The 72,089-nt window shown below is 32.1% G+C and overlaps 1 protein-coding gene and 1 pseudogene across 4 annotated transcripts; one reads left to right on the top strand and one right to left on the bottom strand.

The window, feature by feature from the left end:
* Positions 1-26,424: 26,424 nt before the first annotated feature.
* On the top strand, positions 26,425-26,542 carry LOC113868258 (annotated as a pseudogene).
* A 13,012-nt stretch (positions 26,543-39,554) lies between these two features.
* LOC113867259 (aspartokinase 2, chloroplastic-like) lies at positions 39,555-52,391 on the bottom strand. 4 transcript variants are annotated; one of them, XM_027502449.1, is made up of 14 exons: positions 52,270-52,391; positions 51,606-52,089; positions 51,420-51,502; positions 51,270-51,310; positions 50,694-50,848; positions 50,388-50,537; positions 50,176-50,271; positions 49,983-50,099; positions 42,243-42,362; positions 42,059-42,151; positions 41,865-41,981; positions 41,522-41,638; positions 40,772-40,834; positions 39,555-40,050 (listed from the first exon to the last, which is right to left on the bottom strand). In XM_027502449.1, the coding sequence occupies exons 2-14, from the start codon at positions 51,987-51,989 to the stop codon at positions 39,910-39,912; spliced, it is 1,677 nt and encodes a 558-aa protein (XP_027358250.1). In that variant the 5' UTR covers positions 51,990-52,089; positions 52,270-52,391; the 3' UTR covers positions 39,555-39,909. The 4 variants fall into 4 exon arrangements, 3 of the variants coding, with proteins under 3 accessions (XP_027358250.1, XP_027358248.1, XP_027358251.1); XM_027502447.1 differs by having other exon boundaries at positions 39,583-40,050; positions 41,859-41,981; positions 52,270-52,389; XM_027502450.1 differs by having other exon boundaries at positions 39,644-40,021; positions 41,859-41,981; positions 52,270-52,389.
* Positions 52,392-72,089: the final 19,698 nt, after the last annotated feature.

The following is a 72,089-nucleotide window of genomic DNA, read 5'->3' as shown; positions in this document are numbered from 1 at the left end:
ACAGTGCTATAAAAAAAATTGCAATACATTCTCATCTTTAGTATCAAAAAACCTACAAGCTTATGAAGAAATCGTCATTTCACCATTTGGTTAAATTTTTTCACACTAGAATTGCATTAAGCAATAGACGTCACATAAATACCACTACTTTTTTCGGTGCAGTAATCTTTCAAAATTTGCATAATACTTGCACTAGACATTGCTCTAAACCGCTACTTGCAATGAAGTAATTATTTTAATTTGTCATGTCTCATTTTACTCTATTATTGATTTAATAATTTCTTTATTAAATATTAGTAATATAATTGATGATAAAAATTTAATAAAAAATTAAAATATACTCTTTTTGTTTCACATAATTTAAGAAAACTAATTAATATTATAGTTTATATAAATTTTATTGCTTAATTTTCAAAATTTTTTTAGTTAATTAATTTTTCTCTTTAATAAATTGTAAATGTTACGGATATAATAAGAAAAACAAGTAATAAATAATTTTTTGAACTTCTAACAACTTTTTTTTTTAAATGATGACATAAAAAGATAAGGAAATAGGAGATTACCATTACCCAATCACGAAATCATTAGAGCTTTGAAAAGTTTATTGAACATTAACTTGGACACTAAATATACTGAAAAAATATAAAAATATTATAATTTAAAATTAAATTTTTAAAATTTTAATGTAATTATTGAATGCAATAAATAATTTTATAATATTATCGCACAAGTACAGTTACTAAAAATTTATATCAAGATAAAATTTATAAAACACAGAAATCACACTGCAATATGAAAAAGATGACTTAATGATGTTGAATAATTTTAAATGAAGCATTCAATTTAGGTTGTCAAAAGTTTATAAAGTAAATGATCATATCATTTTGATTAAACAAATGTCAAACAAAAGATCAAATAAGAAAATGTTATCATGTGTTCTTCACCAAATAGACTTCATAAAACTTATTATACACCTTTTGTTAATATGATTACCATAAATAAATTTACATGTATTATTCATGAAAGATACAAAAGCTAAATTAAATTAAAATAAATTACATATATTTATTTAACTTTCCGAGAATTTTCTTTTATTAATATTATTCATATCAATAAAATTTAAATATTTTTAATGAATATAAAAAATTAAATTAAATTATTTTTATTAAAATATTATTTTATCAAATTTGTAAAGATAAATTTATATTTAAAAAATAATAAATGGATTAATTTTTATTTTTTCTCAATTATATATATACATATTTATGTTAAATAAAATAAGTATGTTTTTTTTTTAAAATCATGTTTCTTTTTGCATTTTTTGAAAAAAATTTAAAAAATGACATGTAAATAAAATAAATCATGAAAAGCTAACGGAAATAATACAATTTTGCATTAGGTTGTATACATTGAATTTTGTATATATGTTCATACGTTTGATGACTTAATCTTTATTGTTTTTAATATTTTTCTGGACTTCAGTGTGACTATCTGTCATTTTAATTTCTCAAGACATTATTTAGATAGATATTTAAAATATATTATAAAGGAACAGATTTAATATATACACTCTAATTTTTTACCAGTTAATATATATATATATATATATATATATATATATATATATATATATATATATACTCATTACATAATTTTTAATTCTATGGTTTCTACTCCAGTCTATTTTTATTTATTTCAACCTTTTCTTTCTTAGTTTATATATGTATATTTTTTTTTTATCTTTAAACAGCCTATTTTTTATGTTCCAAAAATTTATTATTTAATTAAAAAATATCATAATATGTTTATTAAATTGTTATCAATAAATAATATAAATATTATTGTGCATTGAACGAGTACGTATTTAAGATGTATAAAAGTAAGTATTATAAATTTATCCCTTTAATAAATTTATTTGATTTGATTTATAATTTAGGGTTCGTTTATAAAATTTTGTTAATAATTTATAAAAATAAACTTATCATTTATATATCTATATATAATTTATTTAAATAATTTTTAAAATATTTTATTAAAATAAACTATTTTAAACTTATTATAAATATATTTTATACCTAAATTTATGTATAGGAGATAATTTTGAAAAATTATTAAATAACTACTTCATTAAATTGTATATAATATATACCTTTAATCGGAATTGCATGTGACTTTAAATTCTGAAGGTCTCAAATATTATGTTAGTCAACAATCCATATTATGATTCGAGGGATAAAGTGCGGCAAAAGTCAAACAAGTGGATTTTTTTGTCTTACCAGTGGATTAAAAAGTTTGACCAACTTAGATATTTTCTGTATCAACTTTTGTTTAATAGTTGTTGTAAGGATATATAAATGATCTATCGATAAGTAACGCGTACAAGTATTTTAAGCTCTAAATATCGTTTCTTAATTGGTCATATTTCTTATTTATAAATTTTAATGTTCTCAAATTTCTTTAAAATTCATGTTTCTTTTTACTTGTTAATTATCTATCCCAGACCTTTTAAGATCCAATAATAATATAATAATATATTTATTTATTTATTATCTTCAATAATCATATAACTAATAGTAAGAAAGTATTTAAATTTTAATAAATTTGTTAATCTAATAATTGATTGTTGAAATAATTTATTTTATACTTTCATTAAATTATTTTTAATCGGTCAATTAATTAAAATTACGTATATTGAGATTGCTAATTTCTAATATATCATATAAAACATACTTTTTTTAATAAAAAGTATAAATTATATTTAATTGATAAAATAAATAGTTCACAATATATGAAGATTTAATGATTTTAAATTACTTATGTGATGTATATGTTACAAAGCATAAAATGAATACATAAAATATGAATAAAAATATCTATTATACGGGCACAAATGTAACAATTGCAATTTTCTCTATGAAAATCTGTAAAAACACTTTCACTAGAATCCCTTTTTTTTTTTTGTTTACTATGCTAGTAGTTTGCGGGAGAAATAGAGATAGAGATAAGGAGTGACGATTAGGGTTTCTTTGAAAGGTGTCTTGAATTTAAGTATCTTATGCTTTATTTATAAGTGTGAGATTGTTAATGTTAGAATTTTTTTTAATCTATTATATAATTTCCATTTACGCAATAACCATTATGAAATTACCCTTTTCCTTTATAATCTTGAATTACGTTGCTCTCACAACACAATATATGGTTCTCATATAATTAAGGGTTTAGAGAGCACTAACCTGAATCTATTGTTCTTTGATGTTGCCTCTCTCTTTGATATCGTTGATCCCTTGGTATTTTTTCCAACTCTTCCTTCCTCTTTCAGTTTCTCTCGGATGGTTGAGAGAAATTTCCTTTCTTGTATTTACCGTGAGCTCACTCAGAGACCGTGAGAGTGAAAAATAGATAATGCCGTAACCCCATTTGGTAATCGCTCTTTAATTTATATGAAGGGAGAGGGAAGGGTTTCCTTATAATTGTATTTACAATTATACCCTTAATGATTCTATATTTTATATTTAACCACCATCACATTAAATCATTAATTAGAGTCATGTTATAAGTTACATAGGCCATTATAATAAGATTATTAAAATAATCTAACAATCTCTCACTTGGCCTATGTGACGACTTAAAGATTCAATGAACTGTAAGTGTGCATATCATTGATAATATCAAGTCATTATCTTTTAATGATTTAAGTTGATCGGATCATGGCAGTTACAAGTCATTTGACGACATGATTCCTTCCAAGTATCATAGAACCAACCCAAATCAAAATAGCTTTAATCAGTCATACTACAGACTGTAACTCTGATGTATTTTAACACTCAACCTGTTATCAAACTCAAACCATACATGTACATTAACACAATTCAGATAACAAGTAAACAAGCAGAAACAATACTTTTATTATATTTTCAAAATATCTACAATAATATGAGCAAAACAATCTATATACATATATGTGAATCACACAATCATGCTAACAAGGACTTGTCTATAATGCCTATTCTACCAACATGGCCAGAAAATGTTTTAGGGGGCAATCCCTTAGTTAGCAAATCCGCTATCATTAAATCGGTACCAATATGCTCAATAGACACTTTCTGTTTCTGCACTTCTTCTTTCACTGATTAGTATTTTAAGTCCATATGCTTTGCTCCCTTTGAATACTTATCATTCTTAGAGAAGAAGATAGCTGCGAAATTATCACAGTACATTCTTTGCAGCCTTTTAGTAGTCCATTCTGGGATTACTTTGATATTGGCCTAACATTCCAATAGCAAAACTGATATCAGGTCGAGTGTATGTCTGAGCATATATTAAACTCCCGACCACTGATGCATAGGGAATAGATTCCATTGCTTTCCGCTCCAACTCATTCTTGGGATATTGCATTTCACTAAACTTTTCTCCCTTTTGAATTGGAACTACCGCTGATGAACACTTTTCCATTTTGAATATCTCTAATACTTTGTTCATGTAGCCTTTCTGAGACAATCCCAATAATCCTTGTGATCTATTATGGAATATTTCTCTTCCAATCACATAGGAAGCCTCATCCATATTTTTCATCTCAAAGTTCTTAGAGAGAAACTCCTTCACATCATGCAACAACCCAACATCATTAGTAGCAAGAAGAATGTCATCAACATATAGGACTAAGATAATGAACTTGCTTCCACTGACCTTCATCTAGATACACCAGTCAATAGTGTTCTCTACAAAACCATATGACGTGATGGTATCATTGAACTTAAGATACATTGTCTGGAAGCCTGTTTTAACCCATATATTGATTTCTTTAACTTACACACCATACTTTCTTTACCTGCGGTCAAGAAGCCATCTGGCTGATCCATATAAACTTCCTCTTCCAAGTCACCATTCAGAAAGGTGGTCTTTACATCCATTTGGTGAAGCTCTAAGTCATAATGAGCCACCAAAGCCATAACAATTCTTAAAGAGTCTTTCTTTGAAACTTGAGAAAAGGTCTCTTTATAGTCTATGCTATCCTTTTGAGTATATCCTTTAGCAACAAGTCTAGCCTTGTATCTTTCAACGTTGCCTTTTAAGTCACGTTTGGTCTTAAAGACCCACTTGCAACTGACTTGTTTTGAACCTTCAGGTAACTCGACTAGATCCCATACCTTATTGTCACTCATTGATTTTAACTCTTCTTTCATGGCATTCAACCACTTTTTAGAATTGTAACATTCCATGGCTTGCTTAAATGAGACTGGATCCTCATCAATACTCAAGTCACATTCATGCTCAAGTGAGTAAACTACATAGTCATTCGAAATAACAGGTCTTTTCTGCCTTACAGATCTCATTAATGCTATCTCTTATGGTTCACCTTCCTCTTGCTCACTTGTGACTTGCGCATTTTCAGCTAGTTCATCCTCTATATGTTATTCTTGTGGGTTTGGAACATTAACTTGTTGTCTCCTTATGTTGTGTGACCGTGATACAACAAGAGAAACAACAACTGGAGAAGAGACACCAACTACAGGAGTTTCCGCACGTGTCTCTTTAATTTCCACCTTTTGTGTTTCACCACTCCCACTAAATTGACCATTTTCAATGAACCTTGCATTTCCAGACTCAACTATTCTCATACTATGGTTAGGACAGTAGAATATGTACCCCTTTGATTTTTCAGGATAGCCGATGAAATAACCACTTATAGTTTTAGCATCAAGCTTCTTTTCATGTAGATTATATACTCTTACTTCTGTTGGACAACCCCAGACATGAAGATGTCTTAAATCGGGTTTCTTTCCTATCCACAGTTCATAAGGAGTCTTTGGAACTGCCTTACTAGGAACTCTATTAAGCAGATATGCAGCGGTCTTTAATGCGTACATCCACAAAGACATAGGTACAGAATTGTAACTCAACATACTCCTAACCATTTCCATAATAGTACCATTTCGCCTTTCAGCCACACCATTTTGTTGTGGTGCACCAGGCATAGTATACTGTGCATATATGCCTCGACTTTCTAGAAGTTTCGCAAATGGACCTAGACATTGTCCACTTTCATCAGATTTTTCATAATATTCACCACCTCTATCTAATCTCACAACCTTTTCTTTTCTATCTAGTTGTCTTTCCACCTCATCAAAGAACACCTGTAAGACATCCATTGATTGAGATTTTTCATGCAACACAAACAAATAACAATAACGTGAGTAGTCATCAATAAAGGTAATAAAATATCTTTCACCACCCCAAGATGGGATGTCAAACGGACCACAAATATCAGTGTGTATAAACTCTAAGAGTTGATTGCTTCTTGTGGCTTGATTCTTTGATGTATGTTTGGTTTGTTTTCCTTTGATACAATCTACACATACATCCTAGTCAACAAAATCCGACTGAGGTAAAATTTCACTTTTCATTAACCTCATCAGCCTTTCTTCGGATATGTAACCTAACCTTTGATGCCATAAGAAAGCAGAGCATTCATTTCGTACATTCAAATTACTACTAACAACATTCTCAACATGAAACAAAGATTCAACAAATTTAATATTAAGATTGAAACGATATAAACCATCAATTAATGTACCAGATCCAAAATAGTACGAGTGTTTATACAAAGAAAAAGTACCATTTCTAATCTTAAAATTAAAACCAAATTCGTCCAACTTTGCAACAGAAACCAAATTTGTAGCACAGTCAGGAACGTAAAGACACTTTTCTAGATCTATGCAACAACCAATATGCAAGATCAATTTGGAAGTCCCTATTCCTTCTATTCGTGCCTTCATTCTGTTTCCCATGTACAAGAACTTTTCAGTTTCGCTTATGGACTGGATCAAAAGAAATCCCTGCATTACATGTGACACATGAGTAGTTGCACCAGAATCTAACCACCAAGTGTTTTTAGGTACCTCAATAGGATTTGATTCAAAGCATACTGAAATATAATATATACCTTTCCTTTCGAACCAAATCTTTCTCTTTGGACAATCTTTTTTTTTTTTTTTGAAGTAACTAGTCTTCTTACAGAAGAAACACCTCTGACCCTTCTTGATTCGACCTTTATGAACCTTTAATAAAGCCTTATCTTTCTTGTCATTGTTGTCCTTCTTACTTGGCTTAGCCTTGCTACTACTAGCCCCTTTATGAAATATGAGATGGACGGAGTGTTCTTTCACCTTCTTCAGCCTCACTTCCTCCTGAACTAGCATGGCCTTAATTTTCTGTATGTTCCATTTATCTTTAATGGTGTTGTAATTCACCTAGAACTGACCAAACTCAAGAGGGAGTGAGTTTAAAATGAACTGTACTAGAAAGAATTCCTTTACCTCCATGCCCATTGATTTCAACTTTGCCGCTTGATTGATCATGTCAGTCACATGGTCATGAATGAGCCGTGACCAATCAAACTTCTTAGTAGTTAGCTCAGTTAACAGGGTGCCTGTAATGGACTTGTTAGTAATGTCTGATCGTGCATATTCTTTTACCTTTGCCATAAATTCCCTAGCATTTTCAGTCTTTGGCATTGATGGCTTCACATTTTCAGCCATAGTAATCTTCAGCAAGCTCAAGCTCAACTTATTCGACCTTTCCCAAGCCTCACGAAGAGTCCTTTCCTCTTCAGTACTGGTCTCTGTGATGGCTGCAGGTTCTTGTTCCATAATGATTGCTAGGTCTAAGTCCATAACACCTAGCTGGAATCTAACTTGTTTAGTCTAATCATCATAATTGAGCCCATTGAACTTGACTACGCCATTGCTCATGTCATTCGTATTCATAGGGACTGAATCCATTTAACACATGCTTAAACATTTATGCTTTGAATAAACTTAATGGATTCAGACAGTCAATTGTCATCAATTATGCATCTAAGTTTACCTTTGGGTAACGCCTAAATACACAATTTATCTATAATGATGCTAATAAACAACTTTAATTGACAACCAGTCACTCAAACCAATATGCAAGTCATCTTTGGATATACAAACATATTATGAAGTGCTTACATGTCTCCTTAATGTCATTAATCATATGCAATGATCCACCTTTGGGCGATCTCCTAGCGTTATAATTAATGAGCTAAATTGGTCACTCTTTATATTTCCATATAGCATCAAACAATTTTGAACAATTTACAACACACAATTAAATGCTTAAAGAACTTTTAAAGCCAAGCCACTTTGGTGACTAACAAGCTACCCTTAAAATTAAGCACTAAATTGAAAAGTTCTCATTATGATAACGTAATTTAGAATTAATTAACTTGATAATTTAATCACTTTGGTGAGTAAAATTCACTTGTTGTAATTCTAAAAATATCTATAAATTTTATGAATTATATTCCTTATTTTGCCATAAAATTAATATGCACGGTTGTGCTTATAATTGATGCATGGCCATGCTTACAATATGGAAAGCTGTGCTTGTTCTTGATGCGTGGCCCTGCTCCCTGATGCATGGCCCTGCTCACTGATACATGGCCTTGCTCATATTACAGATTCAAAATCCAATGTTTCTAGCTTCCAAAACCTTAGGGTTTTCAATTATTGAATTCAAAACAATTATTCAACATCAAAATTATGTCAATCCATCATATAAAATACCTAGGGTTCAGGTAACTTGGGGAAAACTTTAATGGAGAACCAATCTCTTATGGAGAATCAACGAAATTCACAACCTTGATCTGATACCAACTGTTAGAATTTTCTTGAATCTATTATGTAATTTCCATTTACGCAATGACCATTATGAAATTACCTTTTCCCTTTATGATCTTGAATTACGTTACTCTCACAACATAATATATGGTTCTCATACAATTAAGGGTTTAGAAAGCACTAACCTGAATCTATTGTTCCTTGATGTTGCTTCTCTCTTTGATGTCGTTGATCCCTTGGTATTTTTCCCAACTCTTCCTTTCTCTTTCAGTTCCTCTCGGATGGTTGAGAGAAAGTTCCTTTCTTGCGTTTACTGTGAGCTCACTCAGAGACTGTGAAAGTGAAAAATAGAGAATGTTGTAACCCCCATTTGATAACTGCTCTTTAATTTATATGAAGGGAGAAGGGAGGGTTTCCTTATAATTGTATTTACAATTATACCCTCAATGACTCTATATTTTATATTTAACCACCATCACATTAAATCATTAATTAGAGTCATGCTATAAGTTACATAGGCCATTATAATAAGATTATTAAAATAATCTAACAATTAACCCTAATTATCTCTTACATATTGTGACTTGGTTTGTTTTTAATGTGTTTGATCCAATAAAGTACTCCCTCCGATCCTTTTTATAAGAAACAAAAGACTAAATCACTAGGATCAAGAAAAGCAATTAAGTATGTTATGTTTTTCATAAATATAAATTTTATTCCAAAAATACCCATAATATTAAATGATGTAGTTAGTAATTTGTATATTCAATGATACTAATAAAAGAAGGATTAAAAGAAATTTAGCAAGTTTCTTATAATAAGGACCAAAAAAATGTTCCATTTTGTTTCTTATAAAATGGTCCAGAGAAAATATTATTTTAGTCTAACAAAAATATTATTTTTTTCAATGGGTTTGTTGTGTGTGCTTGACCTATAGGTATTTCTTATATTTAATTATAATATTAAATATCACGTATTATATTTAATAAACTAAATATTGAGTGTTATCTAGCAATACATCCATATAACCCAAATACTAAGAATGCCCTTAAATTGACATAACCTATTATGTAATAATTATTTATATGATTAGTCCATTTGCCCATATCTAAATTGAACACAAAGCATGAACATGTCATCCTTGAATAATTTAATTTATGTTCCTTGATACTAGAGCAAACTTTTTAAAAATAAATATCTCATATGTAAACTTTTTGAGCATGACCATACATTCTAAAGTATTACTATATCAAGTAGTAGCAAACATTACTTTTGTTATATAGGAGGGACAAATCCACTCTACATCACTCATATCCTTCTACATGATTTCTACTACACCTAATTATTACCTTTAAGATCACCTTGTTACAAGTAATTTTTGATGACATTAAAATGTCACATCCCTCGTATAAAAATTGTAGTAACTTTAGGTCAAAGGACTACATACATCATTATCACATTAAGAATCGTTTATTACACTCATATAATGACCTATACAACGTTCTCATGGTGGGTTAGTCCAGTGCTTCATTACCTTTATTATGCATATATGAAGACTTGATATTTAATATACATTATCCATAAGATTTGATCATTAGTCACTCACGTACTAGCCTTAACAAATTATATTGTCCTAATATTAACACTCGACTAAAGATGTATTTAAAAATAGTATTGTGTAGAATCTCATGATCAAGTTGTAATACCTTAAATTTATTTTTTTAAATAAATAAATTTCATAAAAATAGAAATAATAAAAAATTTCATTCAAGATGGTTTTTCCCATACATAGTTCGTTAAAATACTTCAAAATAATGATGGGTTACAACTTGTATCAAATCATTGCTACAGGATTAATTCAATTACATAAGAGTTCAAATAAATTTCTAATCCTATAGCAGTTTCATCAATCCCTTCACCGAGGCCGGTGCTGATCATCTTAGTCACCTGAAAAATAAATGTTAGGGTGAGTACTCTACACTATCCAACACACACAAGCAAGCATAGAGTCTCACCTTGCACACTTGACACGTTTTCTGACACAATTTAAATCAAGCATTCATAACCACAATTAACATTTCATTTCTATTTACATACCGGTACACTCGCTACACCTTCACACAACTAATAAACAACAACCACTTGCCCTTACTACACCTAGCCACGCTCACTGTGGCACTGTGATCACAATTTCACACTATGGATGGTCACCGGTTACCCCCGCATCACAGATACCACATGCACGGTCACGGGTCGCTCAACAAAGGTGTTGGTTAGAGGTCTAGCCAGGAAGAGAGTGTGTGGCCTATGGTGCACTCACGCTCACTGTTGGTGTCACCATCACTCTCTCTTCCCCAAGGTATTTCTACTGTCCCCATCTTCCACATCTCAGTGTATCGCTGAACCATTCATAGCATATTCACAACCGCATTTAACATGGCTCATTCACACACATTTCAATTGCATACGATATTCATTCTCGCATACGGCACATAGGCCTACATTCATTCACATTATACGACATATACGCCTATGTTCACCCACATCAGACTTAAACATTAAATCCTCATTAGGCTTCACCACAATCAATTCACATTATTAAATCATTCATCAATGGCATGTCACAATACACAATCACCCACAATGGCTTCAACCATCTCATCACACATGACATTGCATTATTTAACAGAATAAATGGTAATCCAAACACAATGAGATAGGTTAGAGTCCCCCTTACCTTGGATTGAAGACTCATACACGAAATCAACAATGAGAAGGCTCTCCACACGAACTTAGTCCTACAAAAACAAGCATAAATTTCATTATTCTTATGTTTTGAAGTCCAAAACTGCTATTCTTCCTCTTCCTTTCTATTGATAATCCATCTCCATAAACCTTGCTCAGATTATTCCTACAAAAACAAGCATAAATTTCACAAATGTTAAGCTAACTACATAATAAAAGAAAACCTTCAATCATTTTATTTTTCTAGTTTTTCTGCTGTTTCTTACATATTTTCCTTATCAAATGGGTTAGAATTACACTAAAATATGAGTCAAAATATAGATTCGTCAAACATCCTTAATTTCTTATTCCATATAGATAATAATTTATAATGAAGAAGAGAAATAAAGTGAATTTTTTTTATATTTATAGCTTAAAGAATTGAAGAAAAAGTAGAACTTACATTTCTTTTATTTAGTTTATGAAAACTCGAAGGTATTCAAACTATTACAAGAAATAGTTTTCAAAATTTTAAATTTATAAATAGAGTAAAAACTAAAATTTATAGCCCCACATTTTAGTTAATTCGTATTATATGCATATAAGTTAAAAAAAATGAACAACACGATCTTTCAGCAGATTAAATTTCTATCTAAAATTGAATGAAAACTACAAATTAAAAATAGCTAACTATCAAAATTACAATTACACTTCAGATTATCATTTACAACAAAACTTATCAAAATATTATAAATTTAGAATAAATAATATGAAAATGGTTACATATCTTTGTCAACTTTAAATGAAAATTAAATTAGAATTGTTACAATTTTCAAAATTAATCTAAGTCCTAACAAAGTAGTCTTCCCTATAACTCCACCAAGGATATGATCTTAGAATGGATCAACCTTCATTTATTCTTCAATTTCATTTCCTGAAAATAATTTATAAGGGTGAGTATCCTTCGCCTACTAAATCCTTTATCTTATAAATGAGTCAAGTAATACATAGAACATTATTTAATACCTATTACTGAAGTTAGGAGTTTCTTAGGACTTGCTGGCTATTATCGACGTTTCATTGAAGGTTTCTCAAAGATAGCCACGCCTTTGACCCGTTTGACTCGTAAGGATCAACCTTTTGAGTGGAGCCAGAAGTGTGAAGATGCTTTTCAGAATCTGAAGACGCGATTGACCTCTGCGCCAATCCTGATTCTTCCTGACCCTCATGAGAAGTTTGAGGTATATTGTGACGCTTCACACAATGGACTTGGATGTGTACTGATGCAAAATAGAAAAGTGGTGGCTTATGCATCTCGTCAGTTGCGTCAACATGAAAGGAACTACCCAACTCATGATCTTGAACTTGCAGCTGTGGTCTTTGCACTCAAGATATGGCGACATCATCTCTATGGAGCAAGATTCGAGGTATTCAGTGACCATAAAAGTTTGAAATATCTCTTTGACCAAAAGGAGTTGAATATGCGTCAACGACGATGGATGGAATTTCTTAAAGACTACGATTTTGAGCTACACTATCACCCTGGCAAGGTGAATGTCGTAGCGAATGTGCTAAGTCGTAAGTCACTTCATGTGTCGATGTTGATGATCAAGGAGTTAGAGATGATAGAATCGTTCAGGGATCTCAACTTAGCAACTCGCTTTACGCCTATAAGTGTGGTGTTGGGAAACCTCAGGATCACTAATGAGTTCTTGGAGCAAGTGAAACTGGCTCAAAAGGATGATGAATACCTGTTAGGAAGGCTCGAAGCAAAGGCGAAAGGAAAAGAACCTTACATCTATCAAGATGAAGCTGGAATCATTAAGTACAAGGAGCGGATCTGTGTTCCTGAAAAGGACGATTTGAGGAAAGTAATCCTAGAAGAGGCGCATAAAAGTGCCCTTAGTATCCATCCTGGATCTACCAAGATGTACCAAGATCTGAAAAAGAGCTTTTGGTGGCCTGGAATGAAGAAGGCTGTAGCAGAGTTTGTGGCTGCATGCCTGACGTGTCAGAAAGTGAAGATAGAACATCAACGACCAGCTGGACAATTGCAACCATTGAACATTCCCAAGTGGAAGTGGAGCGACATTGCGATGGATTTTGTCTCTGGATTTCCAAAGACTAAGGCTGGATGCGACGCTGTGTGGGTAATAGTGGACCGACTCACCAAGTCAACTCATTTTCTTCCGGTGAATTTGAAGTACTCTCTTGAACGATTGACTCAAATCTACATCAAAGAGGTGGTGAGACTCCATGGTGTGCCAAAAAGTATCGTATCGGATAGGGATCCTCGTTTTACTTCAAGGTTCTGGCAGAGTCTTCATCAAGCATTAGGAACGAAATTGAAGCTTAGTTCGGCTTATCACCTGCAGACCGACGGACAATCGGAGAGAACCATCCAGACTTTGGAAGACCTTTTGCGTGCTTGTATGCTTGAACAAGGCGGACAGTGGGATCAACACCTCCCGTTGATCGAGTTCACATACAATAATAGTTATCACTCGAGCATCGGCATGGCACCATATGAAGCACTGTATGGACGACGATGTAGAACGCCCTTGTGCTGGTATGAAACTGGTGATAACTTGCTCATTAGACCCGATATGATTCAAGAAACCTCCAAGAAAATCAAGGAAATTCAAGAAAGGATGAAGATGGCTCAAGATCGGCAAAAGAGCTACCATGATAAAAGGAGGAAACCTCTGGTATTTGAAGAAGGAGACCATGTATTTTTGAAAGTGAGTTCGACTACTGGCATTGGAAGAGCTCTAAAGTCTCGTAAACTTCATCCAAAATTCATTGGTCCCTATCAAATCTTGAAGAAGATTGGGAATTCAGCTTATCAAGTCGCGCTGCCTTTAGAGCTATCCAACCTTCATGATGTGTTTCACGTATCACAACTACGCAAGTACATTCCGGGTGCCTAACCAAATTCCTTTGAAAGAGAACCTGACTTTCGAGGTAGCACCGTACCAAATTAGTGAGCGGAAAATCAAGAAGCTTAGGAATAAAGAGATTCCATTGGTGAAAGTACACTGGAATGCTGCTGACGAAGGAGATGCTACGTGGGAAAGAGAAACAGACATGAGAGAAGCTTATCCGCATTTGTTCGAACCAGGTTAGAAATTTCGAGGACAAAATTTTTCTAAGTAGGGGAGTATTGTAACGCCCCGATTTTCGTAGCCTAATTGTTATCTGATAGAGTCATGAATTTCTCGCAGTTCCGACCTGCCACTGTCGGAATAAATAGTTAGATATTAGACTCGAATCGATCGTCTCAATTCGTAGAGAGCCCTGCATTTTAGAATGACTGCATGCATGATACTCGGTCCCGACATCGTCCAATAATCCCTAATCTTGTTCCGTTGTGAATTTCGAGAAAACGCTTTGAAAATTATGCCAAAAAGTGTTTTTACCTTTACTTTTCAAAAAAGTTACTTTTGCCTCAAAAGACGTGCAAAGTTAGTAATGATTACTTAGATTTTGCCATAATTACTTGGATCCTGTAATGATTGAACTTTTCGCCGTAATCATTACTTAGCCGTCGCAATGATTGCACTTTTTCATCGTAGTCAGTGCCGAGCCGCTGCAATCATTGCGCCGAATCTTCCAAAATCTATTTCTGGCCAATAGAATTTCATGCAAGTGTCTCGTTTTCCGATTCGAGGACGCCTTGAAATTTGAAACTTCCTTTGGTGTTTTTCAAGGAGCTGCCATTATAAATTTTACCTTTTTCGGAATTTGTACCAAGTCTCGTCGCATTTATGGCGACCAATCACATTGCATGCAATCTTAGTTTTAGAAAATCCATGCAACCTAAAAGTTTGAACCCTTGAACCACGTGCGTGATCTTGTACTAACCTAGGCCAATTTCCATTTTTGGTAACCGAAAATTCCACACTTGTTTCTTGCCGAATTTGTTCATTCAACCTTATTTTGTTAAAATCGTGTGCATAACTTCATGAAATCCTATCCCTAGTTTTCATTGGCTGACCGAAAATTCCATGCTTGATTCTTGTCACTTTGCACACAAAATTAACACATTTCTCCTTGCTTTTGGGAGCTAGAATCCGTGAGGATGGTTTCAAATATTCACAAGTCCCTAAATTACTATTCTCCTTGAAAGTTTGCACCCAATATTTCCTTGGACCCCTCACCCTTCACGTCCACTTTTGCACCATGGGAAACATGCAAATTTAGAAGCACACTAAACCAATTTCAGCAAGCAAAGATACCCCAATTGGCCACCCAAAACCGTGAGCACTTCTTCCTCACTTTGTATCCATCACACCACCAAACACATGCAACTTTCTCTCAATCTCACCCATTCTCTCAAAGACTAAGCCGAGAGCCACCATCCTCTCAAGCACTCTTTTCCCTTCCTTTTCTCAAGGCAAAAATCGAGAGGACCAACCCTTCCAAGTTTCTCCATTTTCGTGCAAATCTCTCAAGGTAAGCCGAGATTCCTTTCCCTTTCTTTTTCGTTCAAGCCTTGGGAGTTTTGTCCAAGAGTTCATCTTTTCATTCCCTTGAGTTTGGTGGTTTCAAAGGACATTTTTGGTGGAGAATTTTGGAGTCTTTGGTGCAACCTTTTCTTGGATTCAGCTTTGCACTTGAAGATCTTGGAGTTCAAGCCTTTTTTTCATCCATTTTTCATGTCCAAAACCAGGCAAGGGGGAGTCCTCACCTTGCTTTAATTTATTTGCCATTTTCTTTGTGTTTTTCGTGATTGTACCATGAAAGCTCTATACTTTGCCTCTTGGAAATCTTTGGTGATGTGAATGAATCCTTGCATGATGGTTTTGGAATTTTCTTGCCTCAAAGTCCTAGTCTTTACCCTTGCATGTAAATTTACCCTTAAAAGTTACGATTTTTATGATTGCATGCCCATTTCTCTTTGAACCTTGTCTCGGTTTTTGACTTGTACCTTGCTGAAATTTTATTTAGAATGCTTCCAATACTCGAAATGGTGATTCGAAAGTGTGTGCGTCCATGGCAACCCTTGCATGTTGTTTTCCATTTGGAAAGTCTTGATTTTTCCTCTTGCATGTCTTAGATCTTCAAAAAGTTTCCATTTGTTGGCCTTGCACGTTGATTTCATATAGTGGATGCCTCGGTTTTGATCTCTTTGTGCTTGCATTCTTGTTTAAAATGTACCCTTTCTTTGGAATAGTAAAGTCGTGACCTTGCATGGCTATTTGAACCTTGTTCCTTGTGTTTTTCTCCTTGAATTCCATATCTAATGAAATTGGTACTTGGATGATGTTAGGAAGTGAATGCATGTTCATTCTAAAGTGTGTAAGTGTAGAAATTTAGAGGAATTTAATGGTATTTAGGGGCTGGACAGAACGCTATTTTTTAAGTAAAAGGTGGATTATCTCTTGTAATTTGGTGTGATTACCTTTGGAAATGATGTGTGAACATAAGGCAAGTGTCTTACGAAAATGTGTTACCAAAATTTGGCCTTGCTTGCCTCGGTTTTTATCCTTGGAATGGCTAGATTATTCCAAAACTTTTTATAAAAAATTTCCTTATATGCCTTAGTTAAAATAAGGTTTTGATCAAAGGAGAAAGAGACTTTTACTTGGCTGAAATTTAGGAAAGTTTACTTGATATGTGTAAAGAGACGTTTGGAAAAATCATGGTAAGAAATTGTGTTTTGTTGGCGTGCATTTTGCTGTATGATGTGAAGTGTTATCATGGCAAGGATATGTGAAAACTTTGATTTCTACCTATGTGTGAGGTGCTGGAGAAAGTGTGCATGATATGAAAATATTACTAGCTATGCTTGGTATTTCTTACGTGAAAAATAGTGACATGTGTGCTGAAATGTGTTAGTGAAATAGTGGTTGTATGGTTTAATACATGGCTGAAAATTATATGAATTGCGTGCTAAGAGTCATGAATGTGCCATGAACTCACCTAATAGTTCAATCATGCATCATTGCATCTCAATGGAATGAAATCTTGATAAATTTGATGAATGTGGAAAAAGTGCAGCCTTGACATTAAAAGTGCTATGATGATAATGAACTTGTGCCCTTGGGGCTTGGAAATGGGATTGAATTGTGGCTTGATGAATGTATGAGGTGAATTATGTAATGAAACCGAGAATGTGGAATGGTTGGTGGAGTGTATGAATTGTGAGGAAAGAAAGAAGAACCAAGAGAGATGATTAAGAGTGTTGTGAGTTTGCTTGAATTGTTTAAAGGATTAGAAGGAGCTAAGATTGACCAATTCTCCTTGATTGAGTGTGAAAAACCGAGAGGTAAAATACTTAGAATTTATGTGGATTAGTCTAATTAATTAAAGGATTAGAGGGAGCTTAAGTTTGGTTGGAATTTCTTAATTGGAGAATGAACAACCGAGAGAAGAAACCAAGTGAGTGTGGAACTTAGTGAAAATTATTGGAAACTTAGATGGAGCTAGAGGTTAATTCAATTGGGGAATCATTTAGGGTGAACCTTGAATAGCAAGAATGTCAAAGTAAAAAGTGAGACTCGATTCGAATAATAAGTAATGAATCGAATGGATTGTCACATTGGAATGTATTTTGCTGCACTTGAATGACTGTGATTGTGGAATCTATCCACGAGAATGTTTGAAATACCATGGAATCTATCCATATGATTAATGAGGTTCATGGAACCTATCCATGTTTGCTAAGCCATTGGCTTGTGTTGTGCATCGTTCTATTTTATTCGATGTTATGCTGCTGTGCAAATTTTGATAAAATGAGAAAACTATTGAATAAGACTAAAGATGCCACCTCATGCATCATTTCATTGCTCGAAACTTGAAGGCACTTACAACTGCACAGCTTGAAGGTGTCGTTGGTTCGGTCCCGAGATTGACCTACAGGGGGTGGTGAAAGGGGATCTGGAGACTCAAGTGGTAACAGGTAAGAGGCGTGCCTGCAGCCGAGTCATGATCCACCTACAGACCTTAGCCAAACCTGACAAGGACCGCGCATTCTATGGTCATCGAGGTCCATTCCCGAAGAGACCCACTGAGGGGCCAAACACCATTGGTGTTCTTTGATGCTGACCGCATCCGATATATGTATAAATTTTATACTGTTGTGCAGAACGATGCAGGGAATGGAGTCCTCCGATCGCCTTTCCGACTCAATTGTTGAACTCTATGGTACCAACTGGGAGAGTCGCCAATCATAGAGGATGGGATCCCCATGCATTCATATGCATATTATTGAAACATGAGAGAATATCTCTGTGAGGCTGAAACTTGCATCCATGCATCATATGCATTACTGTTAGGTAGTGAATTGGTTGTGATTATGGAATTGCTTGTGAGTGCTAGTATTGAGTATTCGTTTGATTTCTTCCATATATATCTATATGTCCTATGATGATGGAATGCCCTGATTATTCTGAGACTGCTATGAATTGTGGTGATTGATCTGCCTGCGCTTGAAATGCCGCCTTCCTTGGGGTATGGTAATTATATGATGTTTGTGTTTGGAGAACTCACCCCTTGGATTTGTGTTGTTTGTATCCCTTTTCTATATGTTATAGATGGCCAGGCACAGCATGAGGGTGATGGCCCTTCTGTCTGAAGAAGACATGTGGGAGTTCGACGCCGCGACCCATCAGAGTATCTTCTGTGGCTTCACATTCGTCGTTAATGGGAAGTATAGTGAAGGCTCATGGATCACTGAGTATGTAGCTGATACCCTTGTTGAGATCATCTTTTCTGCACCCCCTGGAGACCCGCAGTTACCTTACCCTGCTCCAGCCATTTCTCTATCACCCACCTTTGTTGATCCCCATACACCTACCCCTGTGACTGCACCTGCACCTGTTGAGAAGGATGTCCATGTGGTGGAATCCTCAGTTAGGTGTGAGGCTAGACCTTCCTCTCCACCTTCTACCTATCCACCTCCTCATTCACCTCTTGCCACCTCCCGTTCACCTCCTCGCGCTGCTGGATGGATTGATGATAGTGATGGAGAGCCTTCTATTGCTGCCACATCTTCTTCCCCTACCTCTTCCGAGGAATCTGACTCGATAGGAGATTATGCTCCATATTTTGTGAGATTGGGTGATGAGATGATTTTGTATTAGGGGAACTGCTCTTAGGGAGTCAGATTACTTTATTTTATATGCTTCCAACTATGTGGTTTTATTTGAGTACTTTGGATTATGTTGCTAACTATTTCACTACTTTATCGTATGGAATTATTCAGTGATGTCGAGATGTTGATGTTATATTATTATGTTATAATTGTTATGATTTGAGGTAATGAACCTCCATGTGAAAAAGGGAATGTCGAATGCAATAATTTGTGCACGTTAACTCTCTTTACAAAAAAAAAAAAAAAAAGTCTCAGATTTTGGTGTTTTCTGAAAATAAAGTATCAGAGACATATTTGACTATGTTAGTATTTTGGGTCGTTACAAATACAACGTATACAATAGAGGGCCCTTTAGCAAAAGTATAGTCAGGAGTCTAGTCAAAAAATAAGTGTGAGGTCATGCGATGCTTTCGTAATCAATAGATTGTGTATATACAAGCGAATGTCATTCACCCCCTATGTTTCCCCAAATTTCCTAAATCGTCTCTATATTCTATACTTTCAATGTATATTTGTAACTATTTATACACATTTTAGTTAGTTTTGCATGACACATATTTCCTCGGCACTTCTCAATTATTCATACCTATTTCTTTTCATCATTTTTCTCATGATAGCACAATTTCCACTCTTTTTCTTTCTCTTCACAATAAAAATTTACCATACTATGTTATTCATGTACAGTTAAATCATCAATCAATCATTTATATCAAATCTCTTTCATAATTTCCTTTAACATGCAATCAAATTCACACTAATTCTTTTCATTACTTTTTATTGATAATAGATTTTATCAATCAAAAATAGTCAAACACTCTTCATCAATCAATTTCACATCATACAAATGAATACAATGTGCCAAAGGTTGAACACCTTTGAACTTAACACAATCGTACAACTTAGAAATACATTGTCGGATATCACACTCTCTCGGTCTTTATACAAATCATCTATCTTAAGGTTTATCCCTTTTTTCCAACACATATACATAATATATATATATATATATATATATATATATATTAAATAACACCTTTATGAAAATCTTCTTAAAAACTCATTCTTAAAACATATCATAGGTTTTCCATACTCAAAAATTCATTTATACACTGCAATTGTTAAGAAAACATTAGGAATATGTCATTCTAAGTAAGAGAATTTGAATTTTAATTCAAAAATGTATAAATAGGAGTTAGGGTTTGGGATCAACTCTCCTTACCTAGATATGGGTCTCTCAAGCCGAGTTTTTCCTAAAGATCTGAAGGAGAAGTACAACATTTTTTATGGAGGATATTACCTTAAGGGTTAAGGTTTTCTTGAGTATCACAAAGTACAAAATTTTAGATCAGAGAAGACTAAGAAACAGGAATGAAGTTGGAGAACCAAGTTCCAAGAAACTTACTTAGATCTGATTGGAATAGGGTTAGAGCTTGGATTAGGAAGAGATTTGGGGTTTGGAAGAGTTTTCTTTGAGAAGAGTGTTACCTTCGCAGTGTGTGCACTAAAGTAATCTCACTAGCAAGTGTTAAAATGTTTAGAATCAAAGTTGAGTCCCAATTATCATCCTCAAGGATTGTAGTTATCAATTGTCACTTCACAAATAAACACTTGGTTAAGCCATACAATTAATTGAAGAGTTTGTATTATGTAACAATAAGAAATAACAAGTATAGAAAGCTATAAATTTGCTATCAAAATAGAACTACAGAAATTATATTGGAATGATATATGGAATGGAGTTAGGAATTACTTCACTAGACTTTCAATTGCAACTTAATCATGTTCTGGACTCTTAAGTATTTCAATTGATTGATAATCAATTTCACTTATTTAATCAAAGGATAATTCCTTGACTCAATGATCCTAATGTTCAACTTAACTACCCTAATCCCTTAGGTGTGATTCAATTAAACATTGCATTAAGCATTTGAAATTATAGGATTACAAGGTTATGAATGCTTATCCCTAAGATATCATTAACCTTGGCAATTGATTCAAATATGAAAAACTAACTAAATTTCTATTAATGAAAATTCCTCTAAGTTCAATTCAATTGAATGATCAATCTAATAATTGCATTAGGAACAAAATCTAATGCTCAATTCAATCAAAATCTCAAGGTCCATATCCAAAATTAATTCACAATCTCAAATCTGGATCCATAAATTCCTAACGAAAGAAGTTTAGAACAACATTACAAATGGAGAAAAGAAAGAAAAAGATGAAGAAGAAGAGGAGCAGAAGAATATCTTCACATCTAATCTCTAATCTGATTTCTCAAGATTTGAAGTCTGAAAGTCACCCCAATCTCTCTCTAACTTTCCTAAGAAGTAAAAATGAATGAAAATAAAAAAATGGCAAAAAGATCCCAAATTATGGACTACACATGTACTTATATTTTTTCCTACCCTTTCTAATGTTAACACTTTAAATGGTTAAAGTGTACACGTAAAAGGTCTTTTGGAATCTTCCTGAGTTAAGGTGAGCAACTTAAACGCTTAAGGTGAACACTTGAAATGGTTCTGTAAAATTTGGTTATGCGTGTTAACACTTTGAGCATTTAAAGTGTTAATGCGCAATCTTCTCTCAGCCAGAACTCTTTAAAGTGAACACTTTGAATGCTAAAAATGGTAATGCCTAGCTGTTCATAATGCACGTTTCAACTTTGAGCGTTTGAAGTGTAAAGGTGTCACAAAGCTGAGAGAACACTAACTAGCAAGTGTACTAGGTAGTTGTAGCAAGTAATAAAATTTAGAATTCATTTGAGTCACAAGTATCGTCTTCAGGGATTAGTTTTATCAATTACCACATCACAAATCAATAACTAGTTGAGCCAAACGAATATTGGAGATGTTTTGAGCATTTACAAACAAAAGCAATAAAGTGTAGAAATAAGAAAATAACAGCAAAATAGAGTGACGAATTTAGAAATGAAATGATGTGTGAATGAAGTTAGGACTGATTCCACCTCTTTATCAATTGCAAAACAAAAGTAGATTTGAACTCTAAGTTCCTTAATTGATTGATGATCAATTTCACTAGATTAATCAAAGGACAATCCCTTGCCTCAATGAACCTAATATTCAATTAACTATCCTAATTCCTTAGGTGTAAATCAATCAAACATTGCATTAAGTATGAGAAATTAAGAGAGATCACAAGATCACGAATTCTTATACCTAACATATCCATAACCCTGACATTCAATTTAGATATGAGAAATTAACTCAACTTCCATTGATGAAAATCCTTTAGGTTCAATTCAATTGAATAGCTAATTCAAGAATTGCATTAAGAAAAGAATTAAACATTCAATAAAATCAATTTACAACCACTTTATCATATCAATTTACAATATCAAAATCAGATCCATCAATCCATAACAAAAAGAAATCAGAACATGTTCTCCTATAAGAAAAAGAGAGAGAAAAAGTAGAAGAGGACCTGCAGAATTTCTTCATAAATCCAATCCCTAGTCTGATTCCTCAAGGTCCAAAGCTTGGAAGTCGGCCCCAATCTCCCTCTCTAACTTTTCTAAGGTGTGGAAATGAAAAAATGAGAAAAGATCCCAAGTTTCTGAGCTAATCTCATATTTATCTGGCAGAAACCTTTCTGGTAACCTTCATGACTGGAACAATCAATTTTGTTTATAATAGTAGCAACGCAGAGATGGATTGCCTCAAATATCATGTGCATGATCACTTTTATTCACAATAGGAGTCACGCGCAACTTGTTTTGCTGAGATGCTCTTTAGAACGATCACTTTTATTGACAAAAGTAGCAACGCTCAGCTTGTTTTGCCCTTTGGTCATGCGCGTGATCACGCACAGCTTATTCCTCTTTTCAGACTTGCGCGTGTTCACTTTACTGAAAAATAGTGATCACGTGCAAGTTGTTCCTCTTACCCCAATTCTGGAACAGTCACTATTATTTGAAATAGTGATAACACAGAGCCTTTTCTTCATGGATGTGGTTACTATTGTTGGAAAAAGTGTTAACGCACAGGTTAACTTCTGAACTTAAGCTCTGGAATGATCAATTTCCTCAAAAATAGTGATAACGCATAGGTTAGCTTCTGAACTTAAGCTCCGGAATGATCACTTTTCTAAGAAATAATGATAACGCCCAACATTTAACTTCATTATTCTTTGCTCTTTGTCTCCAAATTTGCTACTTTCTTCTACTTTTTCTTCTTCAATCCTTATCCTCAAGGCTATTAGCTTAGAATCTCCTATAAAACTAACAAAATTACATCAGAATTTTATCAAATTCACATAATTTGAATTACTAAAGATAACAATTTACTTTATTAAACAATTATATATTTTTGTGCAGTTTTCACTTTCCAAATTACATTTCCTATCAAAAACAACCTAGAAAACTACATAAAAACCTAGTAAAATCTGCATTCATCACCACCCTAAACTTGGATTTTTTCTTGTTCTCAAGCAAACCAAAACACACCAAGGAGGATTCAATGCATCATTAAAACAACAATGAAAATCTTTTTACATAGACTTTATTTTCAATTTGTTCAAAGTTCTTCATTCCACATTATTCCTTCCAATTATCCTTTCAACAAATCTTTCATGCATTCAATCACAATGAAAGTCACACTCAAACAAATCTTTTTATACAAAATCTTACAAATCTGAACTAATGAACAATAAAGGTACATGTGAAACATCAATGAAAGATATCATTACTGTAACACATTAATTTAATTTCAAAATAATAAATTTCGCAAAATGGGAATAATTAAAATTTCATTTAAATATAATTTCCCAATATAGAGTTTTATCAAGGTTTTTCAAAACAATAAGGGATTACAAGTTTATATCGTTAACTACTATAGGACTAATCCAATTATATTGTAATTCCAAAATAAAATCTAAGCCCTATAGCAGTTTCATCCACCCCTTCACTGAGTCTGGTGCTAATTATCTTGGTCACCTAAAAAATAAATGTAAGGGTGAGTACTCTACACTATCTGACACACAATCAAATATAAAGTCTCACCTTGCACATGTGTCACATCATTTCGAATACAATTTACACAGGTATAATCACAAGCAACAATGTCAAGTAATTTATTTCACTTCACAACCGGTGCGCTCACTGCACCAACAACAATATTTCATGCACAAGTGCACTCACTGCACTTAGTCACGCTCACTGTGGCAGTATGATCACAGATTCACACCATGGATGGTCGCTGATTACTCCCACATCACGGATATCACGCTCGGTAAAAGTAGTGGTCAGAGGTCTAGTTAGGAGAAGAGTGTGTGGCCTGTGGTACACCCACGCTCACTGTTGGTATCACCACCACTCTTTTTTTCCCAAGGTATTTATATTGTCCCCATCTTCCACACGTATAGTGTATCGCTGAACCATTCATAGCATCATTACAACGGCATTCAACATGCCCATTTACACACATTTCTATTGCATTAAGCATTCATTCACAGCACACGGCACAATGCCACACAAGAACCCATATTCCATCACACAATATTTTCGAATAACACACATTCATCAATTTATCTCATTATACACCCTATGTCCCACACAATCTTTTCAACTATTCACATTATTCAATATCATCAAAATCACGCCCACACATTATTTATTCAAACACACAAGTTCACACATCCTTTCTCAATCACATTACCAAAACATAGCAAGTAAATGGATTTCCAACAAATTGAGATAAGGTAGAGTCCCCCTTTACCTTGAATTGAAGACCCACACATGAAATCAACAATGAAAAGGACTTCCCACACAAATTTCGTCCCTAAAACACATGGAAAACTCCATAAGAACTCAAAGAGAACCCAAAAAATTGAGAAGAGGAACGAAAACCGAAACCCTAACCATTAAAACTCACCTCTAAGCATTCCCAACACAAATCCAACCTTCAGTCTAACTCACAAACGACTTTGGAGGCAATTTAATCGGTGAAATAGGGTTTTGGGTCGAAAGAATCGAAGAGATTTTGAAGAGAGGAATGAGAAATGAATTTTCCAAACCCTAACCCCTTCAAATACCCCTCAGGTCGCGACACTCTTGCTACAGCGAGACACTCTCACTACATTATTCTTTGCTCAACACTTAGCTTCATTATTCTTTGCTCTTTGTCTCCAAAATTGCTTCTTTCTTCTACTTTCTCTTCTTCAATCCTTATCCTCAAGACTCTTAGCTTAGAATCTCCTGCAAAACTAACAAAATTACATCAGAATTCTACCAAATTAACATAATTTGAATTACTAAAGATAACAATTTACTTTATTAAATATTTATATATTTTTGTGCAGTTTTCACTTTTCAAATTACATTTTCTATTAAAAACAACCTAGAAAACTACATAAAAACCTAGTAAAATCTGCATTCATCAAAATGCACATGCCTTTCTAAGGAATTAAGCCTGCACGTGTTAACTTTGAGCACTTGAAGTGTTCACGCACAACCTTCTCTAGGAAATTAGGCCTACGTATGTTAACTCTAAACACTTGAGGTGTTCACGTGCAACCTTCCTTGTATTTTTGCTGCTAGAGTGTTCACTTTGAGCACTCAAAGTGTTAACGTGCAAGGTCTTCTTGAATTTTCACTTCTGAAGTGTTCACTTTGAACACTTAAAGTGTATACTTGCACTCCACTCTTGTTGAAAACCCTCTAGCGTTGTCACTTTATACGCCCCGAGTGATAACTTTCAGAAAAATCAATTGATTCTTCACTCTTTAAGTCAAATTCTTTCACTTTCTTCATTTAATTCTTAACCTCATAACCTCTAATTCAGATTTTCTGCATAATTTCAATCTTTTTAGCAGACTTATATCAAAATTGAGATTAAATCTAAAATACTAAACTATTTAAACAACTTTGAACATAATTACAATTTTTATGAGAGCTTCAGCCTTAACAATCATATCAGAGTTGATCGCACTTAACATGGCAAGTGTGATCATAGCATGACTAATGTACCAAATCCCATTAGAACTTTGTAGTTAAGCGTACTTTGGCGAGGCAATACTAGAATGGGTGACCGCCTAGAAGGTCCTCGTATTACACCTCTCAACATTCACATAAGAGTTTATCGCGCTTAACATGGTATGTGCAATAAGTGCAATCATACCAGCACTAATGCACCGAATCCCATTAGAATTCTGTAGTCCTAGAAGTCCTTGTGTTGCACCTTTTTTTTTTTTTCCATATTCTTTTTCTGTAATTTTTTTGCCATTTCCTTTTGTTTTGGGTTAACGATTTTGTCCCATAATTATGTGGTATTGGTAAGTGGATTTTTGTATGTCACTACTAAAAAGTCTGTTTATACAGACAGAATTTTAGAGCATTACAGACGGAGTAATATCCTCTTTAGTAAAGAATTACAGACGAAAAAATTCTGTCTATAACTTACAGACGGTAAAATTCGTTTGTAATTCATCGGTGATATATTTTACTATTATTGGTATTTTTTGTTTATATAGATAGTTATTTCCTGTTGTTCTTGATTATCACAATTTATAAATAAAATAAAAACTATAGATTCGGCATCTAAACATTCTAAAATAATTTATAAAATATAAAGTTTAAATGTTATTACAAAGGAAGACAAAAAATCATCTAAATAAATACATTTAAAAATAAAATATAAGTCTTCATCAGGAATAATCTGTATGGTCATCATCCGAAGGAGCATCATCATCAATAGACGAGGAGTCAGTAGAGGAATGATGCATGGAGGTGAAAACCGGTGGTGCTGGAGCTGGTGGAGGAGGAGGAAGAGGTGTGGAGCTGCTTGCTCTCATGAGCTCAAAATAAGCATGCATCTGCTGCATCTGCATATGTTATTGCTTCATCTACTGCTGGACCTCCCTTTGCATTCTCGATGCCACCTTCTTCTCTATCTTCTTCACCATTTTCTTTGCCCACTTCTTCTTCCATGCACTTTCTTTGCTCTTCCACATCTCCTCATTCTGCTTCTGGAGTTCTTCATTGAGGGCATAGACCTGAGTGCAGACCAATATCCAAAAACTTTCTACACTTGCACTTAGAACATGGACACCTAACGACCTGATTGGTGATGAATTGCTGAGAATTACAACAGACGCGTATAAATTCCTCTACACCCTCAAAGAATTTAGGTTTTATTCCTCCCCCAACTTGGGTGCAACCTATTATACATCCACTGACGATTTCTAAGAAACATCTTCCTCAAGAACTATATAAACCTAATACAAATATACAATGTGGTATCAACCTTCTAGAATACATTACAGAAATTTTTAATATAAATTTTGGCAGAATCTCCCCTAATACATGTCAATTTCCTTACATTTGTTTACCACTTTTTTACAAAAATCAAAATTTCACCTAAAATCAACTTATAAATTATATAACAATATATTAATCAATACATCAAACATAAACACATCACAATCCTAAACCGTTCTAGAGCACATCCTCTTGTAACTCCACAACATGCATATTCAACTAACTTCACAAACACAAACAATCCCACAACACACAATAATCAGGTTCGGAGAAGGACCTCTACGCCCTTCCCCCCAGTCATACAATATTCAATCCTACAACTCTATCTTAGAAATTTTAAGTCTCTAAAAAATAAAAAAAATTAAAAAACTAAACTGATTTAAAGTTAGAGTATCGTACCAGGAATAGAATGATGCAAAAAAAACTTTCAAATGGTTGCTCCAATCACTCACAAAGGCCGAAACACTAAGCTCCTAAAGAGAGAGAGGGGGGGAGCGAGAAGAGAGAGAATTCTGAGAAATGAGGAAGGGGAAGGGGAGATGCGGTTTTATGGGTTTCAGTCATTACAGACGGAAAAATTCATCTGTAATGAGTTTAATGAAACGGTGCGTTTCAGGTGGCACCTTACAGACGAATTTTTCCGTCTATCAATTCGTCAGTTCCATTTACCGACAGAAAAATTTGTCTGTAATTTGCCACCTGAAAGGTCAGTTAAAAGGCCATATTTACAGACAAAAAAATCGGTCTGTAATTTTTTGCTATAACATTCCCTCCTATTTTCAAATTACAAACCAAAAAAATCCGTCTGTAATTCCTGTCTATAATGTTTCGCGCCAAAAGGCGGGCAAATTACAGACGGATTAAAATCCATCTGTAATACAGACGGATTTACAGACGGATTTTTTAGAAAATAAAAAAAAATTAATCCACAAATTCGTCTGTATTACAGACGGATTTCAATCCGTCTGTAAAATTCATCTGTATTAAGCAATTTTCTAGTAGTGTGTGTTTTACGATGATTGATGTCACATATTTTATGTTTACATTTATAGTTTTATTTTGATTTATTAGCACTTTTCATATGCTTTATATCTAGAGTTTTTACCATTTTTAAGTTGTTTGAATAAATTGAGCTTGTTACAAATAAATGCTTTAATTTTTTAATTTTAGTTATTCTGACCTCCGACTACTATTTTGGCCATAACATTTTCTACAGATATCATTTTTGGGTTATTATAGTTGCATTGGATTCTACACATCTAGGGCTTCAAAATGCATATATAGATCGCTGTATTTGGAGTTATTTTCTATTTTTTATGATTTTTTTTTTGAGACAAATTTGGTGAATCTTGTTGCAAGATTGCATTTGAACTCTTGTTATTAAATAATTGTATTTGTGCTTATAGTTATAATTGAGGACCAGATTTTGGCCATTTAGTTTACCCTAATTAGAGCCTATAGATAGACTAATAAGGCATTGAATTAAGTGTGAAATTTGATATTTTAAGTTTTTGAGATTTGGCTCTTAATAAGAATTCTTGTTTTTACCTTCTCTCGAATTCACTCTTCTTTCTCTCATTCTCGCGTAGGTTAAGTGTTTTGATGGAAGGTTAAACCTCTCATTCAATTCGTGAAATCTAGATGATGTAAATCTAATTTGAGTTTTGAGCCAATTGCTCCAAGTTTGTTCTCTTTTTCTCTAATCTCTTATTTGTGAATTGTGATTATAATTAACTTTTTAGTGGTTAGAATTTAAATTAGGATTCAATTGATATTCTGATTTGATAATTAATTTAGATTAGGTTAAATGAAAATTCGATTTAATTCATGATCTAGTTCAAGTTATTAGATTGAATTAATAATTGGACTAGGTAATCGTTCAAATTCAGATTGAAATATTTAGATACTATGATAATCAGAACCGCATGCATTTGAGATTCTGTGGATTGAAAATTGGAACTACATGAAATCTTAGTTGTTTCAGTAGAGACTCGGCATCATCTATCAAATTAGCGATGTTGCTGAGGACACATTGTTCGTTTTGATTCATTTTAGGTTGTTAATTGGGTTTTAACTACTTTGTTAATTTAGCATAAATTATTCCTGTTAATTGTTCTATGTTTTGCACAATTGTTTCCGTCATTCATTTAGTGTTTGACTTTGCATTTTCTACTATTTAATGATTTTGCAAGTACCTGTGTATGGTCTTACTCAAAATCCAAAATTTCATCATTTAGACGTCTTTTCTAATTTTTTTCAATTTTAATATTTTTAAAAATCATCAAAAAATTCTCAAAAATAGGAAATAATCATATTAGATGAAACATGGTGGTCTAGATTTTTTTGAAAATTCATTTTATGTGTTTTTGCAACTCTTGTCATATATAGTATTTGGATTGACTTTGACTTTGACTTTGGCTTTGACTGATTCAGTTAACTTTGACCGTTTTGTCCTTTAGTGCATGACTAGAACTAATCTTGAGTAATTGCTTGCATATGATCCTGAAATTGAACGTACCTGCAACAAGTTGAATAGACTTCATAGATTGGATGGTAGTGTGCATAGTCATAGTAGTGATAGTGTTGATAATGTTGTTGTGAATTCCGATTGTAGTAATTCTAATAGTATAACTGTGCATTCTAGTATCATGGCTAATATCCTGACATAGATGTTCTCTTTGAGTTAAAATCTGGTCTAATTCATTTGTTGTCTAAGTTTAATGGTAGTGCAGGTGAGGATTCTCATAAGCATCTGAAGGAGTTCCATATAGTCTGTTCAACTAGATCAGTGACCAGTTGCTCATCTAGTATTTCTATTATTAAAGTCCTTTTCCTTATATTTTGAGACCTCATATAGAGGAAATTATGTAGTATAACTTTTGTGTATTTTGAGTATTATGAACTAAATGTAATATTATGTTATTCTGTTGGATATTATTGTAAGGAACTTTGTTTATTTTGAATGAAAAGGGAATTTTATACTTATATTCTCCATTATCTATCTATCTTAAATAAGTAAGTGGTGTAGAAATAATGTTCTCGGTTCCTTATAAAAAGGGGTCATGATAGCTCTAAGAATTTGTGAAACTCTTCATCGTAGGAAGGGTGACCTTGCAACCGCTGTGGAAAAGGTATCTTGGGCTTATAGGGTCTTGGCTGCACAAGAGGTTCTTCCTTTTTTTTTTTTTCCTTTTTCAGGCTCTGCGCTTAAAGCATGGCCTTGCTTATAGGGATGCACAGCCATGCTTGTTACTGCATGGGTGTGCTCATTGAATACAGTCGTGCTTCTCCAGGAATAGGGGCATATTGAGCAGACAAGGGCATGCCTAAAAGGTGAGAATGGGTGTGTTTCTTAATAAGCATTGGCATGCATGCGCTTCTGTTATGTGACTTTTGCACCTTCTTCCCACTTTTAGAGTAATGGCACTGCACTGCTCCCTTGAATTAAGTTTGGGCTGGGATGGTAATGTTCCCATCACTCTTTGACTCAAAAGGTTTGTGATTTGTTCCAAGTGAGATTTAACCCTTAAAGAGTTTGATTTCATGTCTAATTTGATCTCTCTGAACCCCTTATCAGTTCTTTCAATATATTGGTCCAACTTAGATTCAAGCTTTGTAATTCTCTTATCAAAATAATGGACGTGTTGCATCATTATCTCTTGAAATTTAGATTGAAATCTAGGAGTCTCCTTCCCCTCTGGTCTTGCTCCTTGATTTTGTATATGGGGAAGGCGGTATGCATTTGTATTTTAGCTCCCTTGGTGGCTTCCCTAAGGGGTTGTGTTGTTGTTGCGCCACCCCAAGATATAGTTATTATCCAAAAATTTTACTTTCTCTTACCTGAGGTCCCTTTTTAATAGGGTTTGAAAACCCTTAAAGCTTTTCATAATTGGGCTTGCTGCAATGAACATATTCGTGCAAAGCCATAAGCACATCTGTGCATATAGTCAAAGAACTCTTGTGCTTACTTCTAAGATTTGGGCGTGCTGACTGTTGTGAAGCTCTATTTTGCAACTAATTTGGGCCCAAAATGCACCTTAAACCTATTTATCGCCTTCTTGTACTAAATTGCAAAATTAATATATAAATCAATGCAAAATCCAAGTAAAATAAAGGTCAAACATAAATATATGGGTTATAAAAGCAAGCCAAAATACAGACTTATTAGAGAGGAACCTAGGGCATATGGGTTTGCTCATTCAATCCTTTATGTTATTGTTCTATTTAACTTTAAATCCAATTTTCTTGTGATTACTAATCATTAATAGAAATACTATCAATACCTAATGGTCATGTAATATTAATATTATTTTCTCTAAATTAATATCCACAATGGTCATGCAAGATATCAGTTAAAGAAAGCATAAATCATCTATGAACTTGTTAATTTAATAATGATAGGAAGAGAAATATTGGTTTGGTTCACCTAATCCTTTGTCTCTTTTTATCCTAGAGATCCATTAACTAATCGTGGTACAGTCACCTATGATGTAATTAATTAGGATAATGTTACAAATGGAAAATTCACAATATAAAATTATACGCAATAAGACAAACACTAATCACAGACAAGAATCATACTTAGATTTAAACATCAAAATCACATAAATTCATAAACAAGAGTTCTCATAATTCTTACTATAGACTTAGTTACTCATGCTAAAGAAAAGAACTAGAACAATCATAAACAAACCTTAGTCAAAAGGAAATAACAAACTAGATTATTCCTAAAAATTGAGGATAAAAAGAGTTCCTGGTCTTTAAGTATGATTGCTCAAAGCTCCAAGTTCTACTAAGAATGTGCCAATGATCACGACCAAGGTTCAGATAAAAAACAAGATGTGTACAGTGTAAACAGACTCCTTAATCGCTGCCCCCCCCCCCAAGGTCTCTTTTAGTAGGGTTTGAAAACCTAAAACTTGTTAAGAGTTAGGCTTCCTGTAGGTTAGCACTATCGTGCAGGGCTTCTTTTCTACCACAAAACTAGAGATACATTTCTAGTTTTGTTAATGTGGCAGAAAAGAAGTCTTCAGACCTTAATTTTTTCAAACAATACAATTAAAGGAAAAATATCTCCACTGATATGCAACTTGAAATATCTAGTGCATCTTAATTTATCCCTCAATAACTTCAGTGGAATGATCCCTCCATGTATTGCAAGTTCCAATCTTTACAAGTTTTGAGGCTACACATGAACAATTTGTCTGGCCCCATTCCTCATACATATATGATACATATATGATAACAAGTGGGTTGAGAATGATTGATTTAAGCCATAACAATTTGCAGGGTCAGCTGCCAAGAGTATTGATGAAGTGTACAATGCTAGAGTATCTTATTTTGAGTAGAAACTACATAAATAATTCATTTCTCTTTTGGTTGAGAGCTCTTCATGAGTTGAAAGTTGTTGATTTACATCATAATCTTTTGCATGGATATATATGGTGCCTTACTATATGCCCATTTCCTAAATTTCACATCATCAATCTTTCACACAATATGTTCTCTAGAAGTTTGCCATCAGAATTGATCTAGCATTTGAACTACATGAAAGCGTCCAACATGTTTCAATTACAGTATGAAGAATCAACATATGAGAGGCTAGGAAAATAGCCTTGGTGCCTTGAGTGTGTTGGTTAGGCATTCTTGATGTTTAACAAAGGCAAGGTCAGGGTTTATAACAGGCTCCAACAATTTTATTATTTGATAGTCATTCATATTTCATTTAACAGAATCTCTGGAGAGATTCCAAAGGCCATAGGAGATAACAGGCCTTGTTATGCTCGATGTTTATGGACAAGTGTACTCGTCGAAAAGTAATATAGGGTTTTAAAATGAGTTCCTAAAATTATCGTCACACAAAGATTATTCTCAATTACTAGGAATTACTTTATTTAATTGTTTAAACTTAGGGAATGCGAAATTAATTAACAGAATTAAAAGTTAAAATAATTATCAGCAAATCTTAAGACAAAAACAAACATAACAAACATCTTAGTTGAACTTATAGGAGAACAATATAGGGCATATAGGTTTATTCATTCAATCATTTATATTTTTTTTCTAATTATTTCTAAATCAATTTCCTTGTGATTACCAATCATTCATACAATTACTATCAATATCCAATGGTCATGGAATATTAATATTCTTTTCTCTAAACTAACATCCACAATGGTCGTGCAAGATATTAATTTAGGAAAGCAATAAGCACCTATGAACTTGTTAATTTAATAACGATTGAAAAAGAAGATTTGGTTTAGTCCACCTAATCTTTTATCTCGTTTTATCCTATAGATCCATTAACTAATCAAGGTATGGTCGCTTATGATATAATTAACTAGGGTTATGTTACGAGTGACCAATTTACAACATACAATCACGCTTAATAGAATAAACACTAATCACAAACAAAAACTAAACTTAGATTTAATCATGAAAATTCCATAAATTCATGAACAAAAATTCTCATAGCACTAGCTATGAATTTAGTTACTCATGCTAAAAGAAAGACTTAAAACAATCGTAAATAAAATCATAATCACAAGGTAAAAAGCAAACTAGAAAAGAGTTCCCCATCTTTAAGTCCGATTACTTGAAGCTTCAAGTCCTTCTAAGAATGTGCTGACGATCACGTGGATGAAACGAGATAGCCGGTATAAAGATTAGAAGAAAAGTGTAAAAATTGGATGTCTCAAACGCTACCCTCACACCTCTTTTAATAGGGTTTGAAACCTTAAAATCTGGTTGGAATTTGGAGTCACGCAGTTAAGCATGGCCATGCTATCAATATGCACAACCGTGCTTGAACTAGGAACATGTGTGTGCTTCTTTATATGCACAGTCGTGCATCATATCAAAGCATAGGCATGTTGACTGCTTGTTAGTTGGGCGTGCTTTGACCAATATTGGCATAATTCTCTTTACTCCCAAAATCTCTATAAATCCCATGTAGCCTTAAACACGTTCATCTGCAAAAAATAATAAGGTCATTAATGTAGAAATCTATTCAAATCAAGAATAAGTATGTATGAACATGCTAAAAAAGTGTGTCAAAATACAGACTTATCACTCAATCTATCCAACAACACGCTTACTAGCAGCATTTCCTCTTCATTAGGAAAGCTTTCAAACCTTGAATCATTGGACATTTCTTTCAACAATTTATCAGCGATGATTCCCCAACAATTAACTCATGTCACCTTTCTATCATTCTTTAATGTGTCCTTTAACTATAAGAATGCATCACAATTATGTTGAAATTTCTCATCTATATTATTGACTTCAATTTTAGGTTCTTTAATAATGTAAGTAACAATTTGGGAGTTATGAATTTCAAATTAATTAAATTAAATTATGAACACAATTAACTTGAAGAAAAATAAATTAAGAATTATCAATTCACAGAATCTCAAATACATATAATTTCAATCAGATAACCTAATTGAATCATATTAAGTAATAAATCAAATTATCATTTAATCTAACCCAAATTTAATTATCAAATCAGAATATCAATTGAATCTTAATTTGAATTCTAACCCACAAAAAAGTTAATCGTAATCATGAATTATAAATCAAATATTAGAGAAAAGGAGAAAAAACTTGGAGCAATTAGTTCAAAACCCAAACCGAAGTTACATTATCTGGATTCTATGATTGAATGAGAGGTTTAGCCTTCCATTGAAAAACTAATCCAAGCGTGAATGAGAAGAAGAAGAAGAAAAATCATGAAGAGGAGAAATAAGGATTCTAAAAGAAGGTTGAAAGCCAAATCTGAAATTCAAATTATAAAATTGTCCAAGAAAAAATAACACACTAATTCAGAGCTTCATTAGCCAATTTATAGGTTCCGATTAAAGAAAATCAAATGGCTAAAATTTGGGTCTCAATTGTATCTAAAAGCTCAAATACAAATATTCAAAAATAAGGGTCCAAATGTAATCTCGTATACAAGATTCAGCATATCTGCGTCAACTTCAAAAAATTACAGAAAATCGAAAACAACTCAAAATCCAGCAATCTACACACACACACACACACACACATTTTGAAGCTCAAGATGTGTAAAATCTAATGCAACTTAAATCAGTCAAAAATAATATCTATAGAGAAAGTTATGGCCCAAAGAGTAGTCAAAGGTTAGAATAACAACAAATACGAAATTAAAGCATTTATGTTTTATTTCAATTACTAGAAAATAGTAAAAACTCTGGAAATAAATTATATGAAATGTTTTTAGGAATCAAAATAAAACTATAAATATGAATATAAATTATGTGACATAAGGTGTTGTGAAAAAATTAAAGAAAAACAAAAATCTCTTTTTTAAAAGTGACAATACATTAATGCTAAAAAAAATTATATTCAAAATTTAACTAAAGGATGAAATCTAGTAATGATACAAATGTGCATTAAAATCACATATTCACAAATTATCTGAGCAAGAGAGATTCACAAACAAAACACGAAAATTTATTCAATTTGTAATAAAAATCACAATTCTGTAGTGTATGATTTAGGGCTAATCATTTCAGGAAATGCAAGAAGCTTGAAAATGAACAATGATTCAAAAATGCAAGTGAAGGTAATTTAGAATCTTAAATTAATTTTATGAGAAGTTGGTGAATGATATAGTGTTTTTAGTGTATGTGGGATGAAAAGAATTATAAGAAATGGGCTAGCTAGAAACTTCTTCATCAATCTTTAAATCAATTTCATGAGAAGTTAGTGAATGATATTGTGTCTTAGGTGTATATGGGATGAAATGAATCATAAAAAATGGACTAACTCAAATTTTTTACGCAAAACTTTAAACTAAAAACTAAAGAATTATTTAATAATAATAATTAAAAAAACTTTAAAGATTAATTAATAAATATATTTTTTAAATCTTTTAAATATAAAATTAAATTTAATAAATTTAGAGAGGATATTGTATCCTTTTAATAAGAAAAGGGTACAATTCCTTTAATATTAGTTTAGAAAATACTTTTTATTATTTTACAAACATTAGACATCATTTATATTTGGTACATGGTGCGGATGGCACAAACTAAGAAGGTTTTGGATTTATTGAAAATTAATATTCTCTAAGTACTTTAATACTTATATTTATGTAATTTTATTTAATATTTTTTTATTTCTTATCATATCAGCATCTCCTTTGTTTATATATTTCCTTTTTTACTATTTTTATATAAAAAATTAAAATACTAAAATATAGAATTTTGTAAATATATATATATATATATATATATATATATGATAGTCTAAAATTTTAGTAATTTGTTGAAAAATCTATTTTTGGTATTTTAAATTTTTATAATTTTTAATTGCTAAATTTTTAAATCTTTGCACCTGCATTTAGACATATTTTCGTAATTTTGTTTTTAAAATTTCATAATTGTGTATATATTTTCTTGAAATACTATATAAAAATATTAAAAAAAACAAAAAAACTCATTTCACACCTATTTTAAAGGTGTCAACACATCATTTTATATATTACTTGGCTAGTGGCCCAAAAAAAGGTGGATGAGATGAATAGTAAATTTTTATATCTGTAGTTGAAATAATAATATAAACAAGGTATTTATTAAAATTTAAAAATTCATTATCATTTTTAAAATATATAAAATGTTTTTTATTTTAGTTTTTATGTAAAATGATAATAAAAAATAAGATATTTAAGATAGATATTATTTTTGAAAAGTTAAAACTAATAAAAAAAATTAAAATTTCTTATGAATATAGTTTTGAAGATTGATTAAAGAGTTTATTCTCATCTAGGGCTTCTGGGTGGACTATTGCTGTAAATTTATTTAAAAAATTAAATAAATATATTTAAAATTTAACACGTCAATTAATTATATTTAATAATTGAAATTTACTCTTTTAAAATTTATAATATTTATTAGCTTTATAAATAGTCATACCGTATGATTTTAATTGTTTATGTGGAAATTTTAATTTAATAACAGTCGTAGTGCACGGAAAAAAAATACTAGTGTATTTAAATAATTGAGATCACATGTATAAACTTTAATAGTTGTTTCCTATTACTGTTTATATCTTTTGATTATAAATTATATTAATTGACTTTAATAACTACATTATTTTGCCTTACGTTCATTTAACTTGATTTTGAAAAGCATTCCATTGATTGAATGTATTCAATTGCTCTTAGAAGATACGATGGAACGGTAATACTTCGATTCAAGTTTTTACGTTATATATTTTGTTTTAAGAGAAAATCAATTGCTCCATTGTCGAGATATTCCTTATAATTCTTTACTTTCTGGCAAAATTTCAAAGTCTCTTAGTCTCTCTCTTTGGTGCTCTGTTTGCCGGAGAAAATTTCTTGGAAGAGCCCAATAAATCATAGAGATTTTGCGTTTAAAAACAGTGCTCTGGCACGTTTCCCACTGGTATTTTCTCATTATTTTCTTACATATATCACATAGTGATGGTTCAGTAAATACAAATCATGCTGTAGCTTGTGGTGGAGTTATGAGGAATCGTGAAGGTAGATTTATTGAAGCTTTTTGTGCAGATTGGGAAGCTATACAGTAATGCACGCAGAAGTATGAGCGATTGTTCATGGAATACAACAGACATGGGATAAAGGTATCTGCAAAATAATTCTTAGAACGTTCACAACACACTTTTTTTTAATACATTTTGTTATTAAATAAAATTTATTGAAATTTTCAAAAATTATGTAAGTCTCACTTTTAATTTAATATTTTTCATTCCTAATTTAATAATTTTCTCTTATTTTTATAATTCTTTTAAATTTTTATCAATAAATAAGAGTACGTTTGAATAAATGTTTTACAAAAGTGTGTACTAACTCTTTTTTTCTATAAGGAAGGAGGTGCTCTTAGTTATATTTAGTATTTACCTTTGTACAAAATTTAAATACAGATGGGTGAGTAGTGTTCTCAAATTGAAGTTAGAATGTTATCCCCGTAATATGTATTGACTTTTAATGATGGGTTAGATCTTTAATGTTGAACTTTATTATTCTCTAGACACTAAACTTTTAACTTTTTGCTAGAAAATAACATCAACGATACCAATGTACACTTATGTTTTGTCCTTAACCTTTTTCTTTAGTTTAGGACAAAAAGCCAGCAGCAACATGACTCTGATGTTAGATGGTTTCACATTTGGAGGGAAGCAAATATTGCTGCTTATAGCTTTGCGAAATTAGGTTTATCTTCTCAGCTGGGCTATAGCATCTGCCAAACTTGTACTCAGCTAAAATCACCCAATCCCTTTCCCATTATAAGACCTTTGAAAAAGGGTTGAATGAAATAAAATCATACCAGGTTTCGCTGTTTGGACATTTTAAAATTGAATGAATAAAACTTTGGCGAAACAAAGGGAACAAATGCCTAACTAAGGGGTGATTTTAAGGTATAAACCCTACTAATACTTTTATAAGAAATTTTTCTAGGGTCTACTTTATTTTTATTTTTATAAGAGCCCTTCCAAACTGTCCATTTCATTAATTTTCTTTCAATAAAACCATTAAGCAAATGCGATAAATTAATTATTTTTTCTCATGAAAAAAATGACGAACTATAATTATCTCTCATTCACACCAAGTAATTTAGATAAAAAAAATTAAAGATGGTTTTTAAAAATATATAAATTAGTAATAAATTTTAATATCACTAAGTAAATTTCTTAGTTCTTGGGAAAATAATTAAAGAAACCACACGTTACTAGATATAAGTTGCATATTTGATCATTCTGCCGCTTCATTTTGCTAGTTGAACCTGAACCATAAACTTACCTGTTCAATCACAACATTGATTACATGTATGTATGTTAATACCTTCAATTTCCCAAAAGAATTTGAATTTGGTAGACATGGAGCTTCTAGAGTTGCATAATTTCCAATAATATATAGTAAATAATAATTGCTTTGCAGCTAGTTATTAACCCTTTGGAAACAACTACCAAAAAAATACCATGCCTAGTTATACACTAATGCTTCGTAATTCCTCCCCGACCAACATTTATCTTCCCGGTAGCACATGTTCTGCTGCATCTCAATGGCACAAGGCTAAGAGGACTTGAAAAATGCTTGGTTGACTCTAGCATGTAAGATTAAAATATATACTAGGATAAAAAATTGAGGCCCAATAATGTCCCTAAGATAATTCAGCAACAGAACCATTTCCGTTTTGGTAATCCTTCTCCAAGTCTGAGAGCTCACTCTCAAAGAAGGCTGAGTGGAGAGCCCTCACACACTGCTCTGCTTCACTGTCATTTACAACCAATGAGATGTTCACCTGACACAACAAAACAAAAACAGATAAAACATAAAAAGTGCCTCTACTTTTATGGTATGGAGATATGACATAGGAAAATGTTAATCATCGTCCGAAAGTGGTATGATTTTATTAGAAAAGTTTTTTTTTATTATTATATAAAAGTATTCATTGCAACAAAAATTCAAAAGTATAATAAATGTTTTTTTTTTTATAAAAACAAACTACTTTTGTATGCTTAGATCAACCCTTAATACTAATATCAACAAAAATGTACAAAATATGCTTACATCATCATCACACACACACAGCCAAGAAAAAAATATATTTGTGTGCAATACTCCCTTTCTTCCTTTTTATAAGACATATAACTAAATTACACAAACTAATAAAAATAGATAAACTTAGACTTTACTATCAACATTTACCTTACCCTTGATGGTTTTAAGTTTCCAGTACTCCATTTATTAAGGACAAATGAGAAAAAAATAATAAATTTTTCATAAAAGTTATAAAGTACCATAAGATAACAACCACAAATCTTTTAGAAATTACCTTGTAAAAAGAGCAAAAGCCAAAAGTAGTATCATACATTCCAAAGTGCCTAATAGATTTTGAATCACTTAACACATGCCATGTGAACATTGTAAGGATGCATGCAAGCTCTTGTTTTGCGTAAAGGATGAAATGGCCTACAATTCCTTATAGCAAATATAATGAAAAACAATATAAAGTGGAATACCTTCGATGCACCCTGAGAGATCATTTGCACAGTGACACCAAGGGTTCGAAGAACTTGGAAAGCCTGCAATAGAATGCCAATCATTGATAAGAGCTTAACATAGACTGGTTACAGAAACATAAGATTGCATGTGGACATGAATTGATTTGCGAGTAAAAGCATATAATACAACCGGTGGATTTTATTCCAAGATCAACAATGCACCAATATACCCACAGAAAACATAACAACATTTGTTAAACCCTGCATAATAATATGGAATGAGTTCGGTTGACGGATATGGGTCCCACTAGGCCCATTATATGGCATGTCTATTCTAGAAGAAAGAATGCCAGCATGGCAAGTAGTTAGAGAGTGGGGGAGAAGTTTCTTATGCCATGAGAGAAGTTTGTTATACAGCAGGAGGGTTACTATAAGAAAAGGGAATCAAAGAGAGAGAAGGCAGAAAGGTATTCGATGACTTAATTGATCGGAGGGAAACCTCTGGTATAGGAATTGTAACTCTGAAGGAATTGTATCTTCATTTGGGGTACCATTCCTGATAGCCAAATAATACCTAGCCATTTGCATTAATCTTTTCTGTTGATGTTTGCTTCTGTCATGGAGTTCTATCAACATTCCCCACACATAAAGCGAAAGGGAGAGAGGAAAAGGCCCAGATAGTGATAATATAATAAAGCAATTGAATTCACCATGAAAATACAATTTAAAGTAGGAAATACATTTAAATAAAGAGAAACAATACAGAACCTTCTCCAATATTAGTGATGATCTCTGAACATTTCCAATGAGAGAGATGATGGATCTATTCTGTAGGAGATTCACCACAGCAATTTTTTCCAGTTCTTCAACAACATGGTCAAGTTCCTGCTTAAAGATGGAGAATGACAGCCAATTAGAACATTATGGCTAACATATTCATAGACATAGAGTAAGCATTTGATTATTCAAGTGTAAAACTACATGATATCAACCAGATAGGCATCACCTAACAAGGTCATCAGGGACATTGGAAGAAAGGAAATTAAAACACCATAAAACTATTATGACTCATTAACAAACCAATCAACGAATACAAGTGTCTTACACTTGCCTGCTGAATTAGCTCTCTGCTCCAAAGCTTTGATGGATCCAATGTCAAGGAAACACTGACTTCACTTGTAGCTACAACATCAACTGATATGCCTAAATCTTCAAAGATTGAAAACACCTGTACATGTAGAAATGTGAAAACTGGAACGGATTCAATCAAACCACTAGGAGAACAGGTCTTATAGGCCCTCTCACCTTAGCAAGGAAACCATACTGACCAAGCATGCGAGTGCTCACTATATCCAGCATGGTCACATTCCGTTTCAAAACAATGCTTGTTAATACTGCCTGCAGGTAGAAAAGGAAAAACTTGGACACTGTCAGAGTCTAACTTGAGATAATGGGATTTGCTATTTATGCAAACACTAAATTTACAAACCTTGCTCATATCTCGTCCCTTGGTAATGAGAGTACCCGGAGCTTTAGGGTTGTATGAATTCTTAACCCTAACAGGGATATCACTTTCTCTAGCAGGTCTCATAGACTGTGGATGCAGAACCTGTGAATCAGAGAAATAAAATATTTAGACTCACCTCAATGGCATTACTCTGATATCCCAAGGCACAAGTCCATCCATTGGATATACAACAATCATGTTGCTCACATCATCATGGGTGATATGAAATAACATCCTTTGTACTGGGCTCAGTAAAATATTAGGTAATAACATAAAAGCATCAGCATATAAACATTATATGGACAACCTAGTTTGTGGCCCATGAAAAATTCTGAGTCTGCTAGCCATTTCATAGCAACCATGCAGTACAGTTGGATTTAACACCAAGCAACTATTAACAGAGATAGTAATTCAATAATTTTCTGGCATGCAGTTCCAAAACTATATCAGCCAAAAGTAAAAAGGTGAAGTGACCTGATTGGCATTAATGTTAATACTTCTAATGCAGCTACTAAGAAACTCATCTCTCTATAATTGGTATATGATTCTCCTGCAGTTTTGGGTAGTACAGTCAGGAATGGCAAGCTCCTTCCTTTAGACCTCCACTATATCCAATGCCTATCCAACATAAACAATTCACCATTTCCAATTTTCACCCTTTGTATGGACCAATGCCTCTTTACTCCTACTATTTCGACCGACAATATAAGTTCTTTTCTATTTCTTTCACATCAATGATTATCCTAGTGTTTATACACTCTCAGACAAGATTTGCAGATTTGTGATTACACATTAAGGGCCCATTTGGTGGCCAGCAGAGGATAAGAGGGTTAGATAAGAGTAGGATATAAGAGCATGATAAATTTTTTATCATATCCAATGTTTGGTACAAACTTGATAGAAAAGAAGATATGACATAATTACGCAGAAAATGACAAAATTACCCTTTTGTCTATATTTAATAAATTAAATATTTTTTTTTTACTTTTTCTGTTTTTCAGTAATTAAATTTTAATATATAAAAAATTTAAAATATTTTTTAATTTTAAAAATATATAAAAATAATTTAATATATTTTTAAAAATGTATAAAAATAGAGAGGAGAGAGAAAGATGAGAGAGAGAGAGAAGGAAGAGAGAGATAATAAAATAAATTAAGGGTATTTTGGAAAAAACAATTGTTATCCTTTCTTCCTTTTCTAACTAGTCATATTCTCAAGATAGCAATTATACTAATCCAATAGGAGAGGATAGGTAACAGGATAAATTATTCCTATCCTGACTCAACAAACACTTGATTTAGAATGGATATGCTAGTTATCCTATCTTATCTACCTTTATCTTGGCCACCAAACAGGCGCTAAATCTTATCATTCAGTCTCTAGTACCTAGTAAGATAATTCCATATTGTTATGTACATTGTACATAAGTTATATTATACAGAATGTTTCTATTTTCTAATGTTAGCTAACATGTCCCATTAAGAATCCAATAAGCTTGTTAGCATTATGTTTAGATGAATGTTGTTCATATGGTCCAGAATTTTCAAAGCAGTTTTGCAGCACTCATGCAGATTAATTGAAATGATATGCACAATGATAGGAATCAACTCTATGGAAAGAATCAGTTTCATGGGAAGGTTTATACAAGGAGAGGTTCAAGGAAAACAGAAAATTAGTTGTAACTAACTTGGAGGATTCAAATGAATGAGAGATTTTAGAAGCTGATTAAGGAATAAGAGATTTTAGGAGTAGATTAAATAATTTCTGTTATGGGAAATATTTTAGGAGTAGTTTTGGTATTTTCTGTTATGCTAGTATTTATTGAGTAATTGGTAGGAGTTTTAGGGTATGGAAGTTTTAGTTATTGGGCTTCGGAGTGTTTGAGCTACTTAGTGCTCTATTCCTACTCTTTTAATTTGCATTCAGTTATATATCTAGTTTCATTATCAAAAAATACTTAACTCAAGTATTGCTACCTGCACTATTTCTGCTGTTTGTGTGTGTTCCTATCATTGGTATCACAGCTTCTAGACGTGGGGAGTTGTGTGGGCCTTTTATCTCGCGAAAGCTGCCAGTATGGAGGATCAAGTTGCTGAGCTGCAAACGAAATTGGACCGTGTGATGCAGTTGCTGGAGGAGAAGAACGACCGACGCCGTCGCTTGCGCGGCCGATCTCCACCACCACGACGGTCATCTTCCCGAGTGGACTCGAATGACCACTGGAATGGGGGTTTCAAAGGTGATCAGGGGCGACACCACACCCCTTCCCCACCTCACAATGAGTGCCGTGATTTGAGGTCACGAGACCGCGACGATCAGAGCCCTCCTCAATCCTTCGATGGCCATCCTCAACACTGGGAGTGCCCTCCGTGGCCCAACTGGCAACGCGACTATGCTTACAAGAGCCCTCCACGGCATCATGCTCGTGATCGGCGAAGGGAGGTCCCAGTCTTTACCGGCAATGATGTTCTGGGCTGGCTTGTAAAAATCAAACGTTACTTTCGCATTAATGATATTGAAGCAGAGGAAAAGTTTGAAGTGGTGCTGTTGGCTTTGGACGGGAAGGCACTGTATTGGTATCAGGTATGGGAAGAACAAACCCTCCATCATGGAGAGGATTCCGCAACGCCATAACGCGTCGTTTCCAGCCAGGGGTGATCAAGGATCCTTACGGGCCGCTATTGCGTCTGAAACAAACCGGGACAGTGTTAGACTACATCGAGGAGTTTGAGAGGATTTCGGGACCCATGCGCCAGGTGGGCAAGGAGATGTTGAGGGGAATATTCATAAATGGGCTCAGAGGTGGATTAAGGGCCGAAATAAAGAGCTTAGAATTGGGCTTATTAGCTGAAGTGAAAGACAAGGCCCTTATGCTTGAAGAGAGAAACAAAGAATGGAGAGGGGAGAGTGTTGGGCTCTCTGAACATGGGTCGGGTCACAATAAAAGCCCAACTACGTTTAAGCCCCAATTAACACATTCTAGAAACGGAGGGCGGCAAGCATCTTCCCCAAATGTTCCGGCAAAGCAAAATGAGAGCTCCAGCAAGGACGGAAATCGACGCCTCTCACAGGAAGAGCTTCAAGACCGCAGCCGCAAGGGGCTGTGCTTCAAACGCGGAGAGCGTTGGGATCGAGGACATGTGTGTAAGCTTCGACACTATCACCTTGCACTGGTGGAAGGCTCGGACGTGGAAGACGACTTCCCAGCCGAGGAAAAAGCTGAGACGGAAGAACCAGGACCCCAATTAGCCATGAAGTCCCTTCGGCTCACTCTTAACAGCTTGCAAGGTTTCACAACCTTCAACAAATCATTAAAGGTCCGAGGAAGAGTGGCTGACTCCGAGATCATAGTATTGGTGGATACGGGAGCTGAAGCCAATTTCATCTCAGCCCCCTTAGTTGCTCAGCTCCAGATACCAAAAAGAGATCTACCATTTACGATGGAGGTAGGTACGTGTGAGGTCCATAGCGGGATGGGTCTTTGTGAGAATTTGGAAATTGAGATGTAGGGAATTTCCATCATTCAATCTTTCTTTGTGTTGGAGTTAGGCAGACGGATGTGGTCCTGAGGTATGAATGGATAGCCAGTCTAGGAGATATAAGGGGGAATTTCCAGAAATCATATCTCCAATGGAAGATAAGGGAAGACTGGAGGGGCATCCAGGGCGACCCTGCCTTGGAAACGACCAATGCTTCATGGTGATCCACACTGAAAATGATAAAGGCTGATGGGGAGGGCTACTATGTTACACCATGTATGCAAGGACCAATGGGGGAATCTGGAGAACAAGAAAAAAATGTGGAAATAATACGTGATGATATCAAGGAGCTGCTCAAACAATATGATGATATCTGTCACCTTCCTGAAGGGCTACCTCCTCAACGTGCTCATGATCATTCCATTAATTTGAAGGAAGGCGCATCCATTCCGAACATCAGACCTTACAGGTACCCATACTTTCAAAAATATGAGATCATTGAAAGAGTTGGAAAGGTTGCCTACAAGTTACTACTCTCGGAAGGATCCTTAGTGCATCCAGTTTTTCATGTCTCATTGCTTAAAGATGTTTAAGTCCAGAAGTACAGTACCAACCTTTGCCTCAGTGCCTTACTGGAGAATGGGAGCTGAAGATTGAACCAGCAAATGTCATATCAACTTGAGTTAATGACTAAGGAGAAGACGAAGTGCTGATTCAATGGCAAGATTTACCTGAGTTTGAAAATACTTGGGAAAGGGTGACTGACATTCAGTTACATTTTCCTCATTTCCACCTTGAGGACAAGGTGGTACTTAAAAAGGGGAGTATTGATAGGAATCAGCTCTATGGAAAGAATCAGTTTCATGGGAAGGTTTATACAAGGAGAGGTTCAAGGAAAACAGAAAATTAGCTGTAACTAACTTGGAGGATTCAAATGAATGAGAGATTTTAGGAGCTGATTAAGAAATAAGAGATTTTAGGAGTAGATTAAATAATTTCTGTTATGAAAAATATTTTAGGAGTAGTTTTGGTATTTTCTGTTATGTTAGTATTTATTGAGTAATTGGTAGGAGTTTTATGGTATGGAAGTTTTAGTTATTGGGCTTTGGAGTGTTTGAGCTACTTAGTGCTCTATTCCTACTCTTGTAATTTGCATTCAGTTATATCTAGTTTTATTCTCAGAAAATACTTAACTCGAGTATTGCTACCTGCACTATTTCTGCTGTTTGTGTGTGTTCCTATCACACAATTGCAGTGCCTCAGCTGTTTCTTCAATATGCATGCCATGCACAATTCTACCTTCAAACAAGTGTAGCTTCAAGTGTTGTCAAATAATGGCCATGGTGGCACCATGGTAGATGTCAGTGGCCGTTTTCGCCCAAACTGCCACAACCATGGCAGAAAATGTCAGATTCAGGATGGCGGCAGCACAGCAGCCATGGCAGAAAACGTGAGTTTTCAAGGAAGAAACAAAACGGGCCTCTAACCCAACCTCATCCTCAATGTCTCTTTCCTCATTCTCAACATCTCTCAATCTATTCTCCTTCCTCAACATCAGCAATCACAACTTTGTCTCTAACGACTGCCATTGTAGGACTCCTTGTGTAGCTCATTGTTTGGACTTGATGTTGGAGGATATTGGGAAGATTCCAAAGGTCAAAAGAACCATACAAAGTGGTTGTTCTCTTGTAGGATTTATATGCAACCACTCCTTGACTTTGAACTTGATGAGAAAGTTCACAAAAAAAATGGAATTAGTTAGGCATAGTCACTAGACTTGCAACAACATTCCTTACTTTGCAAAGGTTGCAAAAACAAAAAAGCAACCTTAGAAAAATGTTCACTTCAAATGATTGGTTAAAATAAAAAATAACCAAAGTGACCAAGGGTAAGAAGGCAACTAACATTGTATTGATGCCAACATTTTGGAATGAAGTCTTGTACACTCTTAAGGTGATGGGGCATCTTGTGCGTGTACTAAAACTTGTAGACAATGAAAAAAGGCCAGCAATGGAGTATATATATGTGAAGCAATGGATAGAGCTAAGGAAGCCATTGAAAAAACCTTCAATAAAAATGAAGTATAAGCATGTATTTGAGATCATTGATAGAAGGTGGGAATGTCAACTTCATCACCCACTACATGTTGCAGGTCATTTCTTAAACCCCAAATTCTACTATTCCCAATGCAAGTATTAAGTTTGATCCTGAAGTGACACATAGACTATACAAGTGCATTGAGAGATTGAGTAGCTCTGAAGAAGAGGTGGATAAAATTACAATGGAGCTGGCCACGTACAAAAGAGGTGATGGAATCTTTGGTTTGAATGCAGTTATAAGACAAAGACATACTTTGGCTCCTGGTTAGTTTAAATCAAAAGAGTTTGATTTCCTTTTAATGTTTTTTTTTATTTTTTTAATTAAATAATGTCAATTATTTTAATTGCATTATAACTTAATGGTGGAGGAATTATGGAAATCAAGTTCCAAACTTGCAAAAGCTGGCCATTAAGGTGTTGAGCTTGACTTGTAGCTCATCGGGTTGTGAAAGAAATTGGAGTATTTTTGAACATGTAACTAACTAAGTTCTACTTAATAGTTTTTTTTTAAATTTATATTAATAGGTTGAGAAAAGATACTAACATTTTCTTAATTAATAATAATTAGATTCACTCTAAGAAGAGAAGCAAATTAAAGAGGTAGAAGTTGCAAGATTTGGTTTATATCAAGTATAACCAAAATTTGCTAGATCGTTATAACAGTCATGATGTGATTAATCTCATTATTCATTGGATGATATTGACGATTGCAATGAGTGGTTGATTTGAGAAATGGGAGGAGAAAATACGGAATTTGCTACAGATGAGTTAGTCTTTGATGATAATAATTTAACTTAGGAAGTTGTTGCTGAAGCTATTGTTGCTTACACTAGACAACAAACAATATTGAAGAAGAAAGCTACTACTACTCTAGCTCTAGAAAGGGGAAGAATATTATGCAAGATGAAGAGCAAGAAATGAAAATAGATGAAGAAACTGAAGAGGAAGAACGCATTTACACAAGTAGTAGTGCAGAGAGTGACAAAGACAATGAAGAGGAGGATTTTCAATTAGAGACAGAATCTGATTAGATTATTAGATCTGATTAGATTAGAGTTAGAGACAAATCACTTTTAAACTTTAACTTTATCCTTAGGAAACATTTTTTGTTTAATAACACTCATACCATATTGTTTTGTACTTTTACTTGAAATAATGATTATGTAAAATTTCTTAAGTATTTATATTTAAATTTTGTGCACATAACATAGACATATATAAATATTACAAATTTTTAAATAGCAGTGATCTCGCTATATGTGCGCTATAGCGTTTTAGGGGTTAGCCGCTATTTGCCACTATCCAAGATTAACAACTATGGAGAGAACATGTGGATGAACCGCTCGAGAAGAGAAAGAAAAAACTTTAAGGGCGCAAAAGTCCACTTTGCCCTTAAAAAAATTCTAAATGACATTGTAGCAAGGGCAAGATCGGACTTTTTCTCTCTTTCTCCATTACACTTAAAAAATGCACACCCACACCGAGAACTGTCGGCCATTAGGGCTTAACCTCTGCGATGGAAGAAACACTTCACGAGTGCAAGTATTACGCGGTTGGTGGCACAACAGCAATGAAGAGAGAGAAATAAGAGATGTGATTATGTGATTTAGGGTTTGGGCTTGCGGGTTTTATCTTTGGACCAAGTCGTGTCGGCGGCTCAATCCAATTTTTCTGGTCAAAAACGTCATTTCTACCATGGTGCCATCATAACTGGTTTTTACCAACAGTGACTCCAGCATTGCAGTGTTCACCCAAGACTAGTCAAGGGGCTAGTGCACAACCAGCCTGCCTGGGCTTCGAAGCTGTTGAGTATTGTGGAATGTGAGAATCCAATTGCAAGGTATTAAGTCCCGCATTAAGTATAGGATTCTAATGTTTGAGGTTTATAAGACCTTGGACTCTTCAACTACAATGCCTAACTTATAAATTGCAGTTCTCCCAAGGTTCTTATCACTTTATTGGACCCAAAGTTTTCTAGTTATGCCTTTTTCTCTTTTCTCTATAATAAATTTTTCCTTCTGTTAAAAAAATCAATAAAGCCACATTTATGAAAAAACTATAACAAAAAATTCGAAACAAAAACAGAATAAAAAATGCATTAGAATAGAACCCATTAACTTTTTCAATCTATTTGTGAAAATACCTGAGCACCAAAGTAAGCTAGTTCAGCAGCCTCATCAAATGTCAAGTATGGGACAGGTTCTGCTTGTGGGTATATGTTCGGATCACAGGTTAGGACACCATCAACATCCTTCCATACCTGTTTTAAGTGACTGAAGTTAATTTTTTTTTTTTATCTCCATTTTGACATGCACAACTGTTTTTAATACACAAACCTGGATCTCAGGCAGCCCTAGTGCTTTCCCAATTGCTGTAGCTGTCAAATCACTGCCACCTCTACCCAGTGTTGTCACTGCACATGATTTCCGGGCCTTCAAAAATAAAAACAAGTCAAAAAACCAGTTTCATAATCAGAGAATTCTTGCTTTAGTAACACAATCCAGAAGAAAAGAAAACAAACATTCAGAAAACAAGACATCACAAATACCTTTCCAAGGAAGCCTGTAACAATTGGAATTGAAGGATCAGAGCGCCAATCACCATGCAATCTTTTTGCAACAGCTGGATAAGTCGCTTCCAAAATGTCCGCATTCGTGAAGTCATCAGTTGTTATAAAACCAATCTCAAATGCATCATACTGTCAGACCATTAAATAAGCAACAAATCACTATGATCAGGGACAACAAATCAAAATTTGAGGACTTCACACAGAGTTGGACTATGAAGATTAGCAATAAAAATACCAACAACTTTTTAGTTATAATATATGTATTAAATAAGTATGAAGACATACTTGGCGAGCCTTTACACCCATTTTATTAAGATATGCAGCAAAGATTCTAGTGGACATGCATTCTCCAAATGAAACCAAATAGTCTTGAGTCCTTTTAGTGCACTCTTTCATCATAGCTATCCCCTTCAGAAGTTGCTCCAGTTCTTCTAGATGCTCTGGAAATGTTTCCATAAGCAACACCAAGTTAAACACAAAAATGAGTACAAACATATCAAAATTTCTGAACATTGAACACGTTATAAGGAAAGAAGGCATGTGATAGACTTACTTCAGTCCGTGACTTGATAAAATTAAATGAAAAAGAAAGCAGCAACTATAAATTTATATAACAAACTTGCAGCAATAATGATAACCAAATAAAACATGTAAGCATGTACTGCAACCAAAGCAAATTAACTAAATGCATGTTCCACTTCCATAACCCTACTGCTGCTATTTTGCTACACACAAATGAATAGACAGAACGTGCCAGGTGAAATGATCTGACAAGAACTTATTAATCTAAAAGTAAATAAAAAAATATATTCAAATGATCCAACCGTTGTCAAATGATCTACTGTGAACAAGGTAACTTACTTGCTATAACAGAACTGTCAACTCCAAGCTGATCCACAGTCCTGAGATGCAGGTAAAAACATCCAGTTAAAATAAAAGTAATTCTCTTTCTTAAAACCTTTTGTTACATTTACTATAGAAAAAAATAAAAAGAAAACTCGTTGTTCTTGCCTGAGATGAAGGTCTTTTATAAAGCAAAGCTCATCAATACCAGAGACATTAGTAACACCACAACTCACAGCTTTTTCTCCAGCCTAACAAAAATTACAGCAACCCCATTTCCTTAACAACAGTTATTGAGCTGTAGAAAACAAATAAGGGGAAAACCAACATGAAACAAACGGGGGAATCAAATACCAGCAAAAGCTTGTTCGTTGTCTTTCCCATAGCAGAGAGAACAACAATAGGCCTCTCTTCTGGAAAACTCAGTATAAGCCCTGCAACCTCTTTCATCCTCTCAGCAGAAGCCACAGAGGAGCCACCAAACTTCATAACACAAGTGAAACTCGTTTCAGTTTCACTCAACTTCTCACTCTCACTCACATCCTTCTCAAGCACATCACTTGTTGTGGCCTTGCATGCGACCCTGAATGCCACCTTGCTATTGCTTGAAACACCCCTTGCAGGAGGAACAGGGGCAACAAATGCTGCAAACCCAATTCGAGGTGTGCATTGCAAGCTCTTCCTCAAAGTTACAGCAAGGTTCCCTTGAACCCCATTAAGCTGCAACGCGCTTGCCATGCGTGTTCCAACTGAGTTGTTTCGACAAATGACACAAAGTTTCAAGGATCTGAGAACAGTTGTTGCTCAAATGCCTTTATCAACTTTTCCAAAGCTCGATCTGCAAAAGAAAGAAACACCCTCTAGTTCATTCAGTCACAGAATCACAATAGATTGAAGGTTACACAAAATCTTGATTTAAAAAAGCAACTTTTACTGATGTTTGCTCCTTTACTGAAAACCAGAAACAAGAGAATGGGAACAATTAGAGGTGGAAAATGAATTAACGAATGAATTTCACCTTGAAAGAAAGAGCTTTGGAAAGTGGAAATGCGAGAAATGAATGAACGAGTTTGAAGAGGAGAATGCAAAAGGAAGTGGGGCAACGGTGGCGGCACTCCTCTTATTATTTATGTCTTCTCACCCAACCTATGACATGTCCAAAAATGTTTTTATATATATATATATATATATATATATATATATATATATATATATATATATATATATATATATATATACTGTTAATAATTTAAATAATAATAAAATATTTCTAAAACACACTTTTTCATTTATCTCTTTCAATAACATAATTAAAAAATTAACAACTTCTTAATAATATCATCATTTAACGGTTTATAAAATATTAAATATTAAATTTAAAAAATAAAATAAAAAGGCGGAAAGTTTAAAATTAAAAACTTGTAAAAATATAAACAACAAAATACACATTTAAGTCTATTATATATTATTTCATTAATTCAAGATTAATACAATAAAAAATAAGTTTTATCTCATTTAAAAAATCAGTTACATGAATTATATAATATTATTAAACTCAATTAAAAATTAAATTTTTAAAAATATTATTTATCATTAATTTTTTAATAATTTTATTTAAAATTTTTTATTTTTTTATTTTTATCAAGTTAAAAATCTTGTCATTCACTTTTTTAGTGCATTCAATAGTCTTATTTGCACACGAAGAAACTACTTTAAATATTTTTTATCATGATTTATATTATAAACATTATTTTAATTTTTTGTGTATAATTATTATTTAAAAATTAATATCACCGAAAATTATTTTTAAGTCTTATTTATTATCATTATTATATATCCTTAAAAACATATTTAAAAAGTTACTTTTAATTGTCATCAACTTGTTAAAAGAAACCATTTTCCTTTTGTTTATATGTGTGGCACCTTTTTCTATTGTTCTTCCGTTGTTTGTGTGGACCCAAGATTTTGTAATGACTTTGGGAAGTTTGTTGGAAGCTTCCGCTCAGATTGAGAAGTTCATATTGACTATTGTGTATGGAAAATACTAAAACTACGGGAGTTTGTTATTTTTGTTTTAACTTTAATTTATTAAAATTATATTTTAAAATAAAAATATATTTTTAATAAATATATTTTATTTTAAAAAAAATAGAAAATAAACAAGCTTTTATTTCTTTTTGTCGATTTTTTTTTAACTTTAACTTTTATGATTGACGGTATTAAATTTGTGACTTTTCAGACTTATATTTTCTCTGACTAATTATTCAGTAATGGGGGAAAAAATGAGACTAGGATCACCTATTTTAGGTTTAGGTGTGCATTTGGATTACACAACATTAATTTTTAATTGACACACATTTTAATGTAAAATTTATATTTAAAATGAATTTTATTTTCATTATATCAAATAATTTAATTCATTTTTCAAAAATATTTTTGTTTAATGCTAAAAAAAACAGATCTTGTGTCTTTTTCTCTTACTGAACAGGACATTTACAAGAAAATTAATAGGAAAATTTAAATGGGTATTTAATTTTCTGTTAAAATAAACCATAAGAAATTATTGGCCCTCATATTTAAAATTAATTCTATTAAATGAAAATTTTAAAAGTACTTTTAATATAATTCTTTTTAATATATCATATAATTTAAGATTTAAAAAAATGCTAAATGACATATATTACTGCACTAAATATTTAATATATTAAATAGAATTAGTGAAAAGATAAAATTTAAGTGCTATTCAACTGCTTAATATTTTTACTACTGTTAGTTAATTGAAGTTAGAGTTTTATGCAGATAAAATTTTAATTTTATGTAATAAATCATGCTAAAAACACCTAAATTTTATTCTCTATAAAATTCATCCATTGTATGCGAAAACAGTGACTTGGCTCACAGGTTCTCTAAATAAGGTGACTACAAAATCTCTTTATTAACAAATATTAAGCGATTGAAAAACATGGATATTTCAATAAATACAAAAATAAATATTTGAGAGGTTCATATCACTATTTCATGGATAGATATTCTCATAGTCATAAATATTCACATCACTAAAATCGTGATTAAATAAAATCATCAATTGAAATTGAAATCGATTTGAAGAAAAAAGGAAATGACTTTTTAAAAGCAAGAAAATCAAAACTTGGTTTTATACGAAGAAATTTAACTAAATTTTTTATTTAAAAATTGAATTATATTTTTATTCTATGTGCTTTGTCGATAATGCTAAAACAATCAAATTTCGATTTGTGCTTCTGGACGAACTTCAACAGCAGGGATCACATGGTTTTAGAAAACAAACAGCTTAAGTGGCATGCATAAGATATAAAGATTTAACTTCAAAAAATTTCATAAAGTAAAAGTAAGAATTTCACACATAAAATAGTTATTATTGTTAATTTTATATTAATAAATAATATGATTAATAATTTATTTTAAAAAAATTAAATACTTTTAATTTTTCAAATATTAAAATAATTACATCCTTCAATTTAAAAAAATATATAATCTCCTCTCTTGAATTCAGAGGTACCATAACACACTTTTATTTATTATTAATTTTATCTTTCCATTAGCCATTCAAAAGTCTGCACGATCGACAATAAAGAATTGAAAAAAGGAACCAAACTACATTGTACTTGTATATGGATATATTTTTCTATTTTTATAATATTCATTAATTTTAAAGTTAACTAATTACAATACCAATAAGTTAATATTACTTAAATTATTATATACTCAAAGAAATAAATTGTTATAATTTATTTAAAGAGATTAAGATATTTTTCCGTAAATAAAAGATTAAACTATTAATTTATCATAAAAAATTACATAAAATATATATATGATATTACACAAAATATTTTAATATCAAAAAATAATTTTTATGTTTTTAAAATTTAGGAGATTTAGTATTATACATACACATCTGTTTTTCTTATGTTCATCTTTTCTTTTTATAACAAATTCATTAAAAAAACAAAAAACAAAACCTTACCTCACTACTTATGGGACGAGGAAGCTTGTCCTATCTCTTTTTGTTTTTGCTTTCTCAATATTTTTAAATTTTGTACTTTTGAAACAACTCAAGATACATATATTCTTTTTTTTTGAGAAAAAACACAACCTAATTACACAATGTAGAAAGGTTTGTTTTTAAAACATTATGTCTAAGAAAGAGAAATAAGGGAAGGGGCCTTATTTAAAATAATACAACCACTAGACTCATGATGAACCATATGAATTAAATATTTGCACAATGATTAGCTTTACAAAACACATGAATACAATAAACATGACTCATTTCTTAAAATAATAATCTAATGACATTCATCAAGACATGGGAAACAATCATCGTACACTAGAATGGAAGAAATTATTTAAAGAGTTTCTCTAAAATCAACTTCTAAGCTGACATACTAAACACCCCTAGCTTTAATTAATTGTAAATTGAACATAACCCAATATTTAGTATCAATGGAAGAATAAACTCTTACTTTACGCAAAACTAGCAACAAACTCACTATCCACCCTACGAAAAAGAACCCCACAAGTTGTAGCACCTATTTCAATTATCACATATTTATTTACATTTATTTTTAACTAGTCATGCCTAGGAGACCTTTTAACATTAGCAAAATCCTACACACCGTCAAGCAAGTTAGGATTGTCTCCTTACAAGGGAAACTAAATAAAAAATGTATATGTAACTTGAAACATGAATAAGAAAAGATACAAATTTCTAAAGAAAAAAAAAACAAACAAATTACGATCACTCCAAAATTCTCAAGCAATTATGCCAAAAATTAACTTCTATTGATTATGGTTATTAATTTTGGTATTCCTCCTATTAAAATTGATCTAATTATTCAACCTAGAGTTGAAAATTTTGCACCATTAGATTTGGAAATAACATGGTCCTAGACTTTAGAAGCATAAAAATAGTCCTTTAACATAAGCATAATACATTATGGTGTAGAATGACATCTTGGACACAAATTAGAACTAGTCATACCTCTATATTTTCATTCTTCATTTATAAGTAACTTACCATAAGCAACTTTTCATAGACAAATATTAATTTTAAGAAGTACAGGTCAATTCTACACCACTTTAAAAGAGTCACACATTAAACCAAGAGGATGTTGGTCTCTCTATATAGCATAATATAAACAAATATAATTGAAAACTAACCATTAGATGTTATAGGCTACACTACATAATCATTTTCAGCTCCCTATTTAGAGGGAATAATATTAGTTATACAAGCACAAATATAAGGAGGGAGAACAAACCTAATTTTATTCCATTTCTACCCTTTTAACAAAGCAAACAAACTTACGAGAAGATCAAAATCAACAACTTCAAGGGGCAAACAATATGGATTTTAATATTCTTAATTCTAGGAACCCCACTAGTTCATGAATTTAGCAAATATCTTATTTTTTATTTTATACTACAAACATTTATACATATGAGGACAAATTTGAGACATGGCTCTCCAAATATTAGATGCCTTTTGATTTCTATCTATTGTTAAAGGATTGCTAATTTGAAATTTATATCTCACCTTCAGAATTTAAGATCATAATTCATTCGAAGAATTAAGGAATCTCCAACTCAATTTCGTTAATATCTCTAAAGTTTAGGTTTTCTTTACTCCTTAGGAGCAAAAGTCTTATACAAGCTAATTAGATGACATTTTTTGGTATGTAAAGAAATGTTCCTCCTTAATCAAGGTTTGCCTTCTATTATTATTCTGCCTAATTTAGACCATGCCTTAACTACCATAGGAAATATTGATATACACATATCATAGTGGATCATAATATTTATCAAGATATCCCTTTCATAATAATTGTGCAATTTGATCATCTAACTTTTAATCAATGAATTTTATGTTCTCAAATTGTGGAGAAGCTTGGAAAAGACCATTTTTAGATTAGTAATTGATTTAATCACTATGCACAAATTGAATTTTATTTCTATTTTAGAACCTAGAGTTATTATAGATAAGGTTGAGTTGATCCTTAAAAGAATTAACTTAAGTGGGGTTCCCAAAGTTGATGCAATTGATTTTTCTAAGGGTATTTGGTGCCTTTGAAATATTAAGAAATTAAATATTTTTATTTTATCTACTTATTGGTATATAGTTTGAAAGTGAGAAAGCAGGGAGAATGTTCAGTTAATTACAATAGATAGTTTGTTGCCTTAATGCTTGTGGCCTTAATGATTTAGACTTTAAAGGTATTTCATATACCTACTAGTAAGGTACCTTGAAGGAAAGAATTGACAAAATTATTTCAGTGATTTATGGAGGGATAGGTTTCTATATAGTTTTCTTATTAATATTGTTATTCCAAAATCTGATTATGTTACTGTGTGATTGATAGTTAGCTCTTTAAACACAAAGGAATACTTGCTTTACTTTTAAATTTTTGGTCCTTTGACTCTCTCATAGTAATTTTCCTAATCAAGTAAAGAATTCATGGACTAATAATTGTTCTTGGACTAAAGACACTAACAAATTTAGGAATAACATTTTTTTATTGGAATTAACATAATTTAGGTAAGATTTTTAACCATAAGAGACATATATTTAATAGAATTAATGAAATTGTTCATAAACTTTCTAGTAGAAAAAATGTTTTCCTTTCCAATCTTATGGCTAATCTTTGGTTAGAGTATAAACAAATCTTTGACCAAGAAGAAACGTATTGATTTCATTAGTATAAATATAATTGATTTAAATTAAGAGATAAAAAATTATTTCTATAAGGCAATTCTATTTCGTAGACAACATAATAGAATTAAAACTCTTAAAAATAGTGATAGTTTCTCTGAATATGATCCTACTCATTAAAAATATGGTATTTAACATTTTTAGAAATTTGTATATGGAGTGTGGTTCTATTTTTTAAGGTCTGAAAAACTAATATTTTTTTTTTTTATTAAAGGATATTGATATGTACACATTAATAGTTTTGTCTCTCTTGAAGAGGTGAAAGTTGCTTTATTTAGTATTAGAAACCTTAAATCTTCTAGTTTAGATGACTTGTATGTTTTATTTTTTTAGATCTTAATGAGATATTCTTCATCCTTTCATTTTTAAATTTGTTGAAGATATTTTTAAGAACCCTTATGAAATTAAAATAGGGAATTAAATTGTCATTACTTTGGTTCCTAAAGTTGATCATCCTGAATTTATTAATTAGTTTAGACATATTTCTCTGAGTTAAAATTATTACAAAAACTTTATCGAATAGATTAAAATATTTTGTTTCTTATTTAATTTCTGGAAACCAAAGAAGTTTTATCCCTGATAGGAAAGGGATTGATTATGTTGTTATATTGCAACAAATTGTCCATTCCTTCAAAACTCTTAAGAGGTGGTCTAGGCTTATGATCATGAAGCTTGATTTAGGAGAAAAAAAAACTTATGATAGGTTATATTAAAATTTGGTTGAAGACACTCTTAATTTATCTAGTTTTAGCAATCATTTCATTGATCTTATAAATCGTTGCATTCCTATCTTCAATGTGTGTGAATTTGAACAGTAATTTTTCTGTCATTTTTTCTTCTAGAGAAATTTAGCAAGAGAATCCTATTTCACCTTATCTTTTTGTATTATGTATTGAATGACTTGCTCATTGTATAAGGGATAAGGTAGATTGTGGAGGTTGTGCTCTTTTTCTTTAGTTTGAATAGTCCCAAAATATCTCATCCCTATTTAGCATATGATATTCTTTTAATTTCTAGAACTTCTTTAGATCAAGTGCTATATAAGTTTGGTTCAACTTTTGGATAGCAAATTATTAGGAACAAATCCAATATCCTATTTTTCAAAAATATTGATTTTAGTATGGTAATCATATTAGTAAGGCCTTAATTGTCAACCAATCAAAAAACTTTTATTCTTACTTAGGTATTTCTATATTTTTATCTAAACCTAATAAGCATAACTTTTTTGGTTTAATTGACAAAATTAGGAAAAAGTTAACCTTATAGAAATTAAGTCCTATTTATGACCTGAAGAATCATCCTTATTCAATTCAGCCTGACAAGTATCTCTAATTATATCTTACAAACTCAATTATATGTGAGATATTTAAATATTAATAAATGGTGTAACACTTAGTTATATTATTTTAATCAAACTTGTTATTATGATTTAAATGAAGATCACTGTAAAATAAAATAAAAATTGTATTCTTATGCCATAAATATATGCATATATGTATGATGTCATATTCAAAACTTAAATATAGTCTTTTGAACAAAATAGCAACTACACCAAGAGATACTCCAAAGAAGTAAAGAACTGTCATATCCAAAGTTATACAACAAGAGGATTTCATCCACATACACACACACACACACACACACACACACACATATATATATATATATATATATAAAAGAAATGTCTAACCTAATGCAAGTCTAAAGAAAAGATATAATAAACAAGGCTTTTAACCCATGGGCTAACTCTTAAAATTATATTTTTAACCCTATTTTTTAATAACTCATTTTATAACAAGGCTTTTTAGCCCTAACCCATACAATTTCTAAATAAAAGTGGGGCCAAAATAGGATGGGGACTGACCCGTGGGTCAAGTACAACTCTTATTTCTTGCGTTTCCTTTGTAAAGCCTTCTGCATAATTCTTCTTTCCAGCATTTTCTTTGTAGAACCCTCTTCTTTCCTTCATCATAAGAACTCTCCCATGGCACTTCTGTTGATTTTCACTGTCTTTTCATGTTTCTTTAGCTTATTTATCTTTCCATATTTCTTTTGATTTTCTTTCTTTTCATTTCAAGATAAATGCTTCTTCAATAGAGAACAATTTAAACTTATATAATTTTGGTCTTTGCTTTGAGCATTCACAGCTTTTACATTCCCTTCTATTTGTACTAAGACCTCTGCAGAGCTAAGAATTACAGGTATTCATGTTCAATTGCAACCATATGAAGTGGTGGTGTAGCTTGATTATAGTTTTTACTATTGCAGACTTTGAATTGTTATAGTAAGAAACATGTGAATTGTTAAAATTTTCTTGTTGGCTTCGTGTTTTCATAATGACTCCATTAGCGCCCTCTTCGTTAGGTTCATTTTAACGTCTTTACAGGTAGCTCTATTGTTGAATGTGTCCTAAATGTGTATAAATTATATTTGCCTTGAAAATGTTTGATGAAAAGCCTTAGAGGAATGTTAAATAGAGTAAGGATAGCATTTGCAAATCTTTCTGCTTATATTAATATCCCAAATGATAATTTTTTCTGTTCCAAATGAAGGCCAGTCAAATCTTAGCCTCCATTCTTATCACAAACTTAATAAGTAGACTCAATGCTAATGAACAAAAATATGAAGAAACTTTTTAATGGGTGGAAAATACATGATAGCATGAACAGAACAAGATACTTGAGCTTTTGAAAAAAGAAATGGTTCGGTTAAAATTAGAATACAGGCAAAGGCTCACAACGCTAAACATATGGATATATTGTCAATGTATAATTTTGAACATTATCATCCAACAATTCTTCATTCATCATCATTTAAGAAGGATGATTTTTTAGGTAGTTGTCGTAGTCAAACTTTTCCTGATACATCAATAAATTATTAGATTAAAACTGAAAAAAAATTTGTAGATTGAAAGTGGAACAAAATTAAATCCAAATTTAAAACACTTGGGAAAAAACAAAAATGAGTCAAAACTAATCCATTTGACTTACCAAAACATTCAATGTGGTTGAAAATGTGGGGGAAATCAAGAAACTTAGCACAAACCCAAAAATTGGCAATTATACTGACCGCAAAGGAAACACTTCAAAAGAGAGAACTTTATTGGTTGGTTCATTCCTGATAATAGTTTTCCTCCAAATCAATATATAGACTAAGAGGAAAGGTTTCTTTTTATTAAAGAAAAAGAGGATAAACAAAATCACAAGGACTAGTAGAGACACACTAATTCTTTAATAATAACAGACCAGCAGTAGAAAAGACCTCTATTTTTCTCCACATTTTATATTGACTCTAGGTGAAAGGTTTTATTTTGATTAACAAGTAATCCCTAATCAAAATTTGTTTAGACCAATTAAAGATTCATTTCACATTTGAATTTTAGACTGTTTGCTTCTGTCTCTCACTTGTTTTCTTTTCTTTTTGTTTGTTTTTTATTGTCAAATCACGTCTATGACATTCTTTCCACCCATGTTACTAAAAATTATAGAGAGTCCTTTTGGTTAATGAAATTTAAGTTTGCAGATTTTTATACTATTTACAATATCATCAAAAGAGTTTGATATTTAAGGTAGTTGTTATCATAGTAAGACCCTTTTAAAAATGTCTTTCTTTGATTGTGGATTAAAATTAAACTGCAAAGGAAATGAAAGATAAATTTACATTTATTTCTTAAGTAATTTCATATTTTCAAAACACTCAATTTATCAAGTGTTTATCTCTATGTATATAATAAAACAATCCTATATCTCTTCTATGCTTGGTAATAGGAATTTAAAATATTTTTAGTATCTAAATGTTGAATCAATCTATCACTTTAGTTTGAGTAATATGCTTGCTTCTTGAATGAATATTTTGATAAGCTTGTATGAGACTGACTTTTGTGGAGTTGAAGTTATGTTTGTTCTTCATTATTCTACTTGTTATCCCTTGGGAATTTCTAGGCTTTTCTCTTGTATTGTATAGAAAAGGAAAAAATATCATGTACTAGAAAATTCTTTTATTATTCTTTCACCTATTGTATTTGAGGTAGTGTAGTTCATAAATTCAATTTTATCTTAAAAACTTATGCATGTATTTTTTATATGACTAGTTGCATATAATATCATCTTTAAATATTTGTTTTTTTTTACATAATTTTTTTGGTATATAAAATGGATGAGATATTGATTAAATTGCTTTTTTAAAATATTAAATTTTATTATGTAGTTTGAAAATCAACATGTGAATATTGAAGATGAAGTTATTTTTGAAACCCCAATCACTTTTTTTGAAAACACTGAGTCAGGAAAGAAAGAAACTTCAAATGTGTGAAAGTTTTTTTTTCAATAATTGGTAAAGATAAGGATGGTGTGGAAAGAGCTACATGTAATTTTTGTGAACGTGATTATGCAATTGGTAAAAATCCCAAGTTAAAAACAAACTATGAGACTTCACATTTAAGTCGCCATATTTCTGTTTGTAAAAAGACTTGAATCTAAATATGGATGATATGTTATCCAACCCAAAGTCCAGCATCACACAAATTAATCAAAAGATCCATCGTGAATTGCTTGCCAAAGCTATAATTCAGCATGATCTTCCCTTTAATTTTGTGGAATGTGAGAGTATTAGAGAATGGATAAAGTATTTAAATCCAAGTGTTGTGATGCCTTTTAGGAACATTGTTTTGTCAAATATTAAAAAGGTTTATACTGTAGAGAAAGATAAGCTTAAGCAAATTTTGTCTAAAATTCCTAATAGAGTGTGTTTAACTTCTAATGTATGAACAACTTCTACTGCTGAGGGATATATTTGTTTGACAGCACACTTTGTGAATGATGAATGAAAATTAGTCAGTAGAATTCTTAATTTTTGTCAGATGAAACCTCCACACATTGGATTTGAATTAGAAGCTATCCTATTTAATTGCTTGAAATATTGGGGAATAGACACAATGTTTTATTGTGTGATGGTGAATATTTTCATGTTTGTTGTTTTGCTCATATTCTTAACATGATTGTCCAAGAGGGTTTGAAAGTAGCTAGTGAAGCACTTTATAAAATTAGAGAGAGTGTTAAGTATGTGAGAGGATCAGATGGAAGGATGATTAAATTTAAAGACTGTGTGCAAGAAACAAGTATTGATAAGAGTATTGGTTCACGATTGGATGTCCCAACTAGGTGGAATTCAACATATTTGATGCTTGAAAGTGCAATCAAATATGCAAAAGCATTTGATATTCTTAGAGTGACCGACACAAATTATAAATATTGTCCGTCAGAAGAAGAATGAAAAAAGGGAGAGAAGATGTATGAATTTCTAGAACCATTTTATGAGACAACTAACATGATATCAGGATCTTCTTACCCAACCTCAAATTTATATTTTTTGCAAGTGTGGAAGATTGAGTGCATGTTAGATGAAAACTTGGTTAATGATGATGAGGTGATAAAGGAAATGTCTATGAGGATGAAAATTTTTTCTTGACAAATATTGGAAAGAGTATAGTGTGGTATTAGTGTTTGGAGCTATTCTTGACCCACGTTTGAAATTAGATTTTATACTTTTTTGCTACACCAAACTTGATTGTTCAACTTCTGAAGATAAAGTTAAGAGTGTGAAAGAAAAGTTTGACAAACTATAGAAGAGTATGTGAGTAATTATTTCAATACACCAAATGCTTCTCAATCTCAATCATTTGCTGAATCTAGTATATTGGATAAGGCAAGTGAAGAAGGAAGTAGGTACAAAAGATCAAAAGTATTCAAGGTATTTTTCTATGTTCCTTTATTAAATTTATACTTTTATTATTATGTTGTTTAAGTGATTAATATGTTATATATTGCAGGAGTTTAAAAAGTTTCAAAGTGAAACCAAATCTAACATTGGGAAGAGTGAATTAAATCTTTATTTGAAAGAAAAATCACTTGATTATGATGATAATGAGGATTTAGATGTGCTAAGCTATTGGAAGTCTAATGAGAAAATGTTTTCGACACTTACAATTATGGCACGAGATGTTTTAAGCATTCCAATTACTACAGTAGCATCAGAATCTACTTTTAGTATTGGTAGTTGAGTTCTTACTAAATATAGAAGTTCTACCCTTTACAATCATGTCCAAATGCTCATATGCACTAGAAAGTGGTTGCACGGTTTTATTCTGAATCTCAATGGTAATAATTTAGACAATATTTTTATAATTATATAGGCTTTTAGTTAATTTTATTTGATTTTTTATCTAATTATTTCTTAATTTTTTGTGAGTTTAGATGAAGATGATTGTAAACCTATTTATCAAGGGATGCAGGAATTGAATATGCTTCAAAAAGATGATATTGAAGGCTAGTGATGAATTGAAGAATAAAGACTTTTTATGTTTTGTATTTTTTTTGCCTGAAAGATAGTCAAACTTAAAGTGATTTTTAGGGCTATTTTTATTGAAACGTTGGTTTCCTGATGTTGTTGTCAGCAATTTGCTTCACTGTTTTTAATAGATTTTACCTCTTTGTTGAAACATTGGTTCTCACCTAGTTGATAGATTGATGGAAAAAAAAAATGAGGTCAGTTTATTAGTTTACTGTGTCAATTAGTTTTTATTTCATCAATGCTATTATGCTTATATAACTTTTGTATATGCTTTTAATTGGTTTCTTTCTTGATCATGAAATGGGTGTTTCTTAAAGTTTTCGTATATGCTTTTGATGGCCTTAGATTTGATGCATGCGTGATTATGCGAATGGAAGCATTTAGCACATGTATATATGGTCACCTATAATTATGGTTCTTGTATTTTATTTTTTTTAAATTTGATTTTGTTTTCAATCATCTGTGATATTATCTCCTGAAGCACATCCCTAATGGGAAGTGGCAGTGTCCAAGCTGTGTTGAAGGAAATGATTAGCTAAAGCCTATAAACTACCTAGATTCAATTTCAAAAGCAAGGATAAAGATTGTCACTGCAAAATCAAAAAGGTGAAATTAACTCACTCAACCTTGGAAAAGTATCTGGACTTTTTGGAAGTAAACTTAATCAAAAACTATTTTTTCCCTTTATGTTCCACATTGGTTTTGTTGATCTAATCTTTGTTCTTGTAGAAGCAAAGAGCTTGGACAATGCAGTTGTTGACTGTAGCCCGCTTATCACTGGCAGCCAAAATAAAAGAGACAGAAGTTCCTTTGTATCTTGATTTGCAGGTAAAATACTAATATTTTAATGCTTAGTAGTTTAAACATCTTAGTCAAATCACAAATGTCCTTGAATTTACATATGTGGTAATCAATTTTTTGTTACTATAAATAGGTGAATCTAAGTATGTATTTAAGGTGGAGAATGCAAGCAATTACCTCTTTTTTCTTCATTGATTATTTTGTGGGCTTTACCCATGTGTCAATTTTAACCCACTAAACCTTATGGACTTTTTAACCCTACGAGCCTTTTAGATTGAGGGCTATTTGGCCCTATGGGCTTTTAAGCTCTAGCCCACATAATGAGGGCTAGCCCATTTGCCAGCTCTACAAGCGTATATTAAGGTAAGGAAAAATAAATCCAAAGTTAAATAAATAATTTGATAATAAATTAAAATGTAATTAACTAATGACTAAATGGCCAACTAATTCATAATTACACTAAACACAATTTATAGTAATATATTTGCATAACAGTAGCAAGTTAAATTTTATCAACTACTCATTATTATATTCATCAATGCATAATGCAATGCAAATGACATCCTCCCATAAAGAATGTATTATTATTATTATTTTAATGATCAATTAGGAGTTATATGCCAACAATTTAAGGTGGCTTATTCTTATTCATTTTTAATAGTCATGTGTAATGTAACATACTTATTTTATTCAAAACAATAAGAAAATAATTTCATAGTTAGGAAAAAAAGATTTAAATTAAATCTATTTGACAGCCGAATATAACACGTAGAATTATAATTTTTTTATTTTCTCAAATTTATAAAATATAAATAACAAGGTAATGAGAATCAAACCAATTAAAAAATATGAAATAACATTAATATACATATATATTATTCTAAAGAGTTTACAAGAGGTTGGTATTAGTAAAATATACATCAAAATACATTAGGACTCATTTACAACATTTACAAGATACAAAATATACCAAGTCCTAATGAGCAATCTATCCACCAAAAGATTGAAAAAGACACTAGTCGTTCTCATGCCACCTCTCTATCTCTGCAAAATCCTCAGAATCCAAGTCCTCATTTGACCTGAGATAAAGATCTCCTGAATCTGTAGTAGCTTGCCTGCCAGTAATTCGCTCAAAAGTCCATCAAGTTGGTCTTTCGATGTGGTCGTGATCATGATATGTAAACAGGTAGGTCACAGCTGCTGGAGTTCTAACTGTGCCTTGGTAGAGGTACATACACAGGATATGGTGGATTCTATTGTTTACAGAAAAATCAAAAGGTACACTATAAGATAGTTCCATTTCTAGTATAATAATATTACGAGGTACATTATCAACATGTAAGGCCAACTTAAAATAGCAAAATCTATGGTACTTGTTAAATACATAATTTAACCTACATTATACATTGCTATCTATAAGTCTAATGCTCTCTCTGGGTGCTGTCATCTTAGTTTCCTGAAAGGTTATGTAAGATGAGCCTTTGTTCTCATTACTAAGCATACATTCACAGTCACGTCAATAATACAAACAAAAGCAAATACAACAAACCATCATGACACAAGATCACATGCAAATAAAAACAACACTTATCAATTATTTAACTTATTACATTTCTTCTCTATTAACACTCAGAGTTTTCACTTTACACTTTCACTGCCCTTGAGATCCCTCGAGGTCTTCCTCAGTATAGATAGTTGCTGATAGCCGCAGGTACACAGATACAACATGTTCCGACCTAGCCCCTTTTAGCAAAAGTATGGTCAGGAGTTTGAGTCAGGAAATAAGTGTGAGGCTGGTGCTCTTACTCTTATTTGTTATGCGCAATTCAAGAAGAACATCTATCACCCTCATTTTTCCAAGATTTTTCAATCGCCTCCATCTTCCACACTATCAGTGTACCTATGAACTATCCATACTTGTCCTTATCATGAATCCACTACTTCTCTTTCCATATTTTCCATTTCATTTCTACATTCCTCATTATGAATTTACTCTTCTTATTAGTCATTATGGCTTAAATTTATTATTTACTAAAACCTGAACTCATTATCTATATACTATTATATTATTTGTGCTTTTATCTTCCTGTTTTGCCCTAGTTCATTATTACACCATACATCAATCAATCATTGCCGAAGGTTGGTCACTCTGGACTCAATGCACAACATACATGCATATACACTCAAAATAAGGATCATATATGTCATCAATACCACAAAACATTCTTCAAACATAACAAAAACATGTTCTCAACTATTGTATACTCAAAACCATGCATTTCATCACCATATTTTCATGAACACAAACATACCACTTTCTTAATAACAAGATAGAGCTCTCCTTACCTTGAAATGGAAGTTTAGTGAAGGGTTTTTGATAGATCTTGCTCAAAAGGTTGGGTTCTTCCTAAGCATCATAAGAGATCCTATTTAGAGGAGAAAAAAAATAAGAAAATAACTAAAGGAATAGAGATCCAAGCTTCAAGATCTTACCAAATAGCAATGAGAGTGAACTTCCAAGCTTGGATTAAAGAAAAATTAGAGCTTTTCAAGGATTTTTTGAGAAAATAAGGAGAGAAGTCAGAGAGAATGGAGAGGGTCATAACTTGAATTATAATCCAAGATTATCAACTTAGAAACTCTTAAATACCCCTCAACTCGCAACATTCTCGCAACACTTCTCTCTACAGCAAAAAAATCAAACAAAATTTCACTTTACTATCTGTCATTGTAGTGCAGTGAGAGCTTCTCGTTACAGTGAGAGCATCCTTGCTATAGCGCGAGAGTGTCAGAGAGCTTGATTTTGAATGCTTATTTCTCGATACAGTGAGACATATCTCGCTACAGCGAGAAATCTTGCAACTCACACACCTAAAACTCTCCTAATTTCAAGCAACATTCATTAACAGCTATTATATAAAACAAAATTAATAAATAATAAAAATAGGGGTGTTACACTTATATATTGTGAGTTTTGTGTATGTAGAGGACATTATACATTTTTCCTAAGGATGAGTTTGTTATTAAGAGGGCTTGAAGTATTAGGTCTTCTAAACGATTGCAAGACATGTTCCTTGATGTCGCAAGGGTAAGTTATGTAAGGATAGGCCAAACAAAATGAAGACAAACCGAGTCTCACAAAAGGGCAAGTTACTACATGCTAATGGGTTGAGCACCCAAGAGGTGAGGGAGTTAAAGTCCTTTCATCCCAAGAAGAGCTGCTTATGGAGATCTATACTCAAAAATGTAAGTCGTAGTGAGATCTAGAGAGGTCTGGGTAGATCCTCATTCCAAGGTTAGCTATGTAAGTTTGAGTTTAGACATTCTACCTAATTTTACTATTTTCAATTATGTTATAATTATTGCATACAATATATTTTATCTTTTTTCCTTTATAGTAAAGAGTGCACAAACCTTTGAAAGTAAACATAAATCCAGTACTAGACTAGGTGGCTAAGGCTGGGCTTGATATCCCTTCTCCTCCAAATGAGGAGGATGTTTGGACCCAAGTGATTGGCGATTGGCAACCCCTCACAAGGTTGCACGTATAGGATAATATACTATCCAAACAATAGATCCCTATCCTTGGCCAGTGGATTTACTACTAGGGATAATGTCATAAGGGTGCATGTGCATGCCTTTAACTAGGAGCTATGGTACAAAGCACAACTGATCTAGGAGCAACAAAAGTAACAAAAACAACTCTTTTAGTAGCTCTAGGAGTAGGCAGTAGAGCGAGTAACTTTTGGAGTAGGAATTTAGAGAGATATAATAGCTTAAGTTGTCCATTAAGCAACAACAATAGAAGAAGGTCAAGAAACAAACGAGTAAGTTCAAAAAATAAATGTAGAAGAAGATTATTGCTAATATGATAAATTTCTTTAGGGATATAGAGACTTCAGGATCTTTCAGTTTTAACAAGAAGCTCCTTTAAATGCTTTTTGGACTCATTTTTTTATGATTTCTCATCCTTGAATGGTGTGGACAACTCTAATGATTTAGATAATGATAATGATGTTTTGGCCACTAAAAATGCTAATGACTAGAAGTTAATGTAGTCTTTATCTAACTTTATTATTATTTTATTTTGAATATTTTTATATTTATTGCACTTTATATATAGTTTATTGTAACATTTTATTAACTTATTACATTAATTTTTTATTTCATTATTTTCTTACCTAATATCATTTTAATTGAAACTAAATTATTATATAAATAAATATATAATATAGGTGATACTAATCAATCCATAATTTAAATTATATATTTTTAAAAAATTATTAAGTACTATCAATAATTTATTATATTTTCAAATCAAATAGTTTAAAAAAAACTCAGTCGAAAATCCCTTGTTAAAAATTACAATAAATATATTTTTTCTTTTAAAAAATTCATTAGTAAAATTACAAACACCCATCATTATGTATTTGATGATCTTAGTATGCCTTTAATCTAATTGTGTCAATTGATTTTCATTTTTATACCTAAGAAATTATTGATGGGTTTAATTAATCGCTGATAATATTCTTTCCATTGTCTACGAAAACATGTTAGTAGAAATTGTCATAAAAAAATCTTATTGATTATCAAATATGTATCCTTTCATTTTCTTATAGTGTTTTTAACTAACTTAATTCAAGAGTAATTTTTTTTTTTTGTTAACAATAAATTTTATTGATATAATATTATTTTTATAATCATTTATGTTAAATTTATTCTAATTAAATATTCATAAATTAAATGTATAAAATATACTGAACGCAACAAGATACTAAATAAAATAATTAGTGAAAATCATTATATAAAAAAAACCTGTTAAGACACTTACTACTATATTAAGTAAATCTTTTTCTAAAATCTAAATTTATCTCTGTACTGGTAAAATTGACTATATTGTAGCATTAAATACTTTATTTATTAAATATAATATATAATTAACTAAAATAATATAATTAAATGCTATATTTATTAAATGTTATTTATCCATATTTATCAATTTATATCTATTGCTTTTAAAACAATTTAATCAAAATATTAATAGTATAAATATTTCTTATATATATTGATTGTAGATTGTTCTTATATTAATAAGAATTATTAATTTTTATATAATTAATTTCAAAATCATATTCAAACCATATTTTAATCGGTTAATAATATAAAAAAAATTATACTAACAATGTACTAAAATTAAACCTAAATTATAATAAATCTTTATATTTAATTTGAGTATGAATTCTTAAACAAAATTTTTTTAATAACTTTTTTAATACTAATATAGAAATTACTTTTAATGTCAGTTAAAAGCAACATATAATATTGACATATAATATCGGCTAATAACTAATGTAGAAATAATCAATATAGTAAATTCAAACTTTTATATTGGTTATGAAACAATTGATCGAGAAACTACCTTTCTTTCTATCATAAAAATGAGCACGTCTATCTTCCTAAGACAATTTTAGAAGTTAAAGTTAAGCAAGCAAGCGGTTGAAAAGGAAAAAAGAAAGACTAAAATTGTAATATACTAATAGATGATTCATAAAGCTATAAACAATAATAAAAATAACTTATCTAAGATTATAATTTACACACGATTATGGAAGCTTCATGCTAGATCACAAATGAAGAAAGTGCAATGTAATACTCTTATTTTTGTTATTTAGTAAATTTATTTTGTATGATAATTATTGATGCATGTTGTTTGAAATTAGGAGAGTTTTAGGTGTGTAAGTTACAAGACTTCTCGCTGTAACGAGAAATGAGTGTCCAGAATCAGGCTCTCTGACGCTCTTTCGTTGTAGTGAGGAGCTCTTGCTATAACGAGAATGACAAACAACAAAGAGAAATTTTATTTGATTTTTTTGCTACAGCGAGAGAAGGGCTTGCTATAGCAAGAATGTCACGAGTTGACGGGTATTTAAGGGTTTTCAAGTTGAGAAACTTGGTTTATAATCTATGTTACGACCCCTTTTCATTCCCTCTAACCTCTCTGCTCCTTTTCTTAGAAAATCCTTGAAAAGCTCCAAACTTTCTTTGATCCAAGCTTAGGAGTTCACTCTCCTTGCTATTTAGTAAGATCTTGAAGCTTGGTTCTCTATTCCTTTGGTTATTTTCTTATTTTTTTCTCCTCTAAATAGGATCTCTTATGATATTTAGGAAGAACCTAGCCTTTTGAGCAAGACCTCTCAAACACCCTTTACTAAAATTCTATTTCAAAGTATGGAGAGCTCTATCTTGTTACTAAGAACGTAATATATTTGTGTTCATGAAAATATTGTGATGTAATGCATGATTGTGAATATATATTTGATTGAAGCATGTTTTTGTGGTGTTTGATTATATGTATGATTTTATTAAGTGTATATGCATGTATATTGTGGACTGATTCCGAGGGTGACCAACCATCAGCAATGATTATACAAATAATGAGTTCTGAATATAATAAATAATGAGTTTGAGCCATAATGATTAAAGAGAAGAGTAAATCTATAATGAGAAATATAGAAATGAGATGGAAAATATGAAAAGAGAAATGAAATAAGGAAGGAACATAGTAAGGACAAGTATGAATAGTTCAGAGGTACACTAGAGTGTGAAAGATGGAGGCAATTGAGAAATCTTAGGAAAATAAAGGTGGTGGATGCTCTTCTTGAATTGTGCATAACAAATGAAAGTAAGAGCACCACAGGCCTCATACTTGTTTCTTGACTTAAACTCTTGACCGCGCTTTTGCTAAAAAGGGATGGGCTCAACACACATATTCGTGTAGCTGTACTATCCAGCAACTATCTATGTTAAAAAAGACCTCGAGAGATCTTATGGGCAGTGAAAGTATGAAATGAGAATTCTAAGTGTAAGTAAAGAGGAATGCAATAAGCTGAGTAACTAATTTTTGTTGCTTTTATATGAATATGATCTTGTGGCATGATGGT

This window comes from Abrus precatorius, unplaced genomic scaffold (genome assembly GCF_003935025.1).
Source record: "Abrus precatorius isolate BTA unplaced genomic scaffold, Abrus_2018 Scaffold5, whole genome shotgun sequence".
NCBI lineage: Eukaryota > Viridiplantae > Streptophyta > Magnoliopsida > Fabales > Fabaceae > Abrus > Abrus precatorius.
Note: the sequence above shows the minus strand (reverse complement) of the source record. Positions and strands in the feature narration are given on the sequence as shown.

What these genes read in the sequence shown, in the direction of transcription:
- LOC113867259 (XM_027502447.1), bottom strand. Translation starts at nt 51,989, where the DNA reads ATGGCAAGCGCGTTGCAGCTTAATGGGGTTCAAGGGAACCTTGCTGTA. An exon ending in TAGGGCTGCCTGAGATCCAG is followed by an intron (nt 50,100 to 50,175) that starts GTTTGTGTATTA and finishes CACTTAAAACAG; the next exon opens with GTATGGAAGGATGTTGATGG. An exon ending in TAGCTTACTTTGGTGCTCAG is followed by an intron (nt 42,363 to 49,982) that starts GTATTTTCACAA and finishes TCTGATTCACAG; the next exon opens with GTTCTGCATCCACAGTCTAT.